The following is a 72,089-nucleotide window of genomic DNA, read 5'->3' as shown; positions in this document are numbered from 1 at the left end:
CCTGTTGCATCAGAAGAGGATCTGGTTGCCCGGATAGTAGCAGCAGCAGGAACAATTCAGGATACTCCTGGGGTTTTTGCCCGTGTCAGACGGAACATGATCCAACGGTGTAACCTTTGTTTACGTGTCAATGGAGGCATTTTTGAAAATCTACTGTAATTGAAACTTGGTTGTGTTAATCTGTTGTCTCTTGGTCATAAAAAAATGGAAAAGTGTTTGTTGGTTTAATTGATTAGCCGCCAGAGAAATCTTCGTCTACTGGTTTAAATACTCCTCATAGGGAAAAATGCCATTAGGGAAAAATATTTGTTTTGGTGTCCCCTACAACCTCCCAGAGTTTGTTGGTTTAAATACTTTTCACCCTGTATGAAATAAAATGCCGCAGGGCATGATCAGAATTATTAGTATGTTGGTTTAGCGACGAAGCCCACATTCATTTTGATCGGTTCATCAAAAAGGAAAATTGGCGCATTTGGGGGGGGGCTGAGAATCCACGTTTCTCGATCGAGAAAGTCTCTTCACCTTCCGCGGCTGACTGCGTGGTGTGCAGTGCCCACTTACGGTATAATCGGTGCGATATTCCTTAATGGCACGATGAGTACCGTACAGTACCTGAATGTTTTGGAAGATGATTTCATCCTCATCGTGCACAGTGACCCAGATTTCGACAAGATGTGGTTCATGCAAGCCGGAGTTCGACCACATCGAAGCAGGAGAGTGTTTGATGTCCTGCAGAAGCACTTTGGGCACCGCATTCTGGCTCTGTGGTACCGAGAGCCCACTATCATGGGCTTCAATTGGCCGCAGCATTCTCCATATCTCAACGCATGTGAACGCTTTTGTGGGACTATATTAAAGACAAGGTGTACCAGTAATAACCGCAAAACCACTGCTGCGCTAAAGACAGTCATTCAGGAGGTCATCGACAGCATCGATGTTCCGACACTTCATCGGGTCACCACATCATCGCCAATGATGGAACGCATATCGAACAGGTCGTAACTTAAATACGAATATCTGTAGTGACTTTTACACGTGTAATAAAGTGTGTGCATTGTAACTAATTTACGTTTTTTTTTCATATGGTTAAATATTTCTTACCCTGTATATTGTAACTGTCAGAATAAGACAGGTTAGTTGACAGTAGCTGTGCAACAGTTGCTACATCGAGATTTTAGATCTGAAAGTGGGTTAGAATAGCTCAAACCAGTCATGGAAAATACATTAAAATTCTTGAAACGGAAAATTCATGCCCAAAGGAACTCGGGGAAAAGATCCAAGGGTTTTCTATCCACCAATATTCACCGTTTTTACCAATAAGGTATATACAACTTTATTAGATTAACAAATAAACTGCGGAAATAAATACGACAAATAAAATAACTGAAATAATTTAAAAAATCCCTAATAATTAGTCGGTGAAATTTGGTAATAAGGAAAACTTTAAAAACATCTAAACACGATGAGCAAATACGCGCTATTCTTTAAGCTAAGGACCGAAGCACGAATGCGTTACACAACTAGGACTTAACTTACAAATATGAAATTTTTGCGTGCTTACCAGACTTGTGAAATGAAATTATTCAGGAATGAAGGAGAGGACTCACCTAAAAGCACAAGTTGTGTGCATGTGAGTAAGTCTGTTTGTGTTTTTTGCCAGCCCTGCTAATCTCCTAAGGCTTTCAATGGCAAAGGATCACTTAAAGAGAAAAAATATACAATCAACGTGAACACACAAATCAGACAGTAAGCCAAGATTTCACATTTAATGACACTTAACTTCTTTGTAGAGGACGCAACTTAGAAGCAATGGAGACCCTGTGCCACCGTTATACATACCAGTTGACTTCCAGTGTGTGGGTCGTCCGTGCGAACATCAAGGCGAAGTTCACATTGACCAATCACTCTGGAAGGCAGCTGTGCTTGCTTAATTGGCTGCGAGGCCCGGCCGTGCCAAACGCGCGGCCGTTCACACTTTACCAAGTTGTCTGAACAACGCGTGTGACAACCGTATCTGAAATATAGACAGTGTTATTAGTTAAAGAATATATATCAAAAGGTTCAAAAATGGCTCTGAGCACTATGGGACTTAACTTCTGAGGTCATCAGTCCCCTAGAACTTAGAACTACTTAAACCTAACTAACCTAAGGACATCACACACATCCATGCCCGAGGCAGGATTCGACCGTAGCGGTCGCACGGTTCCAGACTGTAACGCCTAGGCGCTACAATGTGGAACCTTGCGACCGCTATAGTCGCAGATTCGAATCCTGCCTCGGGCATGGATGTGTGTGATGTCCTTAGGTTTGTTAGGTTTAAGTAGTTCTAGGGGACTGATGACGTCATTCCCATAGTGCTGAGAGTCATATGAAGCATTTGATTTTTGATTATGGACAGTTGCCCACATAATCCACAAGGAACAAAAACACAGATTTCACAGCTACTGTCTACAGTGACGCCGAAACAACATTTCATGCATAATAGTTTAATAATTACGGCCGGCAACAAATCGGCCTAGGTATAAGTGAGTCTTCAATTTAGGATCTTGCGTAGGATCTGTCAGCTAATCAGCACAACATATCTTAAAAAGTTTTCGCCTGAAAGGCGCAGCAAAGCATGAACGGCAATTTGAAACAAATACTTTTCTTAGTAATTAAAACTACAAACAACTCAGAGCCCCCAGGGAGCGCACCTCACAGATTGAAATTTAGTATGGTTTTACTAATTGAAGGAATAACAAATATGCCTGTAGCTTCGAGTTTTCTCCTCTCCCACCGGCACACATACTGTAAGCAAAATAGTACGACCGTAACGTCAACCGGCATAATCTCAGGGTGACGCGGCACGCACATAGTCTTATCGGAGCTCCGTAGGTAACACAAAAACACGCTGAAATGCAACATTCGGTGGACCAGCGCAATGAATTTACGTTCAGTATGACAAAGAAGAGGTGTTGTTACGGAAGGGTCCTCTTTCTCCACCTGCTGTGCAGAGCATCATGAAAAACGAATCAACTGGAGGACTGGGCGTCGTTCCGGGAAGAGGCCGGCTACTGGTTGCGCCACAGGCGGTTGATGAAATCACTGTTGCTACGGCAGACGACGCAGCGCGATTCCCGATCGTCAGGCAGTGTGCGTGCTGTGTCACGACAGTTGAACATTCCGTGGTCCACTGTAAGGAAGGTGCTTCGATGCATTCTCAAACTGTATCTGTACAAGAACCATATCGCCCAGCAGCTTGCACCATACGACGCACAACGACGTGATGACTACGCTCTCCACTTTTCCGTAAGGGTTGATGCTGACGAGGCCTGGCCCTGAACCATCCTATGGACAGACGAAGCTCATTTTTCTCTAACGGGTGAGGATTACCGAATGTGGAGATCTTCACCTCCAGCCGCTGTGTACGAAGCTCCTCTGTGTGATGAACGGCCGGCCAGGGTGGCCGAGTGGTTCTAGGCGCAACAGTTGGAACGTCCCCTTAGAACAATTATACAAGACTGTGCTTAAACTGACACACAATATTTTTAGCGCAACGCAATCTGACTTTCAGAAATCCCTACAAAGGAATGGCCCTGACTAATATTAACCTGTACCTTTCACAAATCACTTACCTCACCAAAAATCTTCGTTACTCGAACTACTGCAATACAGCGAGCGCCACTACTGCCAGCTAAGTAAAAGATTCAAACTACAGAAGGCACTAACTACTGATAGGCATAGTTAGCAAATGAAAGATTTTAATAGAGAACAAACAATGTATTTACCTTAATAATCACAATATATATGCCATCCAGTCTTACAAATTTCAAATCTCCTCCATTTCTCTCCCCACATCCACCACTGCTGGCGGCTCACCTCCAACTGCGCAACGCTACGCGCTGTTCACATCCAGCTGCCCAACACTACAATGGCAGACAACAATGCAAACTAGCCACAGACTGCACATAGCACAGCCAGTGATTTTCATACAGAGCGCTACGTAACGTTGCCAATAAGAAAACATAAACAGCCTACTTACACAGTCTTGAACCGCGTGACCGCTACGGTCGCAGGTTCGAATCCTGCCTCGGGCATGGATCTGTGTGATGTCTTGAGGTTAGTTACGTTCTAGGGGACTGATGACCTTAGAAGTTATGTCCCACAGGGCTAGGCGCTTCAGTCTGGAACCGCGCGACCGCTACAGTCTCAGGTTCGAATCCTGCCTCGGGCACGGATGTGTGTGATGTCCTTAGGTTAGTTAGATTTAAGTAGTTCTAAGTTCTAGGGGACTGATGACCCCAGATGTTAAGTCCCATAGTGCTCAGAGCCATTTGAACCATTCTTGAACCCACAGTGCTCAGAGCCATTTGAACCATTTTTGTGATGAACGTGTCACCAAATGATGTGGCTTTACAGTTACGTTCATCACTGGCCCATTCTTTTTTGAACAGGTTGGTGCTAAAGAATCAAAGACGTGCTGTGTAACTGTCCAGTGTTACTGCAATATGCGAGAGAGACGCATTGAACTCAATAGCTTTCATGCAAGATGGGGCCTCACCGCACATCGCTCGTGAAGTTCACCTGCTTCTCTGGAACACAATATCAGCCGATCGTTTCCAAATGCTTGGCCGGGTCGATGATATTATATCACTCCTTTGATTTCTGGTTGTGGAGATACGAGGGCAGTTCAATAAGTAATGCAACACATTTTTTTTTTCTGAAACAGGGGTTGTTTTATTCAGCATTGAAATACACCAGGTTATTCCCCAATCTTTTAGCTACACAACACTATTTTTCAACGTAATCGCCATTCAATGCTACGGCCTTACGCCACCTTGAAATGAGGGCCTGTATGCCTGCACGGCACCATTCCACTGGTCGATGTCGGAGCCAACGTCGTACTGCATCAATAACTTCTTCATCATCCGCGTAGTGCCTCCCACGGATTGCGTCCTTCATTGGGCCAAACATATGGAAATCCGACGGTGCGAGATCGGGGCTGTAGGGTGCATGAGGAAGAACAGTCCACTGAAGTTTTGTGAGCTCCTCTCGGGTGCAAAGACTTGTGTGAGGTCTTGCGTTGTCATGAAGAAGGAGATGTTCGTTCAGATTTTTGTGCCTACGAAGAAGCTGAAGTCGTTTCTTCAATTTCTGAAGAGTACCACAATACACTTCAGAGTTGATCGTTTGACCATGGGGAAGGACATCGAACAGAATAACCCCTTCAGCGTCCCAGAAGACTGTAACCGTGACTTTACCGGCTGAGGGTATGGCTTTAAACTTTTTCTTGGTAGGGGAGTGGGTGTGGCGCCACTCCATTGATTGCCATTGTGTTTCAGGTTCGAAGTGATGATCCCATGTTTCATCGCCTGTAACAATCTTTGACAAGAAATTGTCACCTTCAGCCACATGACGAGCAAGCAATTCCGCACAGATGGTTCTCCTTTGCTCTTTACGGTGTTCGGTTAGACAACGAGGGACCCAGCGGGAACAAACCTTTGAACATCCCAACTGGTGAACAATTGTGACAGCACTACCAACAGAGATGTCAAGTTGAGCACTGAGTTGTTTGATGGTGATCCGTCGATCATCTCGAACGAGTGTGTTCGCACGCTCCGCCATTGCAGGAGTCAGAGCTGTGCACGGCCGGCCCGCGCACGTGCCCTTAGCGCTAGGATTTCACCCGGAACAAGTCCCGCCCATTCACCCCCCTCCATGCCTATCCGTAGCGTAAGGCCCTCCCCTAAACAGCTGTAGCTGTAGTTCCGCGAACTGGAAGCTACAGCGAAGTTGCTATCGTCTCAGTCCAACACACGTTAGACTGCGATGAAATTCAGTAATGATAAGAAATTTAAGTTTTTCTGGATAGTAATATAATATGAATGTGTATTAATAAAGAAATAAAAATATTTACAGAGAATTGAAAGCATCGCCAGCAAGAGAAAACAAAAAAAATAACGTGATGTTATTTAAGGGCAATAATGACAAATTTTCATTAACTAACTCACTTATTATAATACGTTCATTTGAGGGATACAGCAGAGCAAACATACGATGCGAAAACAATGGTCTTGAATCTGTTATGTCGGTAGTAAAACCACGGAAGCAGTCGAATAACTCTACTGTCTAAAATCAACATTATACAGATATAAGTCAAAGTCGTTTTGTTTGTGTAGGCCCTCAAAGTAGCTCACGAACATTAAAGAATATAAGAATACCGTAAAGTAGATATGCTTAATGAAAGCAGTAAGATATTTGCTTAAATGACATATTTCGTTAGTATTTGTATGGGTAATGGGTGAATTTTAACTTGTAAATTCTTTCAATGCCATCCCTGCGCATTATAAACGAGGTTATAAAGAATTGTGGCTGTTTCTGTGTGATTAGTGTCCTATATACAGTTGAAAACGTTTCAGGAAAATAATCTGTCGTTATTCTCTGCCCTGTCTGTTTTTAAACAACAGATTTATTAATTTCGTAAATGTCATTCAAACCATTTTTACAATTAATAATGATGATGTTATGTTTGTTTGTCATGGAGTAGCTATGGAGGAAACACATGCTGCAGTGTTTCACATATGTAAAACGTCCTTCATGCGGTGCAAAGTAATTTTGATGCCCTTTCGAAGTATAGTGAACATTGGTGCTTGTTTCACATATAGTGTCTGAGTTCTGAAACTGAAGTGTCAAGTATACTGTGGTTCCACATTCTCCAAGCAATTTATTCTTTTGGGGTAGGTTTTTCCAGTTTTAGTTTTGGGTGCTTTTTTTCGCATATAAGCATGTTTGTTCATAGGCTGTTCATGTGAATACTGAGTTCTCGTATTTAAAGAATTCATTGCTAACTTGTTTTCTCTTATGTTTGCTGTGGAAGTAGCTGGCACAGCTGAGACCAATTGTGGACGTTTTTTGTAACATGCCTTCTAACTATCTGGCAAAATTTAACACCTAAGAAGTTATTAATTTAACATTCACTCCAAAAAGTTTGAAAATTATGTCTGTTTGCATAATCTATTGTAATTTCACAATTGTGCCTTGAAATCAATTTTTAATGTGCTGGAAAAACTTTTGAACTGTACATATATACTTCGCCACAATATGAATAAAGAAGCACTTCTGTTTTTTAATTGTTTGTTTTTATATGTTAACGAGTGCCTGCATCATTGTATATTCTACAACTTAAATTAATTTCACTTGCAAAGTGCTGATAATAGGGTGTGAGGGAGAGATAGGTTGTATACTATAATTTTTTTAAAACATCTGTGGACAGTTCCATCCTTAAAGACATAACATTTGTACAATTGAAAGTGAAGGAATAACATGAAAATAAAATCCATATACTACTTAGTTTTGTATGGAGATACCTCAATATGAACAACATACAACCAAGATCTTATCAAGCACTCCACACACATCTTCTCCTAAAAAAAATAAAAGTTAGTGTTAATATAGAATGAGGGAATTTAATAATACTACTGGCTCTGTGTTGGGCTCGTGGAACTCGGTATATGAAATGTTGCAGATGTAACATCTTTAGTATAACTTATTGTGAAAGACTGGATTATATACTTGAAATGTTAAAATAATTGTGCAGTTTAATGTTTATGACCAAATGAAGAGCATTAAAATAACAGATTTAATATGAAAGATTTAATTTCGGTACTGAAAAATTTAATCTTTCCCTATATTCTGTGATAGGTTCTTGTCAACTTTATCATCCTCTTTTGGGCATACAAATTATTTCCCCTTTCTGTCAAGCGATTTAACTACATTTTTTTCACGTTGTTCCCTGGCATGTTGTCCAAAAAATTAGTGCTAATGTCCTCATTCAGAATCAGGTTTAATAATAACCCACTGCACATTAAACAATGACAATTTTTCACTAATGTGACACGCAATGAAAGAATTTAGGAATGTTTCTTCTTGATTACTCTGGTTGCTGTTAGGTATGAACTGGAAGTCTGTGCCATTTCCAAGCAACAACCTCATTTACTGTTCATTTCCTGATGGTACAAAGACTGTGCACTTTAGTGCTTGGGAGAGACCTGGTGTTATTCTGGTGCAGCCGTACCTGGTCAGCTTAGGTTTTCACCTTCACCACTGGAACTTACGTTATTACAACTTTTATTTAGGGAGTTTTTACATTGCATAGAAGACGTGCAGTCAGTAGTGAGAGTTTGTCTAGCTTTCACACGAAGCCAAACCTGATGATCTGTTTCCATCACATAATATTTCCATCACTTTAAGATAATAAGTTTTTTTCATGAAGTACTCTTTTCTGATTAATAGCATGAACACCTAGCTTATCATCTTGCAGACAATCAGATACAATGGCATATGAAATTGGACTGATAACTGTGTAAATAGTGATTTGTTCATTACTTCAGCGTGTACTCCTTGCCTCATTCTGATGACCAATATGATCTCACTTAAATCAGTCTGGAGAGCACAATAATGTTTCCTTCAAACACTCTGAATGCTGCATGCACAGTGATAGATGTTTCACCACCATGCTGGCAAGCACACAGCATCAGCCTCTGTTGTGGGAACCTGCAGCCATAGTGTTAAATATAAAATTATGGCAGTAAATGAGTTAAAAGAACTACTTTATTGTATCATTTCTAAAATATAGTAAGGTGTTTCCAAATATTGTATGAAATTTTTTGGTGGTCTCCAAATGATTTACTTGCAGTGTACCAAAAGTCATGGTTTTTATCCATTTTCAGTAAATCATCATCTGCCCATTTTCTATAAAAATATAAATTATACCTCTTTATAGTGTTAAGTATTGTATAATTTCAGAAATTGTACATTATGACTTTTGAACTGATGCACAGGAAGACAAAATCTATTTCATTTCAAAACTCAGCTTTTTTATTTGACTTTTTGTGGAATTACAAACCACCCAAATGGATTGCTGTATCATCTATGCATTTAAGAAAATAAACTGATAAAAAAGAGAATTATTTATTTTCAAATGGTTGAAATGGCTCTGATCATTATTGGACTTAACATCTTAGGTCATCAGTCCCACAGAACTGAGAACTACTTAAGCCTTACTAACCTAAGGACATCACACACATCCATGTCCGAGGCAGGATTTGAACCTGTGAACGTAGAGGTCCGCGGTTCCAGACTGAAGGGCCTAGAACTGCTCACCCACACTGGCCAGCTATTTATTTTACTGATGAAAATGGAAGTGAAAGATATCATACACTCCTGCATGTTATTCAATTAAAGGAAACCACAGAAGAACAAATTGAAATTAACAGAGGTGCACCACACCTGTGGCCATCTTTATTCTTAGCCAATAAAAATCTGTAGTAGGGAGGGACACAATGAAGGGTAACTGGAGTAAGTGTATCCATGTATAAAACCATGCAAATTTATTTTTCAGTAATAGGAATTTGTTTCCAAACTTGTAAATTTCCACAGAGTTGCCATATACTTCTACAGATTGTTAGATTTTCATCACTAACCATGATCATTGAATACAGAAGTGTGAAAGAAATCAGATATTTTAGTTGAAAAAGTTTACCTTTTGTGTTGTTTTCATCGAGTGAACCATTAATGAATGTGTTCATTACATTTGTCAGGCAATTGACCAAATACACAGTTCCAACCCATCTGATATAAAATGATCTTCTGGAAGTGAAGTATGTTGTCAATATTTGCTCTCATAGAAGCTGCCACTTTTGGAACAGCTGCAGTCAAGGTATTAATGAATTGTTGATACCAGTAAATGCACAAGTAGGTACATACAAAAGAAATTTATTCTTTCTCTGATATGTAAACTACATAGTAACTCTGGATTAACGTAGTCTTTTACAGATCCATAACTTTAAATGGTGATTACTGAGTTATGCAGTTAGCTCGGTTTTAAATTTATGTTGGTCCAAAACTCTAACTTTCACATGTGTTTTAAGTTTATTGTAACACAACAAAAGCACTTCCCTAGAATTTGAATATGGGTGGGAAGCCTATGTGTATTGCATATTGTAACTTGTAATGATTATATATTTCATGATTTATCTAAAATTTACTGTAACTAACAGAGACAAATATCACTAGTATTGCCACTTCTCTTCAAAGGCCTTCTGCATAGTGCTCCAAGTGTCAAAAAATTGCTTGTTCATGTCAAAGTAAAAGGTTTGGTTATTTTAGTAAATAATAAAGTTTTTTGAGCTAGTAAAATATTCTGAGAATATGAAAATTTTTGTTATTCCAGATTACATCCAGTCACACCTAGACCATATAAACAGGCTCTTGTGTAGCACTTTCATTTCTCTGTAGCTAATGAGACCACTTGCCATACTTCAGGTGCATAAGTGCAAACTTGTTACACAGATCATCTGAAAAAGTCAGCTAGTAAGAAATGGTTATGAAGTTACTTGTCATCCAAAATAACAATACTAATCCAAATGAAGGGGTCTTCAACTACTAGTGTGTCTTATGCAGAACAAAATCACAAAGCTATTACATTACTGTGAAGTTTCAGCAGCACCACTTCAGATCTCCCACACAATTACTAGCTTGGAACTATGTGAAATGAGCAAGGAAATAAAAAAAACACAAATTCTAATATGACATACTTTTATTGCCTCAGTAAAATTTTTATAACAACTTAATACATCAGAATCAAACAAATGTGGAAACAGTGTAAGTGACATACAAGTGGACATCTGATAGTTCAAATAGTCAGTTGGCTTTGGTAGTGTGATATGCACAACAGTAATGCTGAAGTTCAACAGTCAGAAATAATTTTGGTGTGTTAACTCTATTATAAATGATTAAAAGATTTTTAGTGCTTACTACAGTGAAACAACTCTGAACATTTCCAAAGGGACAGAAGCATGTGTTCCAGCTTCACCCAAAATAATAATCTTTCTTGAATGTTTTGAAATAACTCAGAACTCCAATTAAATTATGATTACTGTTTATTGAGGGAGCCAAATATCATTATTGGCTCACTTCCCATTTTCCAAAAATACTCTGAGACTTAAGCAATAAAGACAATACTCATGAGTCTAATTATATAAAAGGACAAATAACTCCCAAAGGTCATTTAAAAAAAAGTAACAGACACAAATAAAAAATAAAATAGTGTATACATTAAACTATATCCTACAGTGTGCCAAAATGTAGCAAATGATGATATGTCCTTATATGGACATTACACAATCAAACAAAAATGCTGGGCACCAATAACATAGCAAATCTAGAATGAGATTGCCAAATTACACTGATCAAAATGTGAGAACTGAGAGATGACATAATATTTTTCATTTACACAGAAACATACATTCATACAAGCTCACAGTGAGAACATACATGATACATCTATTTACAAAAGAATAAATATGCTAACACATCATCCACAGATTCTATGTGAAGTGGTTTTCATGGACATGAAGTAAATAAATAAGTCCTAAACATATCATCATTTAAGAAGTAATAATAAACTTTAAAGACAATATGTAAATCCACAATATACTGGAGTACAAAACATTCTTAACCTTTTGTAGACACGCACCATCAAACAGAAAATCAGAGTCCACACTTACTTACACAGAATATATTACTCATTCGAACATGTACAGAGGTAAAATTTTCCAAACAATTTGTGTTATTAGGTAGACTTGGTACATCAGTTAGTTCTACAAATAAATTTGTGAATGGAGTTGAGGAAGTTAGCCACCAGTTACCCATTTAACCTTCCCTTAAATTGAATGTATTACTAGTTACATGTTTTGAAGAGACAAATTATTTAAGTGTTGTGTTCTTGAACAATGAACACCTTCAACACCAAAGTAACTACATTTGCATCTTTACTGTAGATTACTCTTATTTCTAGTAATAAACCATGAACTAACTGTTGATTTAAGCTGGCCGGAGAGGCCAAGCAGTTCTAGGCGCTACAGTCTGGAACCGCATGACCGCTACGGTCGTTGGTTCGAATCCAGCCTCAGGCATGGATGTGTGTGATGTCCTTAGGTTAGTTAGGTTTAAGTAGTTCTACGTGTAGGGGACTGATGACCTCAGAAGTTAAGTCCCATAGTGCTCAGAGCCATTTAAACCATTTTGTTGATTTAAAGAGATACTGTACATTGTGGCTGTTTTTACCACTTGTAGCTGTATGTTGTAATAGTGTTTAATAATGAGTTCTTTTAAGTGTGAAGTTTGCCCCAATGAGTAAAATTACCGCAAGACTCTGAAGAGGCATATGTCCACAGCCCATCCACAGAAGTTGAGCGACATGATGCCTCCTGTTACAGATAAGGAGCCTTCGTGTACATACCAACGCTACATACACGACAAGGATTTTACTTGTAAAGGTAGTTTAAAACGCCACCAACAAAATATTCATGGCCAACCGCAACAGCAGGGGTTTAAGTGTACAATGTGGGCATTTGAAACCGATTCAAAAAAAGTGCTGGATCGATCATTTCCAGTCTGTACACGGATTATGTGTGAAACCAGAAGCCCTGGAATTCTCCAGTGAAGAAGAATTTTTAAACTGGAAAGAAGAAATGGAATGTGCTACACATTCCAAATTCATTAAAAGCTGTGGCACTAAATTTTACGATGAGGGCCCCACATGTTATTAAGTTTGCCATCGCTCAGGTCAGTTTACCTCCAAAGGTGATGGGAGAAGACATCTGAAATTGACAGGAAGCAACAAAATTAATGGCAAGTGCCCTGCAGAGATTAAAGTCCAATACAAAGAAGGAAAATGCCATGTTACTTTTGTGTCCACTCACATTGGTCACGATCTGGACCTAAGTCATCTCAACCTGACGGAAAAAGAACGGATGAAGATAGCTGAAGACATTGCTGCAGGAATCCCATTTCCTACTGTCCTCCAAAAAATTCAAGAAACAGTGCTGAGTTCTAATTTGGAGAGAGTGCATCTTACAACGATGCAGGATTTGCATAATATTGCAGCTGCGTATAACCTGTCTTCAGAGTCAGTTAGACATTCAAATGATGCGATCAGTGTTGATGCTTGGGTGCAAGAAGTGCAGCAAAGTGACAATCCATGTGTATTGTTCTATAAGCCTCAAGAAACAATTAATGATCTGTACCCTGAACTGAAAAGTGAAGACTTTGTATTAATTATAATGAACAACGCACAAGGCGAAATATTAACTAAATATGGAAGTGACTGTATTTGTGTCGATGGAACTCACGGCCTAAATGGCTATGATTTTGTAGTTACAACATTACTTGTACTGGATGATATGAGGCAAGGATTTCCATGTGCTTTCCTCATATCTAACGGGAATGATTCAGATGTTTTGAGTATATTTTTCAATTGTGTTAAGTCTCAGGTTGGACAGATTTCCCCAAAAGTATTCATGACGGACGTGGCAGAATCGTATAGTATCGCTTGGAACAAAACAATGGGACATCCTGAAATGAGACTTTTCTGTACCTGGCACGTCGATAGAGCCTGGAGGGCCAATATTAAGAGCAAAATTAGAAGTTTGGACAAGAGAAACGAGGTGTACAAACTTGTTAAATCGTTAATGCAGGTAAGAGATGTTGCTGTGTTTCAAGAATCGTTGGTAAAAGCATTGCAGAAACTCAACAGCGATTCAGAGACTTCAGAATTTGGTCACTATTTCAAGACGTATTATGAAAAAAATGTGAAGTGTTGGGCATATTGTCATAGGATGCGATCCGGACTCAACACAAACATGCACCTGGAGAGCATGCATAAGACATTGAAATATATACATGCTAATGCAAAGCAGGTAAAACGTTTGGACAAAGGTATATCAGCTTTGATGTCGCTTGTAACAGCAAAGCTGTTTGACAGGCTCATTGTCAACGTGAAAGGGAAGCTAACAAGTAATGAAAAACATTCGCCGTAAACACAAATGCAGCATTCTGATGAATAAGGACTCAATTAGGAAGGTAGGCAGAGGTTGGGAAGTACCAGCCACAAAATCACATGAAGTTTACCTTGTAGAAGAAAATAATATCTTCTGTAACTGTAAATTAGTGTGCACTGACTGTAAAGTGTGCATTCATAGGTATTCCTGCACATGTATTGATTATAGCATTAAGTTAAATATGTGCAAGCATATACATAATGTTTGCCAACTAGACAGTACAGAACAAAATCCTTTTGAAATTTCTGAATTACAAAATGCAGTAGCTACAGATGTTGGAGATATGTCTTGCATTAATGAGAAAGAAGTGATTTTGAAGCAAGTAAGTGGAAATGCTAATTCCTGCACCCCAGAAGCATTGGCAGAAGAGAAGAGAAAAATTATTTTTAGGTTTTCAGAAATTGTTTCTGGTATGTCAGCTACTGAAGTTCAGCTGGCTAACAAAATGGTGACTTCGTTGAAGGTTAATGTAGGTGCTGTTCGCACCAGTAGTGGTATCTCTTTCATTAGCCCACAAAGAAGTCTCAAGAGGAAACTTTTGCCCCAGAGGAGGCTGTTTTCAACAAAGAAGAAAAGTTCCTCAAAATGCATATCCATGGCAGTTCCTAATGCAGAATAAACCAACAACATCCTGAGAACACTTCTGGATGAAGATTTATAGCACATTAGCTAGCATGTTGGTCTCGTATTGTGGAACATGTTGGTTCTCTTCTGTGTCCTGCCATCCAGATTTAGTTTTTTTTATATCACTTAAGGCCAAGGCAGATTTTCTTTTGTGTCCTTGAAAGTGCCACAGCTTGTGCTCTGTTTCTGATGACTTCACTGTTGACCGGATGTCAAACATCAGTCTTCCTTACTCCTTCACCAGCTTCTGGTATGGCAGTTCTGCTGACATTTGGGATATTATGCACTGCCAGGAACTGATGCTGCTTTTGCCACCAGCCTAGAATGGTAGCATTGCTAGGTCACTCCGCTCCCAAGCCGAGCTGGGCAGTGATGGCTGTGATTCAGGCTCAGTGTAATACCTGCTGATGACTATGCATTTGTCACCCATCCCTAAATTAAAACAGAGTAAGTTACAATCATCAACTTGTAATATATATTTATTTTTTATCCAGCTAGATGAATAACATACATACAACTGTTAAACAGATTAAATATTTTCTCATTCTAGCTGGGAATATATCTACATCTGATAGTTCACAATCAATTTTCCTGATAATGTAAGTCATTTACCTAAAAATAAATTTCATAAATAAATATTATTTCATGATCAGTATAAACACATGGAGGTGGAATTAGGAATGAGTGGATAAGTCATTCTGATATACAACTCAGCTGAAAGGCTTTTTGATTTCACTTTGTAGTATATATTTTACTTTTTTTAAAATCTCCTATTTCAAAAGTTATCTGTAACCAAATTTCTCATATTCCAGAATGTTTTATTTTTAACTGGTTGTTATTTCCATAATACTGGCACATAGTTTGTACCCCTAATTTATCAGGGAACAAAAATGCCTTTTGCATTTGGAAACAAGTAATAATTTCAAAATTGTCATTAATCCAAGTAACATCCTGACACAGATGCTAACAGAGCAGATACTAAGTCTCACTGGTTGTCTGCTGGATGCAGATATTGATTGATTGTTTGAATGGGGAGAGGGATCAGATGGTGATGTCATCAGTCCCAAGTTCCAAAATGTCAGAGGCTGTGGGAGCAAAAAACCAACAGCACAGTCTAGTCGATGGCAAAAGAAAACAGCCAAACAAAGATGCAGAAGGAACCCTGGGGTGGCAGGAAGAATAAAGAACAGGAGTAGGGGGAGATCATAATGTGCCTCAATCATGCTATGTGCAACAGGGTGCTGGAATCACTGCAAACCCACGCTGGTCCCCACATCATACCATGACTGTGACAATCGGGACAACACCAGGGGAAGATGACACAAGAAGAGGGGGTGGGGAGGAAACAGCACAAAATTCCAAACAAAATGGAGAGAAATGGGGGAGGGAAACCTGGCTGGAATGAAGGCAATGATGAAGGCCTCCAGTTATGGAAGAAAATTCAGGTACTTAAATATAGGGGACAAACCACTTTCAGGATGATAACCGAAAACAGATGTAACTACACAAGGTCGTCTGCTAACGTCTGTAACAATGAAGAGTGGAAGAGCATGTTTAATGCGAAAGGCCAAAAGATGGGGAAGTCTATTAAAATATGGATTACAGTGAGGAGTGGGGGGAGGGGCAGATCATTATGGAGTAAGAGGCTTGCGTCAACCTGGTATGACCAATACAAAGATAGCAGAGGATGGTAGATCCGCTGTAGGCCATGAGGTACGAGTCCCCTTATTGCAAGAAGTTTATTGGGAAGGTGGTGGACTCAAAGAGTCAGCCCAAGACTGAGCAAAAAGGAATCTGGTGTGAAGCAATACGGTTTCACATCACACTGATAAACCATAACCTTGACACCCGAATAAAGTGGTCATTATCAATGTGGTTGTCCTTACAGCCTTTCTGAACAAAATGAATGCCTTGCCATTCCAGACTGCCCTGCAGTTCACCAGTTTGGAAGATGAGGTCACTATGAGAAATGACACCCTGAAACATATTCAAAGGTTATTGAGGAGTAATGGACATCAAAATGCACTACTCAGCCACACCAATGGCCACCTGGAATAGGAGCTGTTGCTGGGAGTTCCAATGCTCCAGAACGACAAGCCACTACTCCTAGGCATACACGGGGAGGTAGCAGCTCAAGTATCAGAACTGTGATCCCTGTGTTGTCAGAGGACTCAAGCAAAAGAGTACATAACACCCCAAGCACATGAAATGGGTACCATGCTAGCTGTAGAGCATGAAAAGGACAATGGCTTCAGGTAAAAAATGGAAGAGCTGGTAAGGCCACATGCCAAAGACTTCATGTATGGTGGTGTTCCCCTTGTGGCTCACACCATGGAGAAAAAATTTAGAGGAGTTCAAACTCCAAAGAGGGACCAAACACTCCAAATAGGAAAGTGAAAAGCAAGAAGAATAAAACTGTAAGAGATAGCAAAAAACCAGGATAGCCAGGCCAGTGTAAGCAAGGAAACAGAGATATAAAGAAAGGGAAGAGGGAAAGAAGTGAGGACAGGGATGGATGAGCACGGGAGAGTTAATGTAGCCTGGAAAAGTAGAAAGGATTCAATTACTAGGAGCCTCATGTGCTCCATGCTCAAACTCACAAAATAGTTATAACCCCTCTCACTGGGGAATGGGGACGGGGGATGGAGGGATGGATGCAGATATGGAAACATGATACTGTGATGTTAAAGATAAATAAATAAACTTTTTAATACCTGAGTGTTAGTGGATTTGCTCCAAATATCCACTGGCCAAACTGCAAACCTGGCGTACAGAGGTCTGACTGGCCTTCCTGACAAGTCTATTTCTCATGCACCACCATCCATTGGAGCAGACAAACTATCCAAGACTGTTGACACCATTATAGTGGCATGCTGTATTGCCATACTAGGTGTCAGTCATGACAAAGCATCATAGTGGACACAGCTACTCACTGCTTACTCTAGAGTCCTGCAAATAAATATTAAATTTACTAAGCATATACGAATTCTGAGATAACTCACAACTCATTTCAAAAATGTGCATAACAAAGAATCAGTCTCTTACCTAGAGTGAAACGAAATGACCGTATAGCATTTCTGTCCGGGAGATCCTATGCAGAACCATTCGGCTGCCTACTGCAAGTCTTCACCAGATGATGCCACTTTGGTGATTTGCATTTGAAAAAAAGGTAAAATGGTGATAATGGCAACACACAACCCAGCCCCCGAGAGGCCTGACTCTCCGACATGGACAGGAATTGCACCTGAGACCCTGCGTACCTATCAGTCCCTCTAACCACACAGCTACAGGGACAGACATATCTAGCTAAGGTGGCATGTTGGATGTGTTGCTGCCATTTTCAGTGACACTTGCTGTGTCACACAGACAAACCGACAGGCCCTGAAAGTAAATATTAAACCAGAGTGCAGACATAGTGCATTGGAACAGAAAAGTAACATTGAGCATATGTGAATTTAGGGATGACTCACAGGGCATTTATGTATAGTGCATAACACTGAATTAATCTCATACCTGGTGTGCTGTGTGGAAGCTCATGCTTTCATGGTTTATCCAAAGCACCGTTATAAACTCATTCACTGACAGGTCCTGTAAGTAAACATTAAATCACAATGCAGGCATTGAGTATTGGAACAGGAAAGAAATATTGGACATACATAAATATAAGGATGACCCATGAGGCATTTCAGTATTGTGCCTAACACAGAATTAATCTCATACCTGGTGTGGTGTGTGGAAGCTCTTACTGCCATGGCATACCACAACCTTGCTCATCACACTCAGTGTCAGGTTCTGTAAGTAAACAATTAAACAGTAAATCACAATGCAGGCATTGTATATTGGAACAGGGAAGTAACATTGGGCATACATGAATATAGAGCTGTCTCACAAGGCATTTCAGTATTGTGCCTAACACAGAATTAATCTCATACCTGGTGTGGTGTGTGGAAGCTCTTGCTGCCATGGCATACCACAACCTTGCTCATCACACTCAGTGTCAGGTTCTGTAAGTAAACAATTAAACAGTAAATCACAATGCAGGCATTGTATATTGGAACAGGGAAGTAACATTGGGCATACATGAATATAGAGCTGTCTCACAAGGCATTTCAGTATTGTGCCTAACACAGAATTAATCTCATACCTGGTGTGGTGTGTGGAAGCTCTTGCTGCCATGGCATACCACAACCTTGCTCATCACACTCAGTGTCAGGTTCTGTAAGTAAACAATTAAACAGTAAATCACAATGCAGGCATTGTATATTGGAACAGGGAAGTAACATTGGGCATACATGAATATAGAGATGTCTCACAAGGCATTTCAGTATTGTGCCTAACACAGAATTAATCTCATACCTGGTGTGGTGTGTGGAAGCTCTTGCTGCCATGGCATACCACAACCTTGCTCATCACACTCAGTGTCAGGTTCTGTAAGTAAACAATTAAACAGTAAATCACAATGCAGGCATTGTATATTGGAACAGGGAAGTAACATTGGGCATACATGAATATAGAGCTGTCTCACAAGGCATTTCAGTATTGTGCCTAACACAGAATTAATCTCATACCTGGTGTGGTGTGTGGAAGCTCTTGCTGCCATGGCATACCACAACCTTGCTCATCACACTCAGTGTCAGGTTCTGTAAGTAAACAATTAAACAGTAAATCACAATGCAGGCATTGTATATTGGAACAGGGAAGTAACATTGGGCATACATGAATATAGAGCTGTCTCACAAGGCATTTCAATATTGTGCCTAACACAGAATTAATCTCATACCTGGTGTGGTGTGTGGAAGCTCTTGCTGCCATGGCATACCACAACCTTGCTCATCATACTCAGTGTCAGGCTCTGTAAGTAAACAATTAAACAGTAAATCACAATGCAGGCATTGTATATTGGAACAGGGAAGTAACATTGGGCATACATGAATATAGAGATGTCTCACAAGGCATTTCAGTATTGTGTGTAACACAGAATTTATCTAATACCTGGTGTGCTATTTTGGACCTGTTGCTGCAATGGTTGACTCAAAGTTTGTTGCACATACGAACTGACAGGTACAGGATTATAAATCATGTTCCATACATAGAACAGAAAAATTGCACTGGAGATGTGTGAAATAGAAGATATATCACATGCAGTGTGGTCCATTTCATGGAATTACCATCACATACCAGGTGATGCTTGTTGCATGTCTCACTGCTGTGTGTGCCACTGTGTTTTCACTCAGTAATTCTAATGGTATACTTAATCTGCCATACAGAGAAAGCACGTTATTCTCCAAGCGTTTACTCAATGCGGCATATTAAATTTTCATCAGTGTTATAGGAGCCTATTACTTGTGAGTCATCTGTGTAGAGGATGGTATCAGACTGAACAAAGCATGACATATCATTGTGTAATCTAAGTTCAAACTTATTTGCAGGTTCCAGCAATACTGATAGAATGACTGAGTGGAAATACAGCAGCACACCACAGCAAATAAAAAATAATTTAACTGTGCTAACCCAGGAATTGTTCACTTCACCACAAAAAAAGGCTGTGGAATGTTTATGTGAAATACACTATTTGATAAAAACAAATGTGTCAAAAAGATGTCTACCAGTAATTAAAACGATATTGTGGAGTTAACAATGCAGGATACTAAGTAACAAAACAAAATCATGAACACCATAAATAATATCACTGATTAAATTTAAAAAAAATATATCTTGTACATATTTTATTTCAATCATCACCTAATGTATTATTTTTTGGGGTTCTCAGAAAACTAATGTCCTCAATGCTTTTAGACTACAAAAAATACTATCCGACCCATAGTGGGAGCTGAAGCATAACCCACAGGTTTTTCAGTGAGAGTGATTCAGTCACAGACTAAAACTACATGAAAAAACACCACATCACATGAACATGAAATTTATAAATAAAATCTGAAAGGGGAAGTATAACAAAATAGTAATAATAATACTGAAGCACACATGGTAAGATATCTGAAGGATATTGATACTATACCATACTGTAGAAAATGTACCGAATGATAATAATGTCAAGTAACAGCCCTATCTGTCTAAAGAAGTAACACCATATGCACTACCACAATAGATTATTGCCTTCGGTGATAACCATGTATTGTCTACCTGAAGGAGTAACTACATATGTATTATAACCTAGATTATGGTTATCAGTTTGTATAAAGAGGTGGAATTGATAGGGAACTTATGTCACTATCTTCATTTGTATGAGGCATGTTATGCAATGATAAAATTTTGAAGTGATTTTCATGTCAGAATGTTCACACTACATCCCAATGTAGAACTAATCACAACAGATTTGGGCACATGAACATTTAAAATATTTTAATATTAAATGCAAATAGTTGCAAATTAATGGTATAGACCTCCATCCAGAAGTGTTCTCAGGATGTTGTTTGTTTCTTCTGCATTAGGAACTGCCATGGATATGCATTTTGAGGAACTTTTCTTCTTTGTTGAAAACAGCCTCCTCTGGGGCAAAAGTTTCCTCTTGAGACTTCTTTGTGGGCTAATGAAAGAGATACCACTACTGGTGCGAACAGCACCTACATTAACCTTCAACGAAGTCACCATTTTGTTAGCCAGCTGAACTTCAGTAGCTGACATACCAGAAACAATTTCTGAAAACCTAAAAATAATTTTTCTCTTCTCTTCTGCCAATGCTTCTGGGGTGCAGGAATTAGCATTTCCACTTACTTGCTTCAAAATCACTTCTTTCTCATTAATGCAAGACATATCTCCAACATCTGTAGCTACTGCATCTTGTAATTCAGAAATTTCAAAAGGATTTTGTTCTGTACTGTCTAGTTGGCAAACATTATGTATATGCTTGCACATATTTAACTTAATGCTATAATCAATACACGTGCAGGAATACCTATGAATGCACACTTTACAGTCAGTGCACACTAATTTACAGTTACAGAAGATATTATTTTCTTCTACAAGGTAAACTTCATGTGATTTTGTGGCTGGTACTCCCCAACCTCTGCCTACCTTCCTAATTGAGTCCTTATTCATCAGAATGCTGCATTTGTGTTTATGGCGAATGTTTTTCATTTTACTTGTTAGCTTCCCTTTCACGTTGACAATGAGCCTGTCAAACAGCTTTGCTGTTACAAGCGACATCAAAGCTGATATACCTTTGTCCAAACGTTTTACCTGCTTTGCATTAGCATGTATATATTTCAATGTCTTATGCATGCTCTCCAGGTGCATGTTTGTGTTGAGTCCGGATCGCATCCTATGACAATATGCCCAACACTTCACATTTTTTTCATAATACGTCTTGAAATAGTGACCAAATTCTGAAGTCTCTGAATCGCTGTTGAGTTTCTGCAATGCTTTTACCAACGATTCTTGAAACACAGCAACATCTCTTACCTGCATTAACGATTTAACAAGTTTGTACACCTCGTTTCTCTTGTCCAAACTTCTAATTTTGCTCTTAATATTGGCCCTCCAGGCTCTATCGACGTGCCAGGTACAGAAAAGTCTCATTTCAGGATGTCCCATTGTTTTGTTCCAAGCGGTACTATACGATTCTGCCAGGTCCGTCATGAATACTTTTGGGGAAATCTGTCCAACCTGAGACTTAACACAATTGAAAAATATACTCAAAACATCTGAGTCATTCCTGTTAGATATGAGGAAAGCACATGGAAATCCTTGCCTCATATCATCCAGTACAAGTAATGTTGTAACTTCAAAATCATAGCCATTTAGGCCGTGAGTTCCATCGACACAAATACAGTCACTTCCATATTTAGTTAATATTTCGCCTTGTGCGTTGTTCATTATAATTAACGCAAAGTCTTCACTTTTCAGTTCAGGGTACAGATCATTAATTGTTTCTTGAGGCTTATAGAACAATACACATGGATTGTCACTTTGCTGCACTTCTTGCACCCAAGCATCAACACTGATCGCATCATTTGAATGTCTAACTGACTTTGAAGACAGGTTATACGCAGCTGCAATATTATGCAAATCCTGCATCGTTGTAAGATGTACTCTCTCCAAATTCGAACTCTGCACTGTTTCTTGAATTTTTTGGAGAACAGTAGGAAATGGGATTCCTGCAGCAATGTCTTCAGCTATCTTCATCCGTTCTTTTTCCGTCAGGTTGAGATGACTTAGGTCCAGAGCGTGACCAACGTGAGTGGACACAAAAGTAACGTGGCATTTTCCTTCTTTGTATTGCACTTTAATCTCTGCAGGGCACTTGCCATTAATTTTGTTGCTTCCTGTCAATTTCAGATGTCTTCTCCCATCACCTTTGGAGGTAAACTGACCTGAGCGATGGCAAACGTAATAACATGTGGGGCCCTCATCGTAAAATTTAGTGCCACAGCTTTTAATGAATTTGGAATGTGTAGCACATTCCATTTCTTCTTTCCATTTTAAAAATTCTTCTTCACTGGAGAAGTCCAGGGCTTCTGGTTTCACACATAATCCGTGTGCAGACTGAAAATGATCGATCCAGCACTTTTTTGAATCGGTTTCAAATGCACACATTGTACACTTAAACCCTTGCTGTTGCGGTTGGCCATGAATATTTTGTTGGTGGCGTTTTAAACTACCTTTACAAGTAAAATCCTTGTCGCATATGTAGCATTGGTATGTACACGAAGGTTCCTTATCTGTAACAGGAGGCATCATTTCGCTCAGCTTCTGTGGATGGACTGTGGACATATGCCTCTTCAGAGTCTTGCGGTAACTATACTCGTTGCCGCAAACTTCACACTTAAAAGAACTCATTATTAAATACTATTACTACACACGAAACGCTTTTCACACGTGAATAGTTCACACACAGATGGTACACGACAAAACACACCCAAAACACTTTTAACACTATAAAACACTTTTAACACTTTTCACACGCAATACACGATGAAACACTTTTAACAAGCAAAACACTTCACACGCGAAATGTGTTAAATAAATCGGCTAAAAGAACAATGCTCTACCGCAACGTGCAGCCGAACGCGGAAACCACATGGGTCAACTGAAACGATGCCCAGTCCACGAACAAAGACTGGGAAAACCGGTGGTGAACCGGGGGCGGGGGTGAACCGGTGGGGTGAACCGGTGGCCGGTGGGGGTGAGTGGGCGGGACTTGTTCCGGGTGAAATCCTAGCGCTAACGTTTCCTGGCCCGCGCGCGGGAGATCAGACAGTCTTGCTTGACCTTGCGGCGATGATGACACACGCTTTGCCCAACGACTCACCGTGCTTTTGTCCACTGCCAGATCACTGTAGACATTCTGCAAGCGCCTATGAATATCTGAGATGCCCTGGTTTTCCGCCAAGAGAAACTCGATCACTGCCCGTTGTTTGCAACGCACATCCGTTACAGACGCCATTTTAACAGCTCCGTACAGCGCTGCCACCTGTCGGAAGTCAATGAAACTATACGAGACGAAGCGGGAATGTTTGAAAATATTCCACAAGAAATTTCCGGTTTTTTCAACCAAAATTGGCTGAGAAAAAAAATGTGTTGCATTACTTATTGAACTGCTCTCGTACCTGAAGCACAGGGTTTAGCAGGGGAACATTCGCACCTGTGCTGATCTGTAGCGCAGCACATCAAGAGAGGTAGTCAGCATCCATACGGACATGCTTCTTTCTGCTGCGCAGAATGCAATCCTGTGCTTTCAGACTCTTCTGGACACTGATGGGTGCCATATTGAGCCCCTTTTCTACCAGCAATATTATCATTAGGTAATAGTATGAAGTATCGTAGCATCACATTAGAAGTGTTTCAATTGGATTGATGCTGCATTCTTTCTCTTCCCCATGTCCTTGATATTAATTCTACCAACTTTGCTCCTCATACGGTAATTAATTTCCGTGGTATGGCGTGTTAAATAGGTAAAGTTTAGTTATAATCACCCGGTATTTATAACGATTATCTTAACAACAGTTTTCTGTGCTTGAATATTAGAAAATACTGGTCGACTCCTCTAGCAGTGTATGCCATCGCTACAGTATACCACGGCATGGTGCACAATGCCTCTCTTGTAGCGTCTACCTCTCGAGTTGGCCGACGTCTTCGTGACGTTTACGCGCCTACTGAATGAACGTGTAACGAAATGCACTGCTCTTCTTTGGGGTTTTTCTATTTGCTTTGTGAACCTCATCTGGTATCGATCCCAGTTCCAAGACGAAATACACTATGTGTTCGAGCAAGTGTTTTATACGTTGCCTCCTCTATATGTGGACTCCATTCCCTGACGAATATTCCAAGCGATCTCAGCCTGTCATTTACCTTCCCTGTGATTAGTTTTATACAGTCGATCCACTTTAAACCTCTCTGTACACTAACTTCCAGACATGTAACAGAGGCTACTGCTCCCGAAGGCTGTTCTGAAATCGTGTGATGATAGAATCACGATGGCGAGGGGGAGCGGTAAGTAAGGAAGGGGAAGCGATTACTGATATCTGCTGAATCGGGACATTGCATAGAATCAGCGATGACGAGTTGTAAGTAGGCTGTTTATGTTTTCTTATTGGCAACGTTACGTAGCGCTCTGTATGAAAATCACTGGCTGTGCTGTGTGCAGCCTGTGGCTAGTTTGCATTGTTGTCTGCCATTGTAGTGTTGGGCAGCTGGATGTGAACAGCGCGTAGCGTTGCGCAGTTGGAGGTGAACCGCCAGCAGTGGTGGATGTGGGGAAAGAAATGGCGGAGTTTTGAAATTTGTAAGACTGGATGTCATGAACTGCTATGTATATTATGATTTTTCAACACTATTAAGGTAAATACATTGTTTGTTCTCCATTAAAATCTTTCATTTGCTAACTATGCCTATCAGTAGTTAGTGCCTTCTGTAGTTTGAATCTTTTATTTAGCTGGCAGTAGTGACGCTCGCTGTATTGCAGTAGTTCGAGTAACGAAGATTTTTGTGAGGTAAGTGATTTGTGAAAGGTATAGGTTATTGTTAGTCAGGGCCATTCTTTTGTAGGGATCATTGAAAGTCAGATTGCGTTGCGCTAAAAATATTGTGTGTCAGTTTAAGGACAGTCTTGTATAATTGTTCAAAGGGGACGTTTCAGAGTAAAAATGTGTACTGGAACGGAATTTGAACCCAGGACCTTCTGTTTACTAAGCAGGTGAGTTAACCACTGCACTGTCCAGGACACAGTATTGCTGCAACTGCGCGGACTATTTCAGCACACCCCACGGCCGACGCACATTCCCACCAACTATCCGCAGCACCTGTCCATTTCGTCCAGCTCGCTACTCTGAGATTCCCACGGTAAGTGGAATGTACTTGTGCATACATACTGAAGAAGGTTTCGTTCTCGCTTCCCACGCCCGGGATCCCGGGTTCGATTCCCGGCGGGGTCAGGGATTTTCTCTGCCTCGTGATGGCTGGGTGTTGTGTGCTGTTCTTAGGTTAGTTAGGTTTAAGTAGTTCTAAGTTCCAGGGGACTGATGACCATAGATGTTAAGTCCCATAGTGCTCACAAGGGAACCTCCCCATCGCACCCCCCTCAGATTTAGTTATAAGTTGGCACAGTGGATAGACCTTGAAAAACTGAACACAGATCAATCGAGAAAACAGGAAGAAGTTGTATGGAACTATGAAAAAAATAAACAAAATATACAAACTGAGTAGTCCATGAGAAGATAGGTAACATCAAGGATAATAAGACTAAGGATAGCTGTGGTCCCGTGGTTAGCGTGAGCAGCTGCAGAACGAAAGGTCCTTGCTTCAAGTCTTCCCTGGTGTAAAAAGTTTTAATTTTTTATTTTCAGACAATTATTATCTGTCCGTCCGATGCGATCACTTTTTTGGGAGTAATTATCACATCGACAAGAAAACCTAAATCGGGCAAGGTAGAAGAATCTTTTCACCCATTTGCCAAGTGTACAAGTTAGGTGGGTCTTCAACATATTCCTGTCATGTGAAGCACATGCCGTCACCAGGGTCGTATAGAATATATCAGACGTGTTTTCCTGTGGAGGAATCGGTTGACCTATGACCTTGCGATCAAATGTTTTTGGTACCCATTGGAGAGGCACGTTCTTTCGTCTACTAATCACACCGTTTTGCGGTGCGGTCGCAAAACACAGACACTAAACTTATTACAGTGAACAGAGACGTCAATGAACGAACGGACAGCTCATAACTTTGCGAAAATAAAGAAAGTAAAATTTTCACTTGAGGGGGACGTGAACCAAGGACCTCTCGTTCGGCAGCTGCTCACGCTAACCACGAGACCACGGCACTCCTCAGCTCACACTCTCATTGTTGTTGCTTATGTTTCGCATGGACTACTTAGTTTGTATATTTTGCTTATTTTTTTCATAGTTCCACACAACTTCTTCCGGTTTTCTCGATTGATCTGTGTTCAGTTTTTCAAGGCCTATCCACTGTGCCAACTTATAACTAAATCTGAGGGGGGTGCGATGGGGATGTTCCCTTGTCAGAGCCATTTGAACCATTTGAGCCTGAAGAAGGTTGATCCACTGCCCATCTAGGAGAATCAGTAATATGAATACGTGGTGTCTGCGCATTCGGACTTCATCCACTGGGTCGTTTTAGCATATTGTGAAAATTTATGTTCTACAACACTCTCTACGCCAGAGTCAAGTTTTCTGTCTGAATATTTCTCTCCGTTAAAAATGACCTTCTGCTTGCTAGGAACTCGTTAACAGAATCACACGACTGGTCTGACAGTCTGTACGGTCGTATAGTGTTCCACAGGCGGCAGCATGGTACTGTGTGGAATGCCTTCTTGAAAGCAAGGAATACGGCACCATCTCGGGCGCCAATGTCTATAGCTTGTTGGGTCCGTTGGGCGAAATGGACGAGCTGGGTTCCAGAAGATCACTGTTGATAAAATTCATGTTGTTTACGATAAAAAGAGATTTTCCGACACGTACAAGGAATTTTTAGCATTTGTAGCTGCTCAAATATGACACCGAATTGGTTTTTAATGGAACTGTATACTGGCGAAGAGTTCTCGGGCTTCCATCCGGGTGGCGCTGTCTTCAAACTGCGACGTTTCGACGAGTGACGTACTCATCATCTTCTGGCGAAGTGCCAAGACTTTGCGGATGCCGGTCCCTTTATACCTGCGGCGTGGCCCCCATCACCTGGCCGCGGGGGGCTGGCTCCAGAGGAGCCGGCGCGTGGGTTGGAGGGAGAAGCGAGTGCGCTGTTCGTGTCTCCGTCAGAGCATTCCGTATACTGTTTTGTGTAGCTTTCGTAAGAGAGCTGGAAGAGTTGAGAGGTGGCATGAGCCCCCTCTCATGTTTCTATCTTACGATTTTCCTCTCTAATCGCATGCGGTGAAAAGTTGCTATTCCTTCACTCGCGGACTTCCCACGCAGCATCTCTTGTCACCCGGGTGGTCCGGTGACAGGTGGGCACTGCTGATCTTGAAAGGGTAAGCCGACGGGTGTGAGGGAGTCGAGTGAATGCTTTCCAGACGCCGACATTGTCGACATTGTAGAACAGTGGCGGAGACACGCTCGCGGGGGCCTGAAGTAGCGGCTGGGCTAGAGGTTCCGTTACTTCGCAGAAACTTAGCGAAAACAGTTTCTGGCGAGCTACCAGCGAGGCGTGGGAATGACGTGTGTACCCAGGCAGTTTTGGTGAGCAAATTGCCGCGCTTTCTGCAAAATCGTAACTGTGATTGGCTTGCTCAGAGCATAGCTCCGTGACGTAGCAAAATGGGCGCAGAAATTTGCGCCAAGAATCTCCATTGGTGGAATGGTAGTGCTCCAGCAATAGAGTGGAATTTTCCGCCAGTTTTCGAGTTGCTGATTGGAACGGTTAACCACGGCCACGGTCGTGGGGGCAGGAATGTTCTGTGTTCGGTTTGTACAGGTGCTCTTGTGGGGAGTCGGCTCTCGCCTTTCGGTCAGAGTAGGTTACAAGACTGAACTCTCGCTGCTCTGGTCAGCTTGCCTTCCGTTGGCTGTCTAATTATCATCACCACGACGGGACGTCAAAGCAACCAGCCATCGCCTCCGGTATGCCAGATCGTGTCCGTGCAGTTAAGAAGACAGCTTGGTAATGTACGTCCGCAGCACCAGCAAAGCAGGCAATTTTGATAGGTGATAATCCGAGCTCAGCAGGGCGCACCTGTTTGTCTTTTCTAACTTTGTTCTGTCTTGGGTGTTCATTGTCTGAGTTCTCACTAATGTAGCAGCAATTAATGTTGGGTTAGCTGTGTGTCTCTCTTAAGACTTGAGTTGCAAGGAATTGGCTCCACATACCACTTCGTCATAAATGTCACAATCTAGTTTAGGGACAACTTCACCTTCACAGCATTTATTTGAGTATCCAATTTGAGTCAATTTGGTGTATTGTAAATGTTTCATGTGTTTTTGTTTATTATTTTGAGTTATAATAAATCATATTGTTATTTTGGACAGAACTTTCGTTCTGTTAATCGGTAGAGCAACCCTATCATTTCTCACTATGCTAATGAAACTTTCCTTTATTTAACTTATTTATCAAATTAAACAATTGCAGGTGCCAAACTCTTTTCTACTCCACTTGCAGGGTCGATTACAGTCAGTTCGCGTTTCTTTTTAATCCATGTGCAACAGCAAAAGTCGGAGTTAGAATAGGGGGTTTAGAGCATCATTTACATATGTAGATTCTAGAAGAATTTAGTGTTAAATACACTGCTAGCCCCGGACCTCGCAGAGTATTTCGGTAACTTAACGTGTGTCAATATATTAACAAGATGACCACCATCAGGAGAAAAAATCTCACAAGCATTTGTCTGACTGCAACAAATGTGAACAAGCACGTATGGCTTTTGAGTTTACCTGTAGGCTTGATGCCCGTGAGTCACTGCTCTGTTGCTATAGTGATCAGACATCTTGCTTGTGAACCTGTTCGGGCTGCCACTCTCACACTCCCTATTTTCTGTAGTAGAGACAGCTGTCTCACGTATAGGTTACACCACTTTCGGTCCGCAGTGACAGGAATACTTCGTGGAGGTGATGATAAGCACAGTAGTTTGTTTTCCAGGTGCTGTGTCTCCCAAAATACGGATCACAGCCATACGTAGAAATGTACCGAGCTGCTTAGTATTCGGGTGCAACTTTGTTAAATCTGACGTCCACCAGGCAAGTACTACACTATTTAGTCACATTAACGTGACCACCAGTTACGAACCTGAATAATCACCTTTTGCAGCACGGACCAACGCAAAAAGTGCTGAAAGAGGGTCAGTGAAGTTCTGGAAGGTATAGTTAGGGATGTGGAGCCACTGCCATGAGCAGCTTGTGATGTTTCAGTTAAATTCTAATTGATATGTCTAAAAAAAATTTTTTATTTAAACGATGTCGAGTGAAAATCGACTCAGTAAAGTAACCTGCCTTATACTAAAGGTTAGTGTCAAGGAAACCTCTGTCACTATGTCAAGATATAAAAGTGTTATTTTTGTGATACACGTTCGTTAAAAAGAGAGTGTATTTTGTGAAAACATTAATAATTTTGTGAAAAACAAAATATGGAAATGGATGTAGTTTATAAATGTACTGATTGTAATATTCTAAGGGTATTAGAACATTTAATTCATTTAAACAAACTGAAATCATAAAGGGAGGGAATCCACTACCGGTTTTAGACTGCCAGTCTTTTCGATGACCTAGGCGCGAGCACCGCAAGGGAGGAAAAGAACGGAAAGTCTCAGGCAGCTGCAGTCGAACCTTGGCATTGTACGTATTTTGGGGTGCCATATCTGGCGATCTGAGGCTTAAACAGTAAAAATGCTGTGTGAAAGTGCTTAATATTTTGTGCGACAGTAGCTTATAGTTCCGGAAGTCGTCTCCAGTTTATTTTGTGTCAGAAAACGAGATTTCTACGTAACGGAATATGCAGCAACTTAACATGGCTACTGTATGTGCATGGTAGTAATAAATTAATTTCATCACTGTAGACGTGCAGGGCTATCCAAATTTTCGTTCAGCAAGCTACAAATTAAACATCGATACGACTGCAACCAATAAGGCAAGACTTTTTCGTTTTAATAGTATTTAGCAGTGTATCGGGATATAACAGACAACCACATAGTTTGGCAAAGTTTTAATATAGTTTTGTTGACACTATTTGTTAGAATCGTTGTCCCAGAGTCACGCAAAAATCCAATGTTTCCTGTCCCATTTGTAAATTTTGTGTAATCGTAGTTAATTAATTTTGGTGTTGTGACAATTTTTCAGTGTGGTTTAAAAGTCATTTCCTAGAATAATTGCTTACCCTCATTTTGAAGAGATAATAAGCAGGGTCGCTTTGATATGGCATTGTAAAGTTCATTTTTACGACATTTATTACCTTTAAATTTGCATTAGCGGAATATTAACCTTCCATAATTATTCTAGGTAAGGATGGCAGCCATTATGCCGTTTAAGTATATTTCAGTCCGCTTCCACTTTGTTTCTAAGCAAAATTGTTGCTAAATGAGTCATTAAGATAAATTTACATCTGGCACACTCAAAAACATAAAGAAGGTATTTAAATTGCTGCTTCAGAGCTGGCGACCATCTTCGTAGATAATAGTCTTTCTTTCAGAGGATCTGTTGTAAGGTTATTCTACATAGCTGCAAGCTGTTTGCTATGGGGGTACGGATAAGATCAAATCCGGGTAGGCCATATGAAGTGTTGTGTGCGTAGTAACTTTTGTGGTGTACCAGTTGTGAAAATCGAGTCCCATTATGCACACCTCGCTTTGGAGAGAATTTTAAATCATAAATGTTCAAAAATGTTCAAATGTGTGTGAAATCTTATGGGACTTTACTACTAAGGTCATCAGTCCCTAAGCTTAAACACAATTAACCTAAATTATCCTAAGGACAAACACACACACCCATGCCCGAAGGAGGACTTGAACCTCCGCCGGGACCAGCCGCACAGTCCATCACTGCAGCGCCTCAGACCGCTCGGCTAATACCACGCGGCAAATCATAAATAGGTGCTTTGTTAATAACTGTATTCTGTTGGATAATATGCGTCAAAATTTCTGTTAGAGATTGTTATTAATGTTAGTGAAAACGGTGAAATGTTGTGCAGTTGTAACGAAAATGCTCCACCAGGCCAACTAAAGGCTGTATTTTTCTGAGAATGAGAAGCGGCACGTAGGGAGCGCAGGAGGGACGACAGTTCTCTTTTGTCTGGCAGTAATGGCAGATAGCGATACACGCTTGTGGTGTCGTGAATTCGACCGCCAACCAAGTGCACTTCCTCAGCGCGGCCAACATGGTTCAAATGGTTCTGAGCACTATGGGACTTAACATCGGAGGTCATCAGTCCCCTAGAACTTAGAACTACTTAAACCTAACTAACCTAAGGACATCACACACATCCATGACCAAGGCAGGATTCGAACCTGCGACCGGACTGAAGCGCCTAGAACCGCTCGGTCACCGTGGCTGGCGCCAACATGATATTTTCCCTTCTGGAGAAATAAAAAATTTACTCTGCACATTATTAATTCCATTTTAAGCAATATTAACTGGTAATAAAGCAAAATATTTTCACGTTCGTAGTTAAAAGCATTCGTTTCCCTCCTACATAACGTTAAAAAACAGTTCTCTTGCACGCGGCCTGGATATCCAAAGGTGAGTCGGTCACATATGGAACCGGTGTGTTCGGTTGCAAGCTGAACAGGGTTTCTCGGCTGAGGACCTATGGAGCGAACGGCCCGATCGAGGTGGTCCCGTAGATTCTCGATTGGGTCTAAATTGAGGGAGTTTGTAGGCCAAGGGGAGTACGGTAACCTCATCGTGGTGCTTCTAGATCCATCGACGTATACTGCAAGCTGTCTAAAATGTGCGTTGTCCTGCTGGCATCGTTCCAAGGAAAACCAAATTGCATGTTGGGGTGGACATGAGTCCCATGTATAGATCCATACTTCTGTTGATCCGTTGTGCCTTCCAGAACGACGATATCACACAGGGTATGTCGGAAAAAAAAATCCCCAGGCCATAACAATACCTCCTCGTGGGCCTTTGTGACTGTTATTGCACACTGTCTGTGTGGTGTCACCGCCAGACACCACACTTGCTAGGTGGTAGCTTTAAATCGGCCGCGGTCCATTAGTACATGTCGGACCCGCGTGTCGCCACTGTCAGTGATCGCAGACCGAGCGCCACCACACGGCAGGTCTAGAGAGACTGACTAGCACTCGCCCAGTTGTACGGACGTCTTTGCTAGCGACTACACTGACGAAGCCTTTCTCTCATTAGCCGAGAGATAGTTAGAATAGTCTTCAGCTAAGTCCATGGCTACGACCTAGCAAGGCGCCATTAACCATTTCTAGAGAGAGTCTCACTTGTATCATCAAGAATGCTGTATACAAATGATGGATTAAAGTTAAGTATTCCAGCAGCTACGTACTTTTCTTTATAGCATTCATTACGTATCCTGTTACAGACCTAAGCAAGCCTGCGTGAGTTGACGCGTGCATTTCGGCCTCCTCCTGCAACACAGTGTTGGCTCTTCTGCCAACACTACAGTCGGCTTTCAGACGTTCCTCGCCGTACATGCCAACGTCCATCTGTCACCTGAAAAGGCAACGTGTCGCCACTCTGTGGACGTCCAGCTGCGGTATTGGCGAGGAGATTCCAGCATTCGTCGCCAATGAAGAGCACGGTTGCATGAACCAGTCGTCCACTGCAGAAGACACTACTCACAAGGGAACCTCCCCATCGCACCCCCCTCAGATTTAGTTATATGTTGGCACAGTGGATAGGCCTTGAAAAACTGAACACAGCTCAATCAAGAAAACAGGAAGAAGTTGTGTGGAACTATGAAAAAATAAGCAAAATATGCAAACTGAGTAGTCCATGCGCAACATTGGCAACTTAAAGGAGAATGCGAGCGTACGAGCGCCGTGGTCCAGTGGACAGTCGGCTCGCAGCCGTGCTAGGGTGCGGAGCTGCTCCGCGCGCCGTCCGACGCTCCGCTCTCGGCGGTGTTTACTTCCGCGTCGCGGTGTTTGTGTCTATCGAGTCCAGTACTAACGTACACCATGGCGCACTCGTACCGCCGTGCAACGATCAAAGTAACGTTTCAGGCCGAACATCCACGACCCAGAGCTTTCGAAGTCGAACAGTTCATACGTGAGGATCTACGTTTGAACCCCCAGGACGTAATCGGCATACATTTTTCCATCACTGGAAGTGTTGTCTACATCAAGATGTCGACGGAGGAAATTTGCAATGACATAATTCACCGTCATGCCACCGGACTGAAATTTAAACACTCTGATGGACATATGGGTGCTGTGACAGTCGCCCATGCTGGATTCGGTCTCCGGACATTGCGGGTGTTTGAGCTCCCGTTCGAGGTGCCTCAGGATCATGGTCTTGGGTCACGTCGCGGAGAAGTGGCAAACATTTACGACCTATCCCGTATTAAATGGCGTCCGGCAAATAAAAATTGAGCTGACGAAACATGTCCCATCGTACCTGCTGATTGGCGGTGTGAGGGCCATCGTCATGTACGATGGACAGCCACGAACGTGCGCAGGATGTGGCCAGGAGGGACATGTACGTTCCGAATGCTTACACCACCGTTTAATACAGCCGTTACGTGAAGAGACCCAGGCTTCGACGGTCACGTCCTTACCCATCACCTACGCCAAGGTTGCACAGGACCCCGTCGTACCAATCTCGATTGCGCCAGCAGCATCGTCAACGCCACCCGCCGCAGCACAACGCACCGAGGACACAAGCACGGCGTCGCCTCCAGTGCTCGCTTCAGGACCGTCCGGTTTGCAGACCGAAACCGGTGTTCCTGTTGGAACCAAGGACGTCGACCTCGGTGTCGTGCCGACGTCTGCCTTTGTCCAGACGTGTTCGGCGTCAGACGACGGGCGACCACATTCTGATTCAGAAGGCCACATCAGAAAACAGCGGTCGGCTCGCAAACACAGGAAACGACGACGAACGCCTTCCGATGACGCCCTTTCTCAGACGGCCCCGCGAGATGTCGACCTGATGTCTGACGGTGATCTCCCACATTGCGTCCAGTCACGCGATGTGGCAGCAACAGGCGCCCCTCCTGTGACGCCTACTCTCCCAGCCAGGGACGTGTCCTCGCCGTTGTCAACGAATGATGACGGCGGTCCCCTGCCACTCATGTTGCGAAATCCACAACACCCGTTCCGGAAGTACGTGACCGTCACATGTCCACGTCGTCAGCTTCCTGGGCCGATGACGTTGAAGAAGAAGTGGAACAGACTGCCAGCGTGTCTGCACACGAGTCCACCTCGGCGACACTGGGGCTGGCGCCCCGCCAGTAATTATCACCACTGCGGGACCACCGGCGGGTCTCCTACTGCCGGCTACTTCTACCGCACGTTCTGCAAATACTGAGGATGGCCGTACACAGCAATATCGTATCGCCACGATGAATCTGGCCACCATTCGTGCCCCCCATAAACTGGCCATGTTCAGAGACACTATTTACTCTGCGGATGTGGATATAGCACTCTTACAAGAGGTGTTTGTGGCTGACTTCCTAGTTCCCACCGGATACAACGCCCATGTTTCCCCCGCATCCGATACCGGTAGCGGCGTCGCCATCCTGCTACGCGACGCACTCCCAGCAGAGGACGTCATCTACCTCCCCACTGCGCGAGGTATGGCCCTCACACTGTTCGGCGTGCGTATTATTAACATCTACGCTCCGTCCGGCACTGGCCGCCGTCATGACCGACAAACTTTTTTTGCCGAAAGCGTCACACCCCTCTTCATCGGTCCGCAGGACGATTTGGTACTCGGTGGGGATGTTAACTCGACACAAGAGCCCGCGGACCAACTCCCGCGACATTCCCCTTGTGCATCTCTCTCCGTGGTCATCGACCGTCTCCGACTTGTTGACACATGGAAGAAGCTCCACGGAATTCAACCGGGCTATACATTCTACACCTCTCACTCGTCAAGCCGCATAGATCGCATCTACGTTACCCGCTCCCTTGCTGATGGCACATTTCATGCGGAAGTCTGGCCCTTGGCCTTTTCAGACCATGATGCGTACCTCTGTGACGTCACTCTCGCCCGACAGCAAGTGCGGCATAGTCGTGGTCTGTGTAAACTCAATGTCGCTCACCTGACCTCCTCAGACTGTCGCCGTATGGTCGAAGAAGCGTGGGCACGCTGCCACCATCGTCGAGAAGCCTATGACTCCACCTTATCATGGTGGCTCTGCTGTGCAAAGCCGACCCTCAGGAAGACTCTGATGAGTTATGGGAAGGAATTAAAGGCGTGGCAAACTAATACCCTGCACTTCTACTACACCATTCTACGTGACTGTACGACGATGCCTTTCTCGCCAGCCCGGCAGTCGATGGTCCATCGCACGAAGGCGCAGATCTCTTTGATCATGCGGCGTAACTTGGAAGGCACTGTAGTCCGTTCTCGAGCTTCTAATCGAATCCCTCAAGAACGTCCGTCGATGTACTACCTCCTTCAGGAAAGACAACGACGACGACGAGCTCCGATCCAAGTCCTCACTGATGTGGAAGGGCGCCGGCACGACACCCAACAATGCATCGGTCGTACTCTCCATGCTCATTTTGCCGGGCTATACGCAGCCGTACCGCATTCTGCAGCACTGATCACAGAAGTCGCTCAGCTTACTACGAACACTCTTCCGGAGGATGCAGTGCATGACCTCCAAGACGACGTAACCACAGATGAAGTGGTAGATGCTGTCAAGGCGGGTTCCGATAACAGATCTCCTGGACTTGACGGTATACCCATCGAATTTTATAAAAGTTTTCACTATTTGTTGGCTTCCACGTGGACGGCAATCGCACAAGAGCTGAGGTCACCGATGACAGTGGTCCCGAGTGCCTTTCTAGAAGGAATTATTATCCCCGTACATAAACCGCGCCGTTTATCGAGGGTCCAGGACTATCGACCAATTACTTTGCTCAACAGCGACATGAAAATATTCACACGGCTACTGGCATCGCGACTCAAGAAGGTCGCACGTTACGTCACAACCTGCGACCAGACTTCCCTAGGAGGCGACAACAACATCCGTACGGCCCTTTGCCGTTACAGAGACATGATAGCATTAGCGCATCATCAGCGTCTCCCAGGGGCCTTGGCTTCACTGGACTTTAGCCAGGCTTTCGACCGTGTTGACCACTTCTATTTACGGACAGTTCTTCAGCATATGGGTTTTCCTGGCGGTATTGTCACAGTGGTTATGCGCCTGTTGAGTAGTGCAACCTCTAAAATCATGTACAATGGTCGCCTTACACCGTCCCTGGTCATCGCACGATCTGTACGACAAAGATGCCCTCTTCCCACAATTTTGTATGCTTTCGCCTTGGAACCCCTGCTCCAGGGCATGCGCCAACGTTTGGAAGGCATGGCTGTGCAAGGCCACCGTTTTTGTTGTACAGCCTACGCAGACGACATAGTACTATATCTGCGCAGTGAAGATGAAGTACGAGCAGCACTGACATGGGTGGCGACTTACGGCGAAGCGTCGGGGAGCTGCCTCAACGTGTCAAAATCCAAGGTCCTGCTCATTGGTGAGGGCTTGCCGGAGAGATGTGCTGCCCCCCTTAGTGTCGCCGCCACCATACGGTGTCTTGGACTTCACAGCAGACCTGCGTCCCTCAGCGTCTATCAATGGTAGACGCTTGCTGCAGACAATCAGAGCAAATCTCGCAGATCACCGGCTACGAGCTCTCGACGTTATCCAACGCGCGCAACACGTGAACATGTATCATGCTTCCCGTATACCACACGTGGCTCAAGTACTACCAGTCCCAAATCTCCTGGCCCGACGACTGTTGATGGCTTTCGGCTCCTTCGTCAGCTCGGGGATGTTATTCAAGGTGCAGTATGAATCCCTTGCACTGCCACGAGATCGTGGCGGGGTGGGACTCATCCACGTGCCGACTCGTGTCAAGGCACTATACGTCAGCTCCCAACTAAAACTTTGGCATCGTTGCCCGCAGAGCCTTACTAGCCTCCAGCTTCACAACTTTGCACCGGCCTCCTTGTCCGCCCCAGTACTGGTATCGACCATTCCAACCCCCTTTTATTACATCCAACGATTTTTCCTGGAGTTCAGTTATATCTACCGGTCCTTACCACTTACACGCTTGTACCTCTCCGAATTGTTACAACAGTGCCGCCCGTCCAACCCCATCGAACGTAAGCATCCACAGTAAGTGTGGCGACACATATGGAAGGCGACCCATGCCCGTTTTCTCGAATCAGACGTTCAATCAGCGTGGTACATCACCGTGAATGGCAAACAAGTTAACCGAGATCGTCTGCACCGCATCCATCTTGTCGATTCATCCCTCTGCACCCACTGTGGAGTGGATGACACGGATGTCCACCGGTTCCACTGTGGCACAGCGCTCGACGTCTGGACACTTGCGCGGCGAATTTTGGCGTTTCTTACTCGCCAGACACCGGCTCCGATCGACGTCCACATGCTTTTGTACCCCGATAAGACTTTCTACCCCTCCGCCAAAACTAACTCTGTGAATTGGATCTGTGGCCACACGATCCGCTCTTTTTACTTCTGGCGACAAGTCTACGCTAGGATATTGGACTTATCTCAACGACCGACACTGCGTCCTGATACGCAACCCACGCTATAAACAATATTTTTCCAATTTCTTACGGAGCACTTTCGATGACCCAGCTGGTAGCTGGAACGTCCAAGCCCTGAGAAGCTGAAAACTGTATAAACCGAACCGAACTGAATAGATCTGCTACCCAGAACCCACGCCTACGCCATGAGGAGACACGTTTGGACGAGCTGGCATGCTGTAGGTGGATACACTTCAGGAGCTCCTGTAAGAACTGGACTTTAACTACAAGTCGCACGACGACTTAAAAACAAAAAAAAAAACTTTTCCTTATTTATTCCTCATAATTTGTTCTTAAAGAAAAAAGAAATTTGATTTTGGCTTTGAGAAACTTTTTTTTGTTCCAAAAGATTGCTTCTTCGCCAACAAGACGAAGGAGACTCATTTTTGTTTACTGGAAGGAGAAACCAGTATAATTGGAGTCTTTGTTTTCTTTTGAAAAAAAAAAAAGATGGTAGAGCACTTGCCCCCGAAAGGCAAAGGTCCCGAGTTCGAATCTCGGTCGGGAAAATCTAAAAAAAAAAATAAAAAAAATAAAAAATGTGGTTAGCGTGAGCAGCTAATGAACGAGAGGTCATTGGTTCAAATCTACCATCGACTGAAAATTTTAATTTTTTTAAATTTCAGACAAATATTATCTGTCCGTCCGTCCGTCCGATGCGAGGTAACTGCTCCGTAGCATGGGGACGCTACACCTAAACAAACATCGAAACACACGACGTCAGTCGACTAAAGCGCACGGAAGAGAGAGTATTCCTGCTAACGAGGCTCAGTGGCTGGCAGTTGACTGTCCGCTACTTTGGACGAGAGTGCATAAATACGTGAGATGTATTCCGTGGGCATATGAATCCAGCAAATATGGCTCGCGCCTTCAATAACAAGGTCAATGAATATTTTCCGAACTGTAGGTTTGCTGTGTGGTCGCAAAACACAGACACTAAACTTATTACAGTGAACAGAGACGTCAATGAACGAACGGACGTATCATAACTTTGCGAAAACAAAGAATCTAAACTTTTCAATCGAGGGAAGACTTGAAACAAGGACCTCCAGCTCCGCAGCTGCTCACGCTAACCACGTGACCACGGCGCTGGTGCGCTCATATCATCCTTTATGTTGCCTATCTTGCGCGTGGACTACTCAGTTTGTATATTTTGCTTATTTTTTTTTCATAGTTCCACACAACTTCTTTCTGTTTTCTCGATTGATCTGTGTTCAGTTACCGAGCGGGGTGGCGCAGTGGTTAGACACTGGACTAGCATTCGGGAGGACGACGGTCCAATCCCGCGTCCGGCCATCCTGATTTAGGTTTTCCGTGATTTCCCTAAATCGCTCCAGGCAAATGCCGGGATGGTTCCTCTGAAAGGGCACGGCCGACTTCCTTCCCAATCCTTCCCTAATCCGATGAGACCGATGACCACGCTGTCTGGTCTCCTTCCCCAAACCAACCAACCAACAACCAACTGTGTTCAGTTTTTCAAGGCCTACCCTCTGTGCCAACTTGAAACTAAATCTGGGGGGGGGGGGGGGGTGCGATGTGGAGGTTCCCTTGTCAGCAGCATTTGTTGAACAGTCACTGAGGAGACGCTGTTGGTAGCCCCTTGGTTCATCTGGGCAGTGAGTTGCTCGGCAGTTTCTCATCTATTGTCTCATACACATCCCTGCAGCACTGGTTCTCCCCTGTCATCTATGACCCATGCACGGAATACTTCAGCCACGTAATACACCAGTAGTTTAGAGACCTAGTCGTTTCGGAAGTGCTTGCACACTTTTCCAAATGTCAACAATCGTGCCGTTTTGGACATCAGATAAATCGCTCCATTTCCACATTACGGTAGTGAATGCACTGTTTTCCCTGGCCTCCTGACATGCTTTAAATACCCTAAGGTGCTAATGCTGCCACCTGTCGTCTGTGAGTGGTTCTCGCACGTTGACCTCCAACATAAGCAGTGGTCACAGTAATTTGACTGAGCCAAGCATTTTATACATCCACCTGACGTCCCACAATTCTCAACTGCACACCAATCCACAAAAGGCGGATACAAAACGACACACCGGTCCACTTGAAGAGTGTCAGCAGTACCTCAAAACAGCGTCAGGACGTGGACATCATACGAGTGATCGTAGTTACCGTTTATTGGATTCAGGGTAAACCAGAGTGTATGGCAGTGCAAGTGAACATTTAGCTAGTGTCACGCACCATCTTAAGACTACCGTTTGGTAATGTATAGTTTCCATCAACAAATTATTGTAAATTGTTGATAATCTGATTTACTATATATTTTTTGCAATAATTGTGCCTAGCTCCATCTGGCCTTGGGATGAGATTGTGTGGTTGCTGCGTGCGAGCAAGCCACGTCATAGTAGCAACAATTTCCTATGGTGCAGGGTTCTCTTCCTGACACGTATTTATGCTTGACACCAAGAGCAGTTGGTGAATACAACGCAGCAGTTGTTTCAGTATCGACCAATCTTTCGTATGTAAATGTCTTCACAGTTAACTAGGACTATGGTATGAAGATTAGCATCTCCAAAACGAAAGTAATGTCAGTGGGAAAGAAATATAAACGGATTGAGTGCCAAATAGGAGGAACAAAGTTAGAACAGGTGGACGGTTTCAAGTACTTAGGATGCATATTCTCACAGGATGGCAACATAGTGAAAGAACTGGAAGCGAGGTGTAGCAAAGCTAATGCAGTGAGCGCTCAGCTACGATCTATTCTCTTCTGCAAGAAGGAAGTCAGTACCAAGACTAAGTTATCTGTGCACCGTTCAATCTTTCGACCAACTTTGCTGTATGGGAGTGAAAGCTGGGTGGATTCAGGTTACCTTATCAACAAGGTTGAGGTTACGGATAAGAAAGTAGCTAGGATGATTGCAGGTACTAGTAGATGGGAACAATGGCAGGAGGGTGTCCACAATGAGGAAATCAGAGAAAAACTGGGAATGAACTCTATAGATGTAGCAGTCAGGGCGAACAGGCTTAGATGGTGGGGTCATGTTACACGCATGGGAGAAGCAAGGTTACCCAAGAGACTCATGGATTCAGCAGTAGAGGGTAGGAGGAGTCGGGGCAGACCGAGGAGAAGCTACCTGGATTCGGTTAAGAATGATTTTGAAGTAATAGGTTTAACATCAGAAGAGGCACCAATGTTAGCACTGAATAGGGGATCATGGAGGAACTGTATAAGGGGGGCTATGCTCCAGACTGAACGCTGAAAGGCATAATCAGTCTTAAATGATGAAGTTAACTAACTCTTCCAGTTTCACATGCCAATGAGTGATGCGTGATAGGGTTAAATCTACGTATGTATATGTCGATGTAGGTGTATATACATGTCTGTATGTATGTTCCACATCTCTTCATAAGCCGTTGGACCGTTTTCAACCTATCTGGGTACGCATATCACTTACTGTCTGGATAGAATTGCTGTGGAACTAAGAAGCAATTTCCTATCAAAGGCGTAGTGGTGCCAGTGAAAAAGTAATGTAGGGCACAAAGCATGAATACCCATACTTTAGCCATCCATTATTAGACAATGATAGCATTTGGTGCCTTCCAAGAAACTTTACACATAATTTAAAACCTTCTAGAAACTTTTTCTCGCTGACAACCAGCACAAAATGATGAAAAAGAAATGTTTGTAGCTTACTACTTTCTCGCTGTTCGGGTAGAAAAGGAAAACAAAAAAGTCTTCACAGACTTTTCTATGAACTCCTGGATAATTCGTTTCGTCGGCTTCTACTTCTAGGAAGTTATATTGTTCACTAGCATTATAGTCTCAATGCCAACTGCTTTTCTACAATAATAGATCGGTGATATTATGCCTAATCTAATCGGTATTACATCTGCTTTGACGGAGAGAACGGTTAAAACACAGAAAAATGAAATTATTAGAATTTTGCGACAAAAGTCTTTTAAGAAATTTTCGTCGCTGCTTTATAACTTTTTAGACATTTAAACTGAGTGTAGACTGCCAGATTACGATTTCAAAGTTCCAGTTTTCAATCCACAGGCCCTGCGAATCTTTTTTTTTCTTTTTTCGTATCATTTATCGCGTCTTTCTCCTCGGATTTATTAATATAAAGAAATACCATGCAGCGCTCGGGTACAGGGTCCATGTGAGACTGTAGGTCTGTTCGAGGAGGCTGGGTCAGAGGAAGACAAGGGAATATCACCTCCCAATAAGACAATGGCTAGTAAAACACTTCCCTAACAACTAGCAGCACACAACAAGCGTTTATGAGGAAATAAATAGGTGTAGAGTATGTGTCACCTGAGTTTTTAACCTTACCGCTAAATATTTTTTAAATGATTATGGGGTCATCCTCCTCAGTCAGACAATAAAATAAGAGACTCTTACATTTAAAAAAAATTCTAGTGAAAGAATCAACGTAAATCTTTTTGCACATTATTTACTGAACCTTGGACTTCTTTACTGATTTTTTAAAGAAATTCAGTCATCATTAAGCCCCTCATCCGAGGAGTTGAATTTGCTCCGTCCAAAATAAGGTGTGTCCATAACGCAAGTCCGACATTCTGAAGGTCTTACACGAAATCAAAAAGTAGAATATAAATAAACGTTATGAACTAAATAACATCACCTACCAACCGGGTCCGCCTTTAGTAACACTAAACAGAACAGTAATTCAAAATACGAAAAGCAGTGCAAGATAGAAAATGAGAATGGAAGCACCTGTTAAATGTGTTCTATGCGATCAGTGTACTTGACAATAACTGTACAATAACAGTAACAATACAACAATAACTATGTTCAACATGAACAGGTCGTGTCTGTATGATTACCTTCTGCCGGTGTAATACAGATACGGTGCGATCCATCTTCTGTTAATAAATACGTCACATTTTCTACGTGGTTAGTATACTATAGACTACATTACTGGATGGGAACAATAAATACGAAGGTAGGTGTTATTGGTCCAGTCCCTTTGTCACCTACATCTTCCTCAGGGCTGGTGGATTTACAGGAAACGTTGTCTGCTTACAAACTAGGTGAATAGAATGGTCGGGAATTAGTTTGATAGCCGAGGAACTGCGATATACCTGCAAATATCTCAGTTGTCTGAGACTCAACGAAAAACCAGTACCTTAAATATCTCGCGAAAACCACGTAGAAAATTCCAAGGACCTGTTTTCAAGGTAGAACCGACCACATTCTTCAGCCTCCTACGCATCGAGACCGCATAGGCAGTGAAGATAAAATTAAAGCTTTAACTGCAAGAAAAGAACCGAACATAACTTTATTAGTTTTAGTTATTACACAAGAACCAGCTATATGGTAAATTTTAAGCAGTTTGTAATTATTACATAATGGAAACAATAGTTACGAAGTAGCAAAGATTTTTGCTTCATAAGTATTAATTAATTCTGACCCAGACTCACTGGTTTTCCACTACCATGTCATCAACTTAAACTCATCATATATATATATATATATATATATATATATATATATATATATATATATATATATATATATTACTACATGACAATTTTTAACTCAGAAACCAAAAAAGAAAGAAACATAACGTCCTAAATAATTATGATAATGTCTCGAATGGAAAACACACAGTTGCACTAATTATGTTTATCTTAAATCCTGACCATGGTGTCTGCTATAGTAATATAGCCTTCTTCAGAAGTCATAAGCTTTTAAAAATGAAAAATGTTTTAGCCCAGCGGCTGGGTCAAGATCAATAAAATAAAATAACTTCAACAGACATAAGTGCAGTGGCGGGGGACATACTGAACCGTAAGTAATTTTACTTATGATCGAAACAGGCTTATGTCTGTCGAAGTTATTTTGTTTATTGATCTTGACGCAGCCGCCGGGCTAAGACATTTTTCATTTTTAAAAGCTTATGACTTCTGAAGAAGGCTATATTAATATAGCAGAAACCATGGTCAAGCTTTAAGATAAACATAGTTAGTGCAGCTGTGGGCTGTTTTTCATTCGAGACAGTTTCGTAACGGTTGCTGGTGTTGCTGCCATGATGAAAATAATGAATTACGATAGTACATATATGTACACATAGTACATGACCTTCTCGGATTAGCTCGAGTCTACTTGTTGTAACTATCCACAACTGCAGACGAAACAATTGTAATTCATCATGAAACTTTATATCATCTGTTATTCTAACGGAAGACATACAGTAAACTATTCGAAAACACGTTCATGATCGAAAATGTTACTGATTTTGAGTGACTGGGCTAAACTCAAATCCACTCAAAATCTAGTCGATACTATTTTGGAAGTCTAATTCATAATAACGTCTAAGCAAACTACATGTTTCCATACAATGAAAAATCTGACTACATATTTTCATACTAAGGCAACAGTTACGACTTAAATCTGCTACAATTCTTTGTAGGTTTTCGCTGCAAAAAATACATATTCGACTTCAGATACTCTTTCTTCAGTACGTACTTCTGTCACCATCAAAACTGGAGTTAGCATCTTGAGGAATGCTAGGCGCCATAAAACCGGTCACCCTCTAACCGAAACACATGCGAGTCGTCTCCTTTCAGCTTATATAAGCACGCGTGCCTGTGGTTGCTGAAGTTCATACACTGTAAACGTTTATACGAAAGGTACATGAAAGACTGGCAGTAGTTGAGGATAGAGTGTGGTTGGCTTGTAACCTAGCCGCAGTGTTATTCAAATTAGCAAAAGGAGCAAAAACTTTCACCTTTTTCCATGACGTTGCGTATCTGTAGCATACAACGAACGACCTGGAAGAACAGTCGAAAGGAATGGTAGACTTCGGAAGCAGTTATAGGATGAATGTCAACAAAAGTTGAATTAAATATACAGGGTGATTCAAAAAGAATACCACAACTTTAAAAATGTGTATTTAATGAAAGAAACATAATATAACCTTCTGTTATACATCATTACAAAGAGTATTTAAAAAGGTTTTTTTTTCACTCAAAAACAAGTTCAGAGAAGTTCAATATGGCCCCCTCCAGACACTCGAGCAATATCAACCCGATACTCCAACTCGTTCCACACTCTCTGTAGCATATCAGGCGTAACAGTTTGGATAGCTGCTGTTATTTCTCGTTTCAAATCATCATTGGTGGCTGGGAGAGGTGGCCGAAACACCATATCCTTAACATACCCCCATAAGAAAAAATCGCAGGGGGTAAGATCAGGGCTTCTTGGAGGCCAGTGATGAAGTGCTCTGTCACGGGCTGCCTGGCGGCCGATCCATCGCCTCGGGTAGTTGACGTTCAGGTAGTTACGGACAGATAAGTGCCAATGTGGTGGCGCTCCATCCTGCTGAAATATGAATTGTTGTGCTTCTTGTTCGAGCTGAGGGAACAGCCAATTCTCTAACATCTCCAGATACTGTAGTCCAGTTACAGTAGCACCTTCGGAGAAAAAAGGACCAAAAACTTTATTGGCTGAAATGGCACAGAAAACGTTCACCTTAGGCGAGTCACGTTCATACTGAGTTGTTTCCCGCGGATTCTCAGTGCCCCATATACAGACATTGTGACGGTTGACTTTCCCGTTAGTGTGGAAAGTTGCTTCATCACTAAACACAATCTTTGAAACGAAAGATTCATCTGTTTCCATTTGAGCAAGGATAAAATCACAGAAATCGATTCTTTTAATCTTATCAGCTGCAGACAGTGCTTGAACCAATTTCAGACGATAAGGTTTCATAACTAACCGTTTTCGTAGGACTCTCCATACAGTTGATTGTGAAATTTGCAGCTCTCTGCTAGCTCTGCGAGTCGATTTTCCTGGGCTGCGAACAAATGCTTGCTGGATACGTGCTACATTTTCATCACTCGTTCTCGGCCGTCCAGAACTTTTCCCTTTGCACAAACACCCATTCTCTGTAAACTATTTATACCAACGTTTAATACACCACCTATCAGGAGGTTTAACACCATACTTCGTTCGAAATGCACGCTGAACAACTGTCGTCGATTCACTTCTGCCGTACTCAATAACACAAAAAGCTTTCTGTTGAGCGGTCGCCATCTTGGCATCAACTGACGCTGACGCCTAGTCAACAGCGCCTCAAGCGAACAAATGTACAACTAAATGAAACTTTATAGCCCCCTTATTTCGCCGACAGATAGTGCTTAGCTCTGCCTTTTGTCGTTGGAGAGTTTTAAATTCGTAAAGTTGTGGTATTCTTTTTGAATCACCCTGTATTAAAGAATCAAGGGTTATACATTGCGTACAGAACAAGAAACACACTCGAGTCACATTTACAGACAACAGTAGGCAAACCGGATAAATGCCAAGAAGGAGATTAATGACAGTTGGAATATCAGTAATGTGGATAAGTAAATCTGGGAATGACAGTACGGAATTTCAAAACTCGGTATACTGAAGTGCTAAAGAAACTGGTATAGGCAAGCGTATTCAAAAAAAGAGATATGTAAACAGGCTCAACACGGCACTGCGGCCGGCATTGCCTATACAAGACAACAAGTGATCTGGTGCAGTTGTTAGAGCGGTTACCGGTGCTATAATGACAGGTTATCAAGATTCAAGCGAGTTTGAACGTAGTGTTATAGTCGGCGCACGAGCGATGGCATACAGCATCTCCGAGGTAGCGATGAATGGGAACTTTCGCGGACGACCACTTTGCGAATGTACCGTGAATCTCAGGAAACGGGTACAACATCAAATACTCGACGTCGCTACTACCGGAAAAAGATCCTACAAGATCGGGACCAACGACGACAGAAGGGAATCGGTCAACGTGACAGAAGTGCAACCCTTCCCCAAATTGCTGCAGATTTCAGTGCTGGGCCACGAACAAGTGTCAAAGTGCGAACCATTCATCGAAAAATGAGCACTACGGGCTTTCGAAGGCCCTCTTGTGCACCCTTGATGACTGCACTACACAAAACTATGCTTCACTACGTCCCGTCAACACCGACACTGGGCTTTTGACGACTGGAAACATGTTGCCTGGTCGGACGAGTCAGTTTCCTATATACAGGGCTATTACAAATGATTGAAGCGATTTCATAAATTCATTGTAGCTCCATTCATTGTGACATATGGTCACGACACACTACAGATACGTAGAAAAACTCATAAAGTTTTGTTCGGCTGAAGCCGCACTTCAGGTTTCTGCCGCCAGAGCGCTCGAGAGCGCAGTGAGACAAAATGGCGACAGGAGCCGAGAAAGCGTATGTCGTGCTTGAAATGCACTCACATCAATCAGTCATAACAGTGCAACGACACTTCAGGACGAAGTCCAACAAAGATCCACCAACTGCTAACTCCATTCGGCGATGGTATGCGCAGTTTAAAGCTTCTGGATGCCTCTGTAAGGGGAAATCAACGGGTCGGCCTGCAGTGAGCGAAGAAACGGTTGAACGCGTGCGGGCAAGTTTCACGCGTAGCCCGCGGAAGTCGAAGAATAGAGCAAGCAGGGAGCTAAACGTACCACAGCCGACGGTTTGGGAAATCTTACGGAAAAGGCTAAAGCAGAAGCCTTACCGTTTACAATTGCTACAAGCCCTGACACCCGATGACAAAGTCAAACGCTTTGAATTTTCGGCGCGGTTGCAACAGCTCATGGAAGAGGATGCGTTCAGTGCGAAACTTGTTTTCAGTGATGAAGCAACATTTTTTCTTAATGGTGAAGTGAACAGACACAATGTGCGAATCTGGGCGGTAGAGAATCCTGACGCATTCCTGCAGCAAATTCGCAATTCACCAAAAGTTAACGTGTTTTGTGCAATCTCACGGTTTAAAGTTTACGGCACCTTTTTCTTCTGCGAAAAAAACATTACAGGACACGTGTATCTGGACATGCTGGAAAATTGGCTCATGCCACAACTGGAGACCGACAGCGCCGACTTCATCTTTCAACAGGATGGCGCTCCACCGCACTTCCATCATGATGTTCGGCATTTCTTAAACAGGAGATTGGAAAACCGATGGATCGGTCGTGGTGGAGATCATGATCAGCAATTCATGTCATGGCCTCCACGCTCTCCCGACTTAACCCCATGCGATTTCTTTCTGTGGGGTTATGTGAAAGATTCAGTGTTTAAACCTCCTCTACCAAGAAACGTGCCAGAACTGCGAGCTCGCATCAACGATGCTTTCGAACTCATTGATGGGGACATGCTGCGCCGAGTGTGGGAGGAACTTGATTATCGGCTTGATGTCTGCCGAATCACTAAAGGGGCACATATCGAACATTTGTGAATGCCTAAAAAAACTTTTTGAGTTTTTGTATGTGTGTGCAAAGCATTGTGAAAATATCTCAAATAATAAAGTTATTGTAGAGCTGTGGAATCGCTTCAATCATTTGTAATAACCCTGTAGTATCGAGCCGCTGGACATGTGACGGTATGGAGAGAACCTCAGAAACCCATGGACACTGCATGTCAGCAGGGAACTGTTAAAGCCGGTGGAGGCTCTGTAATGGTGTGGGGCGTGTGCAGTTGGAGTGATAAGGGACCCCTGATATATCTAGATACGACTCTGACAGGTGACACATACGTAAGCATCTTGTCCGATCACCTGCACCCATTGTGCATTCCGACGGACTTGGTCAATGCCACTAGGACAATGCGACACCCACACGTCCAGAATTGCTACAGAGTGGCTCCAGGAACACTATCCTGAGTCTAAACACTTCCGCTAACCACCAATCTCCCCAGACATGAGCATTATTGAGCGTGTCTGGGATACCTTGCAACGTGCTGTTCAGAAGAGATCTCCACCCCCTCGTACTCCTATGAATTTATAGACAGCTCTACAGGATTCATGGTGTCAATTCCCTCCAGCACTACTCCAGACATTAGTAGAGTCCATGCCACGTCGTGTTGAGGCTCTTTCTGTGCTCGCGGTGGCCCTAACGATTAGGCAGGTGCACCAGTTTCAGTGTATAAAGGATGTCTAAGAATCTGGAAGTATGAAAACAACATTTCTTAATTTGCTGAATACATGATATGATATGGACATGCATCATGCAGTAAGGAACAGGACATGGAAATTGTGATAGTGAACAAATTGCAACAAATAACTAGTGACGTTACAGGAAAACTTTCATACACGAAGAGCACTGACAATAAAAAGGAAGTAATTAATGACCTCCCGCCCGGTTACCTGCGCGGCCAAGCGACACGAATCCGCCTGGCGGATTAGTGTTAGAGTCCGGTGTGCCGACCAGTCTGTGGGTGGTTTTTAAGGCGGTTTTCCATCTGCGTCGACGAATGCGGGCTGGTTCCCCTTATTCCGCCTCAGCTACACTATGTCGGCGATTGCTGCGCAAGCACTTTGTCCATGTACGCGTACACCAAAATTACCCTTCCACGCAAACATTGGGGTTACAGTCGTCCGATGTGAGACTTGCCTGGTGGAGTGACCAAACACACACACGTCCTCCGCATAGTGAAAAGGGCAAGTGAAATTTTGTCATAATTGTGGGCGAAGCAAACGCTGTAAATCGGCGATCTGGAGTATGAGGACCAAGCAAACACATCTCCACGACGACACACAAGGTCTAGGGACACATGGAAGTTGTAAGAAATACCAGACGATAATTCAGCTCCACAAAACTAATGCCGGAAAATTTGTTTCTAACCTCAGAAACATGAGAATAACGTGAGAAAACGTAACAGATTAACATACTTGTAACTACTACGTAATCCATTTATGATAAATATACAAACAAACACGTTGAAAATGCTTTATAAATAAAAACAGCGAAACGTGTATGGTTAAAAAGAAACTACCTTTCATTTCTCCAGAATGAGATTTTCACTCTGCAGCGGAGTGTGCGCTGATATGAAACTTCCTGGCAGATTAAAACTGTGTGCCCGACCAATACTCGAACTCGGGACCTTTGCCTTTCGCGGGCAAGTGCTCTACCATCTGAGCTACCGAAGCACGACTCAGGCCCGCTACTCACAGCTTTACTTCTGCCAGTGCTTCGGTAGATGGTAGAGCACTTACCCGCGAAAGGCAAAGGTCCCGAGTTCGAGTCTCGGTCGGGCACACAGTTTTAATCTGCCAGGAAGTTTCATATCAGCGCACACTCCTCTGCAGAGCGAAAATCTCATTCTGGAAACATCCCCCAGGCTATGGCTAAGCCATGTCTCCGCTATATCCTTTCTTTCAGGAGTGCTAGTTCTGCAAGGTTCGCAGGAGAGCTTCTGTAAAGTTTGGAAGGTAGGAGACGAGATACTGGCAGAAGTAAAGCTGTGAGTACCGGGTGTGAGTCGTGCTTCGGTAGCTCAGATGGTAGAGCACTTGCCCGCGAAAGGCAAAGGTCCCGAGTTCGAGTCTCGGTCGGGCACACAGTTTTAATCTGCCAGGAAGTTTCATACCTTTCATTTCGTTGCAAAGACAGAACCTACTTCCATAAATTTTAAAGGCGAAAGATTTCATATTTCTACCAAAAAGAAGATTCATTTCGTTATTTTTAAGAAATTTTGACAGACGGTCTCCGTCTACTTGTTCTTCGTACGCCCCCAGTAACCGGACGTACAACGGGCAATACATGCCACGCCTGGCGAGCGCAGCCCGCCGCCTGCTAGCAAAGCCTCTTCGCGGTCGTACACCCCTGGCGGCCGGGCGCACAGTGAATAACGCGCACGTGCGAATAAGGCCGGCGGCCGTGGGTGTCGACGCGGGCGGCGCAGCAACCTTTTGAACCTGGCGGCTCTCCTTCTCGGTCCGTGGGCGTTTTTGTGCGGCCCGGCCTCGGCCTCGCCTTGGCGCCGTGCCGTGGCGCAGGTAGGCTGCATCCCATAATGGGACACTTGCTGTTCCCATGGAGAGCGGGCGCGCCGCCTCGCTGGCGCCGCCAGGTATGTCAGGGCTGTCCAAACTCGCGGGACGGTAGCGCGTCTGCATCCGGCAACGCCCGGCTCCCCGGAATAACTGCAGGTGTTCCATAACCAGGTAGACGAAAGCACCAGACCTCCATTTCTTCGCTTCATATTGGTTTGTACAACTGGCTTTTCGGCTAGAATAGCCCAGACAATAGATCGACCTATCCTAAAATAAAACTACTAAGAAGAAATCTATATTTATAATTACATCTACATTCCGCACGCCACCTTGTGGTGTGGGGTAGAGGGTACTTTGTATACCACTGTTACCGTCTCCCCCCCCCCTCCGCCCTTTCATGTTCCATTATTCGCATAAAGCCGGCCGGTGTGGGCGTGCCTTTCTAGGCGCTTCAGTCTGGAACCGCGTGACCGCTACGGTCGCAGGTTCGAATCCTGCCTTGGGCATCGATGTGTGTGATGTCCTTAGGTTAGTTAGGTTTAAGTAGTTCTAAGTTCTTAGGGGACTGATGACCACAGATGTTAAGTCCCATAGTGCTCAGAGCCATTTCACCATTTTTTTTTTTTTTAATTCTCGTAAAGAATGGTTGTTGGTAAGCCTCCGTATAAACTCGAATCTCCGCAATTTTACCTTCGTGATTTTCCGCTAGGTGTACGCAGGAGGAAGCAATACACTGGTTGATGCTTCTAGAAACACACGCTCTCGAGGCTTTAAGAGCAAACTACAGAACGTGCAGAACGCCTCTCGAATAGCGTGTACCACAGGAGCTGACTGAGCATCTCTCCATCTACATCCACGCTCGGCAACACACCGTGCGGTGGGTGGCGGAGGGTAGCCTGTACACTACTAGTAATTTTCTTTCCTGTTACACTTGCAAGTAGAGCGAGGAAAAAACGACTATCTAGATGCCTCCGTATGAGCGCTAATTTATCGAATCTTATCTTCATGGTCCTTATGCGCAATGTCTTTGGCGGCAGTAGAATCGTTCTGCAGTCAGCTTCAAATGTCGGTTCTCCAAACTTTCTGAACAGAGTTCCTCGAAAAGAACGTCCCTTTCGCAAAGTATCACCGTAATGCCTGGACGTTGTTCGAATCCACCGGTAAGAAACCTAGCAGCCCATCCCTGAACTGTTTCGATGTATTCCTGTAACATGACCTGATGCGGATTCCAAAGTCTCGAGCAGTACTCAAGAATAGGTCGCACTGGCGTCCTACATTCAGTCTCCTTTACAGCTGAATCACACACTCCGTGACGCTTTCGCATCTACTAGATGACGGTGTAACGAAACGAGCTGCTCTTCTTTGGAACAGCTGTACTTCCTCTGTCAGTCTTACTGGTGTGGATAGCAAGCTGTCGTGCAACATTCAAGTACTAGACGAACGACAGTTTTCTACCGTACCTCCTTCCTGAGGATTCTTCCGAGGAATCCCATTCTGGCAGTTGTCTTCCCTGCTATTAGTTGCAAGCGGTCGTTCCACTTTAAATCGCTCGGGATACATATTCCTGCTTTGTAACGTCACTGCTTCCAGTGATTGCTGCAGTCGTGTAGTCACACAAGTGAGTGATCGTTCGGCACGAAAATCAATCTACTTTGCTTATTTTCATTCGCTTATTTCGAATGGTATTATATTTTGGGGTAACTCTTCCCATTCTAATAGGATACTTTTGGCTCAGAAACGGGCGGTTCGGGCAGTAAGTGGTGTAAGTTCGCGAACCTCTTGTCGACCAGTCGTTTCTGGTTAACAATATTAGCTTATTCCCAAGAATAAACAGCTTTCACTCAGTTAATACTCGGCAGAAATCAAACCAGCATTTGGATCGGACTTCCTTAACTCTTGTGCAGAAAAAAATGGTTCAAATGGCTCTGAGCACTATGGGACTTAACTTCTGAGGTCATTAGTCCCCTAGAACTAAGAACTACTTAAACCTAATTAACCTAAGGACATAACACACATCCATTCCCGAGGCAGGATTCGAACCTGCGACCGTAGCGGTCGCGCGGTTCCAGACTGTAGCGCCTAGAACCGCTCGGCCACTCCGGCCGGCCCTTGTGCAGAAAGGTGCGCAGTATACTACTGCATCCATTTTCAATAAGCTACAACTCCAAAAATATTAGCAGTAATCCACGCTCTTTCTAGTCGAAACTCAAGAGTTTCCTCTTGGCTCACAATTCGGTCGAGGAATTCCTTGAAAAAGTAAGCTGATTCTTGTTGTATTTTTGATTGCGTTTACTTATACTTATGGATTGACTTTTTTCGAGTTCATAAACATTTTATTTTTATCTGTTATTACTTTTATATTTAATTTCATGTACTGACACATTCCATGACCTTGGGGATTTGTTTCCCAATTTGGTCCTGCGGTACTTAACGTGTAAATAAAAAAATAAAATAAATGTCTCTTTCTGTCTGTTTGTGCGCAGTATTTTATAGCAACTGCCAGTCGCAGAACCAAGCGTCTGTTCTTTGCTGTTATTCCTTCATTTCGCTGCAATTATCTAATGTTGTTCTACATTCAACAGCATCAGCCGCGAAACGCCTGATGGAACTTATGCACTATGTCATTTACATATGCTCATCGAGAAAAGTAATCAAACCAAAATCAACATTATCTACACAGAAAGTACATCAGTGACTAGATAATTAAAATAAAATCACCGGAATAATGTAACACCTCGCACGTCGCAAACATCGCGCCTAATAGTGTCATGATTTACGATAAACACACATCGTAGTGGGGATTATTTTCTGAGATTAGTCAAGCTGAAAATAGATATACAATAACATGGAAAGACATCGGAAAATATTGCTTTTTAAGAAAGAAAGCAGTTGTTTTTGCAGTCATAGGCTTTCAACAACCAATTCATAATGGATAAAATAAAATTACACGGAGATTGTTCATAAAGACTTTACAATCTGAATTTTCAAGGTCGGGGACTTCGTGCTTATTGAAGTGTTCCTAGCTGTTATATCATGCTCGACTAAATTTCTGGGAAGAAAACAACGTTTCGATCCCATCTGTAGTAGATATTTTGAAGGGGATTGTAGCTTCCTTAAATTCCCGAGACATACTATGGCTCGCTACCAACTGCAGTAAGGGTTCTTCTCCGCATGCTCCCACGCAGCAGCGTGACGTCACACGGTTTCAAATCGAGGCCAATGAGATATATGGACCATGCAACTAACTTGGGACGTCACAGTAATCAGGTTTTCCACCACACTTCGCGAACTCTCGGCTCCCTGTAGGCCCCACGGGAAATCTGCGTCTAGTGGCTCCGGTTTACAGAAGTTCGTCGCTGTATCCAATAACGGGAATCAACATATTCGCTGTGGAAAAAGAAGATGGCAACTAATACAAATCAGTACTTCTGCTGTCGGATAAATATGGTAGCAGATAATGGAAATCAAGACATTCGTTTCGGAATCAATTCGGGGTCAGCCGCTGGATATGTTTACATTTACGCTTCTGTTCATCTATGGAAACAAACACGCCCACAGTCTTTTGTTCTTGCCACCTTTGGCAGCGTTATTACTTTATATGCTCTTTGCACTTATTAGATTCTAGAATGTATCTTTCCTTACTTACGTATCTACAAAGTGCATGTGTTATTGTACATTATGTAACACAACACAATAGAGAGCTCCTGATCACTGGAGTCATTTCTAAATCTGCATTCTTGTTCATCTTTGCAATAAATATATCCAGTTACGTGCTTTGATAGCGTATTGTTTTTGTCTTTTGGTAGTAATCAAAGCTACTCGCCAAACTCGTAAAAACAACACGTAGGTTTCGCCGAATTTGCGACAGTTGAACCGCGCGACCGCTACGGTCGCAGGTTCGAATCCTGCCTCGGGCATGGATGTGTGTGATGTCCTTAGGTAAGTTAGGTTTAAGTAGTTCTAAGTTCTAGGGGACTGATGACCACAGCAGTTGAGTCGCATAGTGCTCAGAGCCATTTGAACCATTTTGCGACAGTTCTCTGCAGAGACAGTTGTGCGGAGGTAGAGTGTGTTGACAATTCTGTGGAACCCAAGACACTACAGGAAGCTTTTGCGTTCACGTTCGATGGATTTTCCAGCTGAAAATGGAAACACCATGTAGGAATATCAACAATACAGGAAAAGACAGTTTGCTACGTACCGTAAAGAAGACACGTTAAGTTGCAGACAGGCACAATTAAAAGACACATAAGGCTTTCGACCACAGTCTTCATCAGCAAAAGAATGTGGCCGAAAGCTTTATGTAAGAATCTTTTAATTGTGTCTGACTGCAACTTAACGTGTCTTCTTTTCGGTGAGTAGCAATCTGTCTTTTCCTAAATTGTTGACATTCCTTCCTAACCTAGACTTTGGGCTATACATCAGTCGGTCATCGGAACCACGATATTTTCCTTTCATATTCGATGACTTCACCATCTCACAACCAAACTGTCACATACATCCCAACCTAGATCTCTTCCGAGCCTAAAACTCACAATAAAACAATAAAGTATCATAAAAAGTGACCCTGTCGCAATGTACATGAAAAAGGAAACTGTCTGCTGTACCAGTACTCGAATCCGGTAGCTTTACCTTTCGCAGATAAATCCTCTTTTCCTTGTACTTCTGGAAGAAAGGATATCGGCTAAGCCATGTGCCCACAATGTCCTTCCTTCCACAAGTAATAGGCGTGAAAGTTCCGCAGGAGAACGTCTGTAAATTTTTTAAGGTACTGCCGGAAGTAAAACTGTGACGACGGGCTTTGTGTTTTTGAGTAGCCCAAACGGTATTTACCTGCGAAAGGCGAAGGTACCTGATTCGAGTCCGAAGCTGGCAGACAGTTTTAATCTCCCAGGGACTTTCATATCAGCGTGTACTCCGCTGCAGAGAACTCATTCTCGAGACATTAAATCTTCGTAATGTGTGTCATAGACTGCAGCATGTAATGGTACACTGCTACAGAGGAAACAAATTTTTAGTGTATCTCTATGCTAGTTAAGAAAATCCACTTGTCTAAATAGAGCCAGGAATGCCTCTCTGCAAAAGTGTCGCTCCCTGCATGTTTTCCAACCGCCATCTCCCATAAAAGCAGATAAATCCACCTGATGATGCAGCTTATAATCTCTGAAACGCCTAGTGCAAGCAAAATAAATTGTTACCTAAACGTTACCTGTAGTTACAGCAGGTATGTGATGTGTGCATGTCAATAAAATGGTAATACTAGGGCTACTCGGAAAACAAGGTCCGATCGGTCGCGAAATTTAAACAACAGTGAAAATACGATGAAGCTTTACACAGATGCGTTGGGCAGTGTATCTGGTATGCCTGTCGATCGCTTCATGTTCCTGTTTTCAGTTGTGAGCGCCCATTGTGCACGTAAAGGTGCCTAGGAAATAGTGTCTTCCGCGAGCAGCTGTGTGCGTGCTGAGAGACTTCGCCTGATGTCATGCAGCCCACAGAACCGTCATAGGATTCCTTCTTCAACACAATTCTTGGCCGCTCTCTGGAGGGGCAATGAAACGTTTACGATGGAAAATGTTTGGTCACCCGCACTGCAGCCATTAACGGGTTCCCCATGAGTTTCGTATCTGCTCACATGAACTGCTGGCTATGAAGACATTTTGGCACAGACAACGAACTGCATATCAGCGTAGAGAATTGGCGGAAAGGACAGGCGACTGCCTTCTATGAAGACAGTAACGGAAAGTTAGCACAGTGCTACGGCAGATGTCTCAAGTGGTAGCGGCGACCATGTAGAGAAGTAGCTGAAAGGTGTAGCTAACTGGTGCAAATAAAATATTTTTTAACTTTAAAGAGATTTCGGTTTCGCGACCGATCGGACCTTACTTTTCGAATGGCACTCTTAATTTCCCCCTTTTGGTTCCGCATCTCAGATTCGGGAGCCTCTGCCATCTGTATGACTTTTAAGAGTGTGGATCACGCTGTGTAAGGGATAACAGAACAATTACATCCTGAAACTTCCTGTATTTCTGTATCCAGAAAGGCCCGTACAGGACCTGAAACATGAGGTCGTGCATTATCCTGCTGAAATGTAGGGTTTCGCAGGGATCGATTGAAGGGTAGAGCCACGGGTCATAACACATCTGAAATGTGCGAACAATAGGTGACCGAGACGTGGAACCAATGGCACCCCATACCATCACGGCAGGTGATACGCCAGTATGGCGATGACGAATAGACACTTGCAATGCGCGTTCACCTCGATGTCGCCAAACACGGATGCGGCCATCATGATGCTGTAAACAGAACCTGGACTCATTCGAAAAAATGACGTTCTGTCATTCGTGAACCCAGGTTCGCCGTTGAGTATACCATCGCAGGCGCTCCTGTCTGTGATGCAGCGTCAATTACAGATTAAAACTGTGTGCCGGACCAAGACTCGTACACGGGACATTTGCAAGGGTCCCGAGTTCGAGTCTCGGTCCGGTACACAGTTTTAATCTGCCAGGAAGTTTCATATCAGCGCACACTCCGCTGCAGAGTGAAAACCTCATTCTGGAATTGCATCGTCTTTGCTTTCGGTACAGCCGTTATACTTCGTTTGGATAATCGGAAACGAGCCGTGCGAATATCTGAATTATAATGAGACGACGCCTTTCGTCACCATGGGCTATAAACTGTAATGCTCGTTCGTAGTAGCTCCGGAAGATAAACAACGCGGGACGACGTGTTTAATTAAAAATTTGTCGCAGGTTGGCTATGTTGTAGGGAGATTAGGCGGGTGCTAAGGTAGGGGGGGGGGGGGGTAGGGGAAGGGGTGGTAGAAGCAGCGGCGGCTGTACGGCCCGGCCCGGCGTTATTAGCTCTTCTAAAAGTCAAATGAGCTTTTTAGCAGCTGGGAAATTAAAAGGAAGAAAGCGAGCGGCGGCCACCTGCGGACAAAGGCGGCAGCGCCGCTTTGTGGCGCTGAATGCCGCGGCCGCTGCTATTATGACAGCCGGGGCCGGCCCATTCACGCTAGCTGTGGCGCTTCCCCCTCCAACACCACTCCTCATCCACCCCTCCCACCGATTCCCAACACAGACACCTGCGGCGGTAGGGCAGCGCCTGTGCAAATCACAGCAGCTCTGCGCCGCCGCCTCAGCCTGGGACTCCTCGACTCTACGGTGGTGAAAAACACCTTTTCCTGGAGTGTCATTATTTCTGAACGGAGCCCCTTATATCCATGTAGCACATGTTGCTGGCTGAGCGCTGTCAAGGACAGCACACTGCACTGTAACAGAGCACGTAAAGAAGGCTATTCAAAGAAGGATGACCATAATTTTTTGCATTAATAATTTCTCGCGATAGGATTTAACTTTATGATATACTACACTACTGTCACTACTGTCTGTCTGTAAACTCAAGAGCGAGCAGTGCTTTTGGTGGGGGAAGCGGCCTTTCGCAGAAGAACCCTGCCACTGGCCTACAGGGGCACCCAAAATCAGTTGCCCGTTACCTGCCTAGCGGTGTAGATCAGCGAGCAGTGATACACGTCGTTCTGTTCGTGGGATCTTAATTGCCAGTGTCAGACAGTTAATTTTGTATGCTTACTGATATACTTCGGAATCCGGAAGTGATGGATAATCGCCCTGCATTGCAAGAAAATGTGCAGAATATGGAGAAGAGGAGGTATTTATGGAGTAACGAGCGTTCGATTGTCTGTAATGTTACAACATCATGTGTTAAAGAGGCGGCACAAAAGAACTGTGGGCTAGTATTACCAGTCCCAATCAGAGGGCTGCAATTTATGCAAACGTCAGCCTCGCCACAATAGGACGCATAAGGAAGAAACGCGAAAATAAACCGCGTGGTTTACTGGAACCGCCACTAAGCAAAACTGATAATTTTGTGAGCAAACTCTTCGTTATAGGTAGTTTCACAAAATCGGTCATTCGACAAACGATGGAGGACTTTCACATAAACCAAAAAATAATGACGACATTATGGACATTACTTACTGCCGTCAAAAAAAAATCTGTTTTCTTTGGCAGAAAGATGTTTTACGTAAGACACAGCGTAAAATGGGATTTACCTGGAAATTTCTAGCTTTTAATAGAAACATAAAGTAAGAATAAGGCTTAAATTCTACAGATTGATTGCACCATACGGGGTTCGTTTTACGAATAGCAGTAGAGGGTACATACATTCACATGAACCGGCATTCGGTTCTGTATTTGTAGCAGAATCCTGACTTCCGTTCCTACGTTAATATTACTTACTCTATAATGTTGTGTTTCGGAAGAAGCTATCGTCTTTTGGATTCATTATGGTCTTAACGCATTTGTCTAAAAATAAACGCTGCCAGGACGTATCTGTACACGGCGTCGACAAAAATTTAAAACGCGCCGCGGCAGGACCGGTACTAAGTTGTGAAACAGCCTATAGAAGCGCCTCATGACGTAGCTGGGTAGGCAGAGTGGGGACTCGCTCGCTCGCTCTTCAGTTTACCGACAGACTATAGCCATTAAAATTGCTACACCACGAAGATGACGTGCTACAGACGCGAAATTTAACCAACAGGAAGATGCTGTGATATGCAGGTGATTAGCTTTTCAGACCATTCATACTAGGTTGGCGCCGGTGTCGACACCTACGACGTGCTGATATGAGAAAAGTTTTCAAGTGACTTCTCATACACAAACAGCAGTTGACTGGTGTTGCCTGGTGAAACGTTGTTGTGATGCCTCAAGATCGGATTGTAGCCTATCGCGATTGCGGTTTATCGTATCGCGACATAGCTGCTCGCGTTGGTCGAGATCCAATGACTGCTAGCAGAATATGGAATCGGTGAGTTCAGGAGGGTAATACGGAACGCCGTGCTGGATCCCAAAGGCCACGTACCACTAGCAGTCGAGATGAGAGGCATCTTATCCGCATGGCTGTAACGGATCGTGCAGCCACGTCTCGATCCCTGAGTCAACAGATGGGGACGTTTTCAAGACAACAACAATCTCCACGAACAGTTCGACGACGTCTGCAGCAGCATGGACTGTCAGCTCGGAGACCATGGCTGCGGTTACCCTTGACGCTGCATCACAGACAGGAGCGCCTGCGATGGTGTACTCAACGATGAACCTTGGTGCACGAATGACAAAACGTCATTTTTTCGAATGAATCCAGGTTCTGTTTACAGCCTCATGATGGCCGCATCCGTGTTTGGCGACATCGCGGTGAACGCGCATTGCAAGTGTCTATTCGCCATCGCCATACTGGTGTATCACCTGCCGTGATGGTATGGGGTGCCATTGGTTCCACGTCTCGGTCACCTATTGTTCGCACATTTCAGATGTGTTATGACCCGTGGCTCTACCCTTCAATCGATCCCTGTGAAACCCTACATTTCAGCAGGATAATGCACGATCGCATGTTACAGGTCGTATACAGGCCTTTCTGTGCACAGAAAATGTTCGACTGCTGCCCTGGCCAGCACTTTCTGCAGATCTCTCACCAACTGAAAACGTCTGGTCAATGGTGGCCGTGCAACTGGCTCGTCACAATACGCCAGTCACTACTTTTGATGAACTGTGGTATCGTGTTGAAGCTGCATGGGCATCTGTACCTGTACACGCCATCCAAGCTCTGTTTGACTCAATGCCAAGGCGTATCAAGGCCGTTATTGCGGCCAGATGTGGTTGTTCTGGGTACTGATTTCTCAGGATCTATGCATCCAAATTGCGTGAAAATGTAGTCACATGTCAGTTCTAGTATATTTGTCCAATGAATACCCGTTTATCATCTTCATTTCTTCTTGGTGTAGCAGTTTTAATGGCCAGTACTGTATTACCGAAATCTGGGGACCTGTGTTGGAGAATGGCGTATGGAGAATTCGAAAGAAAAATGAAATTTATCAGCTAATGAAGCAACCCTCTATCATCCAGAAATTAAAAAGTAGGAGACTGTAATGGGCAGGATATGTGGCTGGAATGGAAAACAACAGAATAATGAAAAAAGCTTTTGGAGGAATTCTCCAGGCAGCACGACTACTGGGCCGACCTCGAGCAGGGTGGAAAGATAACACAGAGGACATCGCCGCATGGAGAGAGACTGCGAGAGATAGAAGGCGGTGGAAGCGGATAGTTGATGCAGCGCGTGGTCTACACGGCCTGTGATAGCTGAGGAGAATAGAAGAAGAAGAAGAAAGAAGATTAGCGCAATGTGTGAATCACCACGTAAATGATCAAACGTATTTGACATAATCGCTCTTATCTAGCCACGGATTTCCCAAGCAAGCCTGTACACCTTCAAGCAGCGTTTGTCAGTTTGATCTCACGCTGTCCGTCTGTCTGTATTTCGACAATACCGACAACGGCCACAAACGCAGACACCCATTAGTCCTGGCATTGACTTTGGCACTGTGTTTGAAGAAGAAGAAAACAAGACTGTAGTCCATAGAATGGTTTTAAATGCTAAGGGAAATATTACCTTCAGAAACCGATGATTACATCAACTTTTTTCGATTAAAACTTGATAAGGCCCTCGTAAAGGAGTAAACGTACATTTAACCTTACGTTCAAAGCAGAAGCCTTTGGTGTATGCTGTATTTTGGTGCTAGTTGTAATGGCTACAAAGGCAGATGAAGCATATTTAGTAGCCTGGAGAGCTGCATCAAACCATTCTTCGGACTGAAGACCGCAAAAACATCAACAATGACTCTGGCATTGTGTTTAAAGAGGAAGAAAACAACACGTTGGTCCAGGGAATGGTTTAAAACAAGAGAGAAATATACAACTGAAAACCTGTTAATGGAAACGTTATATTCACATTAAAAAGGAAGGCATAAGTATGTGAAAATTTATCCTTTTCTACTTATTCCTCTAAGACACTTCCTTAAAATACCACAACGCACAAACATGCTGCCCACATCGTCCGTGGAAGAACCGAGAACTTGGATTTCTTTTATTTAATTCCGCTTCCGCTTGTACGTGACTGTATACGTAAATATTGATTTTGTTCATAACCTCTTCATGCGTAATATATCGCTGGGAAAAATTGGTAGTTGTCAGTGCTATTTTGGTTTTATACTTGACTGTAGTTTCCATGGTTGTGGAAACACACGATAAAACGAGATGAATTGTGTAAAACAATTTTTCCCTAAACATATGCGGCGAAACATCGTCACAAATAACGTCCGCAATCTTGTCAGACCTTCCGCCAGTCAAAATTTCTGGCAAACATGATCTATGCTTGACAAACAAATCAAATAGAGCCGTACACCGTCTAATATTGGCAAGCTTAGTTTAAGTTTGACAAAATGTTAGATCTTTACGGGGGCCTTAACTGTCACAGCGTACTGGTCTGATTGTTGGCACTTCTGATCCCCGCTTGTAAGAGGCGGTAGAACTGAGGTATGTTCAGTATTGCCTACCGCAACAATCGAGGTGACACGCGAAGAACAATACGTGGCTTTCAAATTCTACTTTCATCTCAACAAACTTCAGCTGAGGCCACGCAATTGTCATGATTTCCTTACGGTCGTAAATTTTCTCGCTAGAATGTAGTCTTACGATGTTCCGATAGCTTAATGTGTAAGCAACATACCACAATCGTTTGATCGTTGATGCTTCTGACCCCCGCGCTTGAGAGGCGGACGAGCTGAGAAAGATCAGTATCGCCAACCGTAACAATGGAGGTGAAGCGCGACGAACAATATGCGGCTTTAGTATCCTGCTTGTGTCTCAACAAATCTTCAGCGGAAGGCTACACAACATGGTGATTCTGTTCTTCCCTACAACAAAGAACGAAATTGGTTTACATTTTTCAAAGTGAAGAGACAATCAGTTTCAATGGGAGGTGGACATGGGTCTCCACTTAATGTCCTTACGGAAGAAAATATCGACACTGCTCCGTCATCATCACAGAAGTTCGATGAATAACCTTACGAAAACTTTCTGATATATTGAAAATTGGTAACCGAAAAGTTACACATAACAATTATTTCAACCCCTAGTTTCGAATTTTTCCTGAATAAAAACTGTCTTGGTTACGATATTATTTCATGTAAATGACGCGTTTCACCGTTTTGGGGCATTATCATACGGTGGATGGGATACATACCCAGCTACTTTTCCCCAAAAGGATGAGACGCGTCGTTGATGTTAAATAATTTCGCAACCGAGACTGTTTTTATTCTGAAATTACACAAAAGACTTGTTTGTGCGCAATCGGTTCCAAAACTACTGGGTCCTAAACAGAAGGACATTCACGTGCAGGTCTACATGTAATTGAAGTTGCTGTTACAGGTCGGGAGTTTGTTTCAAAGACGATCATTAATGATGAAACTTCTCTACGTCGTCCTGAGGGCAAACAGCAAAGCTCAGTGTGGAAATCTACCTCATGATGAAAGCCCAAAAGAACAAAAGTGGTTGCTTCTGCTGGTCATCTCACCTCTTGATATTCATGGAATAGTTCAACTGCGTGTTCCAACCAGCACTCACCAATAACGGGACAATATTATAGGAATGTCCTGAAAAATGGGCAAGTCCATATCAGTCACAAAACGCCGCATACACATCCATGAAACAGGTTGGATGCTACAACACAATAATGCACGGCCGCTATTTGCAGATTTTGTTACTAAATATCTTACAAATCAGTCATTATGAAGTGCATCGCTCACCCTCCCTGCACCCTGGACTTAGCCCCATGTGACTTTTTCTATTTCCTAACCAGTAGAAACAACTTCGTGGGAGGCATTATACATCATCAGAAGCAGCAGTGTAGGGCGCTGAGGCGTTTCAATAAATTGTTTCTAGAGTGTCTTTCCAGACTGGCAGAACGGTGGGACAAGTGCATCGAATGCAAAGGAGGCATATGCTATCACGATGTAACTGGAAACGCCGCAGAATGGTTGAAATCATATCTCTCGGACAAGAAGCAGGCAGTGATAAACTGTGACACCACATAACCGAACCTTGGATCTCCACCTGCAACGTATTCTATGATCAGAACATCTCAGTTTCTACACTCCTGGAAATGGAAAAAAGAACACATTGACACCGGTGTGTCAGACCCACCATACTTGCTCCGGACACTGCGAGAGGGCTGTACAAGCAATGATCACACGCACGGCACAGCGGACACACCAGGAACCGCGGTGTTGGTCGTCGAATGGCGCTAGCTGCGCAGCATTTGTGCACCGCCGCCGTCAGTGTCAGCCAGTTTGCCGTGGCGTACGGAGCTCCATCGCAGTCTGTAACACTGGTAGCATGCCGCGACAGCGTGGACGTGAACCGTATGTGCAGTTGACGGACTTTGAGCGAGGGCGTATAGTGGGCATGCGGGAGGCCGGGTGGACGTACCGCCGAATTGCTCAACACGTGGGGCGTGAGGTCTCCACAGTACATCGATGTTGTCGCCAGTGGTCGGCGGAAGGTGCACGTGCCCGTCGACCTGGGACCGGACCGCAGCGACCCACGGATGCACGCCAAGACCGTAGGATCCTACGCAGTGCCGTAAGGGACCGCACCGCCACTTCCCAGCAAATTAGGGACACTGTCGCTCCTGGGGTATCGGCGAGGACCATTCGCAACCGTCTCCATGAAGCTGGGCTACGGTCCCGCACACCGTTAGGCCGTCTTCCGCTCACGCCCCAACATCGTGCAGCCCGCCTCCAGTGGTGTCGCGACAGGCGTGAATGGAGGGACGAATGGAGACGTGTCGTCTTCAGAGATGAGAGTCGCTTCTGCCTTGGTGCCAATGATGGTCGTATGCGTGTTTGGCGCCGTGCAGGTGAGCGCCACAATCAGGACTGTATACGACCGAGGCACACAGGGTCAACACCCGGCATCATGGTGTGGGGAGCGATCTCCTACACTGGCCGTACACCACTGGTGATCGTCGAGGGGACACTGAATAGTGCACGGTACATCCAAACCGTCATCGAACCCATCGTTCTACCATTCCTAGACCGGCCAGGGAACTTGCTGTTCCAACAGGACAATGCACGTCCGCATGTATCCCGTGCCACCCAACGTGCTCTAGAAGGTGTAAGTCAACTACCCTGGCCAGCAAGATCTCCGGATCTGTCCCCCATTGAGCATGTTTGGGACTGGATGAAGCGTCGTCTCACGCGGTCTGCAAGTCCAGCACGAATGCTGGTCCAACTGAGGCGCCAGGTGGAAATGGCATGGCAAGCCGTTCCACAGGACTACATCCAGCATCTCTACGATCGTCTCCATGGGAGAATAGCAGCCTGCATTGCTGCGAAAGGTGGATATACACTGTACTAGTGCCGACATTGTGCATGCTCTGTTGCCTGTGTCTATGTGCCTGTGGTTCTGTCAGTGTGATCATGTGATGTATCTGACCACAGGAATGTGTCAATAAAGTTTCCCCTTCCTGGGACAATGAATTCACGGTGTTCTTATTTCAATTTCCAGGAGTGTAGATGTACTGCTGCACCATCGTTTGTTGTCAGGTCTACAAAATAGGTATGTCATCGAATCTGTCTCATCGAAACCGATATCTCTCTCTGCGCACCTGAGACTTGGTTATTCATTTCACTGACTGTTGCGAAGAGAAACAGACTATAACATATGAATTCGAAGGATTTAGCAATTGATAAATTTCCTAAAAACAAGCTAAGTCTTCAGATGTAATCATCATTTTCCATCTCAATGTCCCACATGTCTTTAATTTGATAGTTCAGGTGTAGTTTCGGCATCACGAAACAAATTTGACACGAAACTGTTATTAACTCAAAACGTAGTTTATATATAGCATATCACATCTGTACTAAATTTTAATGACAGCTTTTATTGTCATGTCTGTTTGTTCGTTGCTATATTTCATCTGAATGAAATTGTTAAATCTAGCAGAAGTTTGAGTTTTTGACGCAACTTTCAGGTGCAAATATGGTATTAATTTTTAAGTTCTAGTTATCAAGCAGTACGCCTCATTTTGGTCAGCTTCAGAAATTTGTAGAATATGGTCTTGAATGTTTTTTTCTTATCGGCGACTGCCTAAAAGCAACCATATGGACGAATCTGGGACATGTTCGCTGTGAGAAGACGGGTAGCATTGTTTCAGCATTTCAGAAACTGCGTCTGAAGATAAAGAAACGATTGGGTGCAGAGTAAATATGGTAGCAGTGAAATTGTTTTGTTATCACATGTGAACACCCCACCATGAGTTGTAAAACAGGTAGGCCTGTACTCTCAAAATGGCGCCGTAACACCATACGAAAACGCATGCCTGGAAGGAAATGAATAAAACAATAAAATGACTTACGCACAAATTTTACATACGGCAAACTGTAGATTACGTACAACTATTTCACTGTCTGCAATGACCAAACTCTGAACTCTGGTATTCCTTCCTTTTTCCCAAAGGAATGCCAATCCAGTGAGTTTTCTCTAGACTGTTCGAAAATAGACGCTGTCTTGTTTGGGAGCCTTTGTGCTATACTTGGTGGAAACGTGCCCAGAAGCTAAATTCATTCCACACGAAACCACAACACGGGCCACAAATAGAACCTTCGATACTAGCCCAGTCACGTTCGGTTGTTTATTGAACAGCGGCTATGTTGGCGCGGTAATGCACGTCAGTGCAGTGAAATGTTCCCGGTAAGTCTGCAGAATACCTATATACGAAGCCGCTGAGCGTGTTACGTAAAGGAGTGGGTGTCGTCATCAAAGCTTCCTTAATAGGAACGTAAACAGCTGCAGGGACAGTTCAGCGCCTGCCTAGACTCGCGTCCAACTATCACTGCAGATTAACTTCCAGTCACAATGACGGTACATCGTATTCAAAAGAAGGTTTGCACTGACCATGTGTTTTAGCTGGTGTGTTATGCAGCTCTTTAATGTAGACATGAAGTTGAGCAGCATGGTTCTCAAGGATGGTATTTCACTAGGCTACAGAGATGTTAGGGAATAGACAGTCTTCCTTTACTCTGAAATACTTGGTTTTATTGGGTGATTTAATTAAAGGAAGATCAGGGCTGAAATAGCTTCTACACTGTTCAGTTCTTCAAGTAAGCAACTTCGCTGTTCTTGCTTCAGACAAATTCCAGGCCGACCGAGGTGGCCGAGCGGTTCTCGGCGCTACAGTCTGTAACCGCGCGACCGCTTCGGTCGCAGGTTCGAATCCTGCATCGGGCATGGCTGTGTGTGACGTCCTTACGTTAGTTAGGTTTAAGTAGTTCTAAGTTCTAGGGGACTGATGACCTCAGAAGTTAAGTCCCATAGTGCTCAGGGCCATTTGAACCATTTGAAGAATCTCCAGTATACAGGGTGGTCAAGAACAGCCTGAAAAACTTGTAAGGTTGTTCCAGGGTACGTTGTGCTGAAAAATGATTGTTAAGGAAAAAAATTATACGTTGCTTCGTTTTCGATTTCGTTAGCATTGAAGTTAGACAATCAGGCCCTTGCGCTCGGAAATTCCAGCAGCCCGCCAGGTACACTTAGTGTCAGTTGTTCTCACTGCGCCGCCGGAGTGGCCGTGCGGTTCTAGGCGCTACAGTCTGGAGCCGAGCGACCGCTACGGTCGCAGGTTCGAATCCTGCCTCGGGCATGGATGTGTGTGTTGTCCTTAGGTTAGTTAGGTTTAATTAGTTCTAAGTTCTAAGGGACTGATGACCTCAGCAGTGAAGTCCCACAGTGCTCAGAGCCATTTGAACCATTTGTTCTCACTGCGTAGATGACAGTGCGTGAGACTACTCAGTCTTTGGCTGGGGTTCGATCCTTATTCCTGTTCCATGTCCAGTTTCTGTATCGCTTTCCTGTTCGGTTTTAGAAAACCAATCGAAGAACACGTTTGGTGACACCGTCTTTGGGAAGCCGCTTGAATTAGTTAGTGCAACTATCTCACTGGCTAACTTTAATGCTAACTGACTCGGAAACAGCGCAACGTGTCGATTTTTTTAAAAATTTAATAGTTGTTTCTCAGCACAAGGTACTCTGCAACACCGCTACAAGCTTTCCAGACTGTTTCTGACGGAACAGAGGGGTCATGATGTCATCTCCTACGATTACATTTCTAGACTTCTCAGAGCAGTCGAAGTTCATTACTGTAACGTGTTGTGTTAGAGGCAGCTACAGGAACTGCTTCTGTACTGTCTGCAACAGCGACATCTTTTCATGAATTAGGGCTGGTTGGCAACTCGTTCTGAACCAAAACAGAAATTTTCAGTGATCAGAGGTTAGTGTCTTTATTTTCCATATTCTACTCAGGCTCATTCTAGTTTTAAACACTGCATTGGAGACTTTCGTACCTATCGTCTGTCTGTACCCTGAGTTCCTACATCTTACCACGAATTTCAGTATCAGCTAACTTCCCGTCGTCTTCCTCCTGGACGACGATGATAAGGAGAACTTCCCATACGCCACTCAGAACTGCGTCTGCCCTTTGTTTACGGTCCTTTTCTTTCAGAGCTATTGGTACTATTCGTGTACTACTTTCAATGACTGCGTGCCCTATTATTGAGTGCTGTGTGCTTCTATACTCTGGGAGTAGCCCAATTTTGGCGTTACTAATTACGTAAGTATCAACTGAATTTGTGAAAGTCGTTTCATAACACTTACATTTTCTCCTTTTCTAATAAGCAAACAGATAATAGACTTCTACAACCCACGAGAACCACTACCTGAGTACCACGAAGAGACAAACAACATACAGTATATGAATTACCCAAGTTCTTACTCTTCTAAATTTTATTACTTAGTATATATTTTACACCATGCTGATAACAACATTGTAACTGTCTTTAAAATTTTTCCTGTCCGCTGAGCGTTGGAAACAACCTCGCGCTTACAGCCGGTGGTCGTCAACTGCAGTCTTCGTTATTTTGACTTGGGACCTGCCAGTCATCGAAGGCTAACGAAGACAGTCAGTTTTCCATGGGTTACCTGAGGATGATTGGTTGGAAATATCGAGGAGTGTAGTGAAGACGAAGGGCTGCAAGCCAAAAATTTCTTACAACAACAATTTAATTAACTATCTAAAACATTTTATCATCTTATAAATAATAGTTTTGAGCTATCAGTCATCCTTTTTAAATTTTATTGGCAGATCTAGATTTCAGCTAGAAACTAGCCGTTCTCAATGGACTATCATTTTTGATCAGTGCATGTAATGCCTGTTGGTCGGACTTCATCCACAGTTCAATGATCTGCTGAAAACTATTATTTACAAGTAAATATAACAGTCGCTGCGTGCAACAGCCTTCTGAATGGAAGGTAACCTGACGACATTTTATATTTATTTTATTTATTTTTCAGAGATATTCGAAATTTACGATTTGCTAAAACCAAGTGCACTTTACAAATAATTGTTTTAAGGTTGACATACTTTATTTGGACGGAGGGAACCTGATTTCCCAACAGATCATTTTATCTCTTTTTAAATCTCTATGTTTGAAAAATTACCATTATTTAAAGTTGTTAATTTCCAGAATACTCGAATCTAAAAACCCAATTCTTTCAATAGGTTAGTGTCGCGATATGTAGCCCCGATATTATGTATTTAATTTTGTTTCAAAAAACGTGTATTTTTAGTAGAAAAATAAATTAATTAATGAAAAAACTTAATTAGAAACTTTGAGTATCTATAAAAATCTTGTTGTGCATAGTAACTCTTGGTGCACACCAAAATTTCCGATACACAAAACAGAACCATTGTTTTCACCAATTCAAGGACATTAAATTAATTCAAAGCACTCCGTCTTCAGGCCACAAGTGGCCCATCAGGACCATCCGACCGCCGTGTCATCCTCAGTGGAGGATGCGGATAGAAGGGTCGTGTGGTCAGCACACCACTCTCCCGGTCGTGATGATGGTATTCTTGACCGAAGCCACTACTATTCGGTCGAGTAGCTCCTCAATTGGCATCACGAGGCTGAGTGCACCCCGAATAATGGCAACAGCGCTTGGCGGCCTGGATGGTCACCCATCCAAGTGCCGACCAAGCCCGACAGCGCTTAACTTCGGTGATCTCATGGAAACCGGTGTATCCACTGCGGCAAGGCAGTTGCCGCACATTAAATTAATTGTTAACTAAATATCATTTCTGCCTATTCTGTACCATTATTTTCTACTTTTACTCCTTTTTAAGTAGCCGTGAAATTTGGTTTATAGCTTTGTAAAAATTGCTCTACGTTCGTCTTTAAATAGGCTCTGGTTACAAAGTTAAGTTCACTGAGCGTCGAGAACTTAACGGAGTACAGTCACAATGTAATTTAAGTGTTACGCTATTTGCTCGTGGTCGTGCGGTAGCGTTCTCGCTTCCCACGCCCGGGTTCCCGGGTTCGATTCCCGGCGGGGTCAGGGATTTTCTCTGCCTCGTGATGACTGGGTGTTGTGTGCTGTCCTTAGGTTAGTTAAGTTTAAGTAGCTCTAAGTTCTAGGGGACTGATGACCATAGATGTTAAGTCCCATAGTGCTCAGAGCCATTTGTTACACTATTTCTGATACTTTTGGCGTCAGCATTGTAAAGTTTTGGGTGAACACGTATTTAAGGAGGCTTTTATCGTTTTAATCGACTTGCGTATGAACCCAACGAAGAGTTAAGGTAAGTAAAATTTTTTGCTAATTCATATATTTTAACAGAACTGCCGAGGGCCGGCCGAAGTGGCCGTGCGGTTCTAGGCGCTGCAGTCTGGAACTGCGAGACCACTACGGTCGCAGGTTCGAATCCTGCTTCGGGCAAGGATGTGAGTGATGTCCTTAGGTTAGTTAGGTTTAACTAGTTCTATGTTCTAGGGGACTAATGACCTCAGAAGTTGAGTCCCATAGTGCTCAGATCCAACTGCCGAGGGCATACAATGCAGTAATTCTGTCAGTGGTACATTAAGATTCAGTTGCCTTAACTGATGCAAATTTCAGCAAAGAGAGTGATGAAACCTTCTCGGGTTATCACCCGAGTCGAGGAGTTGTATTGTGGACTAGCAGAAGTTCACATGAAGAAGACGTGTAGGAAACTCATCGGAAGGTTGCGACGGCACTACACCACGTTTCCGTCGATGCCCCGAGAAGATTTCATCAATAAAATTCGCTGAGAATGCCTGCATTCTCAAAATTAAAGATATACCTGAATTATCAAGGGGAATTTAATACTCGAAAATCACGCCATTGTTCGGACGTTACGTTATACCGCCAGTTGCAAAAAGTGCTGTCTAGCTTGGGTACAGTTCTGCAGATAATCACCCGTTCGCTGTAGGCCTATTTCATCCCCGATTACTTGATAATGACTGCGGTAAACAATTTACACTGCCGGGAAAAGAACGCAACACTCTAAAAAGGATTGTTAGAGTAGATGCACAAACAAGCTGCTTATAATAAGTAATAGCGTCGTAAGAGTGGAACTGTCAAACTACTGTTACACGGGAGCTAACATTTTATTTTCAACATATTAACGTCATTTAGCATCTTATTAAAACAGTTACAGTTATAAGGAAGTCCACTATCGACGTAATACAGACGTTACATAAATGTGGGCGTACTTTAAAATGGCGATAAAGTCGAAACAGTTTGTCGTAAATAAAGATTACTTATTGTAACCAGCTATTTGGCGCATCTACTCCAATAATCATGTCGTTATCAGACATGTATTATGCTGCTGGCACTAAAGAACAAAAATTGTTAACGATATCCCTACAGGATTGTTTTCAGTGACACCAGGGTATTGTATTGTCTTGTATCGTATGTTAACAGGGGGCCTAGAAACGACCGAGAGGCTCTGTCCCCGTCGCAGTCGCAGTGGTCCACGACGACCACCGCAGTCCACTTCATCCCTCCGCTGCCCCACATCGTACCACTATTTCAGGGTTATTGTGCGGTTCGGCCCCCGGTGGAAACCCTCCCCAGGTAACGTCTCACAGCAGACGAGTGGAACCCCTATGTTTGCGTGCTAGAGTAATGGTGGTGTACGCGTACGCGGAGATACTGTTTGCACAGCAATCGCCGACCTAGTGTAGCTGAGGCGGAATAAAGGGAACCAGCTCGCATTCACCGAGGCAGATGGAAAACCGCCTAAAAACCACCCACAGACTGGCCAGCTCACAGCACCTCGACAGAAGTCCGCCGAGCGGATTCGTGCCGGGGACCAGGCGCTCCTTCCCAATCCGGAAAGCAGTGCGGTCTGCACGGGTAACCGGGCGCGCAAGGCACCAGGGTACTGATAGAATATAATGTCAGTGATTCATTTTTCACG

General features: G+C 43.4%; 1 protein-coding gene and 1 pseudogene across 1 annotated transcript; both read right to left on the bottom strand.

Moving 5' to 3' along the window:
- Positions 1-14,281: 14,281 nt before the first annotated feature.
- LOC126176643 (uncharacterized) lies at positions 14,282-51,023 on the bottom strand. Its single transcript, XM_049923801.1, has 12 exons — positions 50,764-51,023; positions 21,237-21,417; positions 19,285-19,356; positions 19,073-19,144; positions 18,861-18,932; positions 18,649-18,720; positions 18,437-18,508; positions 18,225-18,296; positions 18,018-18,092; positions 17,550-17,885; positions 17,219-17,453; positions 14,282-14,936 (listed from the first exon to the last, which is right to left on the bottom strand). Exons 1-10 carry the CDS (start codon positions 51,021-51,023, stop codon positions 17,811-17,813), a joined length of 1,023 nt encoding a protein of 340 aa, XP_049779758.1. The 3' UTR covers positions 14,282-14,936; positions 17,219-17,453; positions 17,550-17,810.
- An 18,772-nt stretch (positions 51,024-69,795) lies between these two features.
- LOC126177536 (5S ribosomal RNA) lies at positions 69,796-69,913 on the bottom strand (annotated as a pseudogene).
- Between the last annotated feature and the right edge of the window lie 2,176 nt (positions 69,914-72,089).

The sequence above is a fragment of the Schistocerca cancellata genome, chromosome 3 (genome assembly GCF_023864275.1).
Source record: "Schistocerca cancellata isolate TAMUIC-IGC-003103 chromosome 3, iqSchCanc2.1, whole genome shotgun sequence".
Taxonomy (NCBI): Eukaryota; Metazoa; Arthropoda; class Insecta; order Orthoptera; family Acrididae; genus Schistocerca; species Schistocerca cancellata.
This window is presented reverse-complemented; position numbering and strand designations above follow the sequence as displayed.

What these genes read in the sequence shown, in the direction of transcription:
- LOC126176643 (XM_049923801.1), bottom strand. Translation starts at nt 51,023, where the DNA reads ATGCAGACGCGCTACCGTCCCGCGAGTTTGGACAGCCCTGACATACCT. An exon ending in AAGAAGTGATTTTGAAGCAA is followed by an intron (nt 19,357 to 21,236) that starts GTAAGTGGAAAT and finishes GTTTACTTACAG; the next exon opens with AGCCTGACACTGAGTATGAT. An exon ending in GCTTCCACACACCACACCAG is followed by an intron (nt 18,509 to 18,648) that starts GTATGAGATTAA and finishes GTTTACTTACAG; the next exon opens with AACCTGACACTGAGTGTGAT.